The 72,089-nt window shown below is 40.7% G+C and overlaps 3 protein-coding genes and 1 long non-coding RNA gene across 5 annotated transcripts in view; 3 read left to right on the forward strand and 1 right to left on the reverse strand.

The window, feature by feature from the left end:
• Positions 1-668, forward strand: part of LOC307018925 (zinc finger BED domain-containing protein 5-like) — a gene marked incomplete at both ends in the record, with an annotated part of 1,638 nt that extends 970 nt beyond the window's left edge. The window contains one exon of the mRNA XM_079649430.1: positions 1-668. This exon is cut by the window's left edge and continues 970 nt beyond it. Within this exon, the coding sequence (XP_079505556.1) occupies positions 1-668 (668 nt within the window).
• A 9,654-nt stretch (positions 669-10,322) lies between these two features.
• On the forward strand, positions 10,323-13,641 carry LOC307044914 (uncharacterized protein). The gene is made up of 3 exons (XM_079690351.1): positions 10,323-11,221; positions 11,618-12,270; positions 12,357-13,641. The coding sequence occupies exons 1-3, from the start codon at positions 10,702-10,704 to the stop codon at positions 13,122-13,124; spliced, it is 1,941 nt and encodes a 646-aa protein (XP_079546477.1). The 5' UTR covers positions 10,323-10,701; the 3' UTR covers positions 13,125-13,641.
• A 26,976-nt stretch (positions 13,642-40,617) lies between these two features.
• On the reverse strand, positions 40,618-45,453 carry LOC307028692 (uncharacterized protein). 2 transcript variants are annotated; one of them, XM_079663935.1, is made up of 6 exons: positions 45,182-45,452; positions 44,654-44,831; positions 42,549-42,932; positions 42,315-42,379; positions 41,974-42,016; positions 40,618-40,868 (listed from the first exon to the last, which is right to left on the reverse strand). In XM_079663935.1, exons 1-6 carry the CDS (start codon positions 45,392-45,394, stop codon positions 40,792-40,794), a joined length of 960 nt encoding a protein of 319 aa, XP_079520061.1. In that variant the 5' UTR covers positions 45,395-45,452; the 3' UTR covers positions 40,618-40,791. The 2 variants fall into 2 exon arrangements, with proteins under 2 accessions (XP_079520061.1, XP_079520060.1); XM_079663934.1 differs by lacking the exon at positions 40,618-40,868 and having other exon boundaries at positions 41,594-42,016; positions 45,182-45,453.
• Positions 45,454-52,410: 6,957 nt separating this feature from the next.
• On the forward strand, positions 52,411-54,359 carry LOC307028721. Its single transcript, XR_013805083.1, has 3 exons — positions 52,411-53,391; positions 53,569-53,692; positions 53,871-54,359. It is a non-coding gene; the product is annotated as an uncharacterized lncRNA (long non-coding RNA).
• Positions 54,360-72,089: the final 17,730 nt, after the last annotated feature.

A 72,089-nucleotide genomic window follows, 5' to 3' on the forward strand; every position in this document is an offset into this window, starting at 1 on the left:
ATGAGAGGTGGTGCGCCAGGCTGGCTTACCTCGCAGACATATTTGGGCATCTGAACGAGTTAAACGCCAAGCTTCAGGGAAGGAATGAAAACATTTTATCGTCCACAGATAAGATTCGGGGGTTTATGGGCAAACTTCTCCTGTGGCAGGAGGCTTTGGAGCAGGGCTCCATGGACATGTTCCCGCTGACATCAGCTGCGCCGCAGGCAGCTAAGGAGCGCGCTGTGTATGCGGAACACCTTCAGACCTTAAAAGAGAGGTTTGAGCAGTATTTTCCACGTGTGGCTGACATCGAGGACTATGACTGGATCCAAGACCCATTCCACCAGGAATCCTCCACAGAGAAGCTCTCCATGAAAGAGAGAGAGGAGTGCGCAGAGCTCCGTGTGGACCGCACACTGAAACTCAAATTCAGTGAGCTCCCACTGGATCAGTTTTGGTTGGCTTCTGCATCGGAGTACCCAAGCATCTCCCACCACGCGATTGAGCAACTACTTCATTTTCCCACTACCTACCTGTGTGAGCTGGCGTTCTCTACTCTGACTTATATGAAGAACAACAGCAGGTCACGGCTGTCTGTTGAACAGGACTTGCGAGTTGCCCTCTCTTCAGTGCCACCGAGGATTAAAAAAATCTGCGCGCCCCGACAGGCACATGTATCCCATTAATCTGTAAATAGGCAAATTTTAAAATAGCACATGTTTCAATGCTGATTGGTGAAATGTTATATTCATAATTTGTAGTTCAGGACCATGTTTCCTTGCATTGACAGTTCTCTGTGCTGAGTTTCTGCTGAGTTTCCGTTGCCTCATTTTTAATTGTGTGACCTGTCTGGTTTAAATGAGTGTGTTGCTGCTTTGATGAAGCCTAATTTGCTAAAGTTTAATAAATTATATAATATATATATTATATATATATATATAATATATATATATATATTTATAAATTAATTTAAAAAATGTTTCGTAAATAAATATTTCATGAGTAATATAGTTGTCTTTGTCACATTTTATTTGCCATTAGTAAATAAGTATGCACATTTACAGATATTTTACATGATATGAGTGATAACACGTGTTATAAGGGCTATTTTAGGGTAGGTGTGCCTTGAGATTTTTACTTGTCCTTTGGTGTGCCTTGGGCCCAAAAAGTTTGGGAACCACTGCTGTAGATCACCAACACTATGGTTTATTTTTTATTCACAGGCAAGTCAACGTTGTCGCAGTAAAAGTCCCAAGATAGCTCCTGGTGCAATAAAATGTTCCTTTTCAGTGTTGTACTATTATGTTTCTCTATCAATATTGCTGCTGCATTAATGTGTATGTTGCATGTTAATGCTGTAGATGTGTTTCCGAGAAGACGGATCCTTTCTAGCCATAACAACCCAGGAGTGGCTGGATCAAGTTAGCTACCTAGCCAGTAGCTAGCACGTTACTTAGCATTACAGCCTTGTCATTTGTATTAGCCTTAATATGAAGTAACATTAAGTAAACTAAAATGTTAAACAGTAAGAGTAGTAGTCATATTTCGTGAACCCTTTGAAGAGTACTGTCACCGGTGTGATCATTCTATAATACACAATTTAAGCCCGGGGGAGAAATGCTAATGCTAGCATCAGCGATTGCCGATCTTTTGTACTTCATGCTATCTGCACAAATGGTCATCTGAAGAACAAACCCAAACCTTGTTGTTTTTATTAATTGCATTACCAAATTGGTATCAAATAAACAGTAAGCATTGGTAACACAACTTCCAAAGTTACAGTAAAATAAAAAGCGCCCTGACTCGGACAATACACAATCCAACATGTTCAGCAGAAGATAATCAGTTATATTGTTTGTACACATGGTACTTTACATATATAGGCCTACCTGCTGTTTGTTTAAGGCAGTGTTTCCCAATCTGGGGTACGCGTACCCCTAGTGGTACGTGGGTGGTCCCCAGGGGGTATGTGAAAAGATTTTGAAAAGTAAAAAAAAAAATAGATTTTAGATTTTTTTTAATTAAAATTTGTACAGAAAAACTGTACCCAAATAATGAATAATGCATAATCTGTAATAATGTAACCAAAATTGGGGGCATTCAAATTAAGTAATAATTTGCCGGTGTCGGTACCAGATGTGTTCGGGGTACCATATGTGTTCGGGGGCCGTCTCTTACTAATGACGTCACGCATTGTACGCATTGTGATTGGCTGTACGGTAATTTACCCAGGGGTGCTCGGGGGCAAATCACATCTACAGATCATGACGAACCGAATTGAATTATTCCTATGCTCCTAGCGTGTGAAAATGTTTGTGAAAAACATGTTAAAAAAACATGAAAACGGAGCAATGGCTGTACGCCATTGGCTGTACGGCAACTCAAGAGGACCATCATACACGGTCAAATTCCGAACATTTAAACATAGCCTACACTTCATTCTTTACTTTGTCCGTTATTATATGTAGAAGATGAACTACCTCTCTGAAAGGTCCCAATGTGTTAATTTTGATGGGCTGTCTTCTGAGTGGTTAAACATCACTAAAGATTTTCTGACTTCTGACTGCTTTGGATATATAATTACACCACAATAAGGTTTTACTATCACAGTGCACTGAGATTTGTGACAAACTGTAAAGCACTTACGCATCACTGTACACTGTAAACCAAGGCGGTTTTGCCATCACTTACTGTACTGAGGCTCAGTCACTGGTACATTTTCATTTACAAAGCCATGTTGGATAAAGTACCATCTTATATCTGCTCCCTGATCTCTCGGCAAATTGAAAGTACTTATTGCCTGAGATCTCATGCTGTGGTTTTATTAAATGTGCCAAGTGCTAGGACTGTCTTAGGGAAGAAAGCTTTTAGATGTGCAGCTCCACTAACTTGGAACAGTCTGCAAAAAGAATGTAAAATTACCAAGCTGGTACCACTACATGTTTTTAAAGCTCGGTTGGATGCTCCACAGTCAGATGCTGTTGGTACCTGTACATGTGGATAGATATGTAAATTGTAATCCCTGTATTTTTTGCTGTATGATGTCCTTTTGTTGTTCTGTTGTTTAAGTTTTTATGTCTTCATGTGGAACCTACTGCTGCAGGTCTCCCCCGAAAAATAGATCATTGATCTCAATGGGATTTTACCTGGATAAATAAAGGTTTTGAATTGAATGTCGAGCATTAACTGCAAGTCACTCAAATGCATAAACTGGAGAATAATTATGTTACAAGTGTTACAGAAAACATATCCAAGTGTAACAAACATCCAGTATTAACCTTACTGTTTTTTTACTAACAGTAACCAACTAATAATTTTCATGAAGTGCATATTTATTCCAAACTCACAATATATATATATATATATATATATATATATATATATATATTATATAATATATAATAAAACATAATGCACAATGGTACACAGTATCCAAACTCTTTAGGAACTGGTCAGAGGCATTCATGTAAAGCAGATCACCAGAATCCAATACTGGTAAAAACGTTGCAGAGATCAAATGTTTCCTTGTCTGAAAGGAGAAACCTAATTTTAAAACAACATTTTCAGTGTGTGACTTGAAAGATAAGTTCTGATCAATAATAAAACCTTGGTATGTGTATGTAGTGACCCTTTCAATGTCAATGTCAGTCCCTTGAACAGTACAAATGTTGGGGAGAAAAGAAGTTAACTTTTTGCGATTTGAGAATATCATGAGTTTGGAGTTGTCTGCATTTAATACTAACTTGAGTTGAGATAAATGGGATGGAATAACATCAAAGGCAGACTGGAGGAAATCAAGACTTGCTCTATAGAAGAGGATGAACAATAAATAACAGTATCATCTGCATAGAAATAGAAAGCAGCATTTGAAAGATTATTAGAGATTATTTACATACAGTATATGGTGAAATTATTGGTCCTAATATGGAACCTTGGCGCACACCCTTTCAAATCAAATCAATCAAATCAAGTTTTATTTATATAGCACATTTATAAACGATTTTTGGTCGAGCCAAAGTGCTGTACAAATAATAAAAATACCCTACAGTAAAGACATTTTACAGCTAATACAACAGCAGTTTGTTCAGAATATCAATATGAGAAGAAAACGACACCCTTTGTCCTTAGACCCTCACATCGTACAAGGAAAAACTTCAAGAGAAAACCCACAGTTTAAAGGGAAAAATGGGAGAAACCTCGGGGAGAGCAACAGAAGAGGGATCCCTCTCCCAGGACGGACAGACGTGCAATAGATGCCGTGTGTAAATCGAAGAGATAATACATTTGAAACATAGGTAGACCGTATGTTAGGAAATGCATGCTTCTATAATAATAGGATGAATCCACGAAGATGTCAACAATCCTGTGGGAGCCTTCAGGGAGGCAGCACGACGAGACCCAGGCAGGACCGCAGAGACAGGTTCAGCCACGACCCGAAGTCCACGACTTAATCCAGAACTCAGGATAGAGGATCCAGGATGCGGGACCACAGCAAGAGGATCAGCCTCGACTCAAGATCACATCAAGACACAAAAGAAGAAAAATTTGGCTGGGTTAATCGGAACATGAGAATACACAGATTCAGACAGACAGAAGGAAGAACAAGCACTCCCTGTGGAGTGATTTTTTTTAAATATTGAAGTTAAATTCATCAATCTGGTGCACTTTGAGAGCAAAATGAAGAGATATATGGATACCTCTCAACATCCATATGAAACAACTGTAAACAGATTTACTTTGTCTTTATGGATTCGATTGTGGACTTGATTGTGATTGCTGCACATTATCCCTTACTTAATAAATACTTTTTTTGATAATCTATTATATAGAAAAGTATATCATATTGATATATAATATATAATTTATTGATAATATATAATATAATCAAATATAACAATCAAAACGAAATAAGTATTATTAAGTATTAGGGCTAAGAAAATATTGTACATGTGAAATAGTTGTATGTATTGATTTAAATTGACATGCATACGCTAAGAAAAATAGTCCGTTGTTACCGTTTGAACTAACGTACCAACGGCAATGAACATATTACATATTACCTACCATATTACGTTATATACTTCTTACCTTCGATTTCTCTTGTTCTTCTCCTCATTCGTCTTTGTTTTTCTTCAAGTTTTATTGTATTTCTTCAAGTTTTTATCTTGTTGGTCGAATGCACTTAAGCGTCAGCTAAATACAATGTAATGTAATGATCAAAAAACCCCTCTATACTAGTCTAGACAGCGTGGGTAAATTACCGTACAGCCAATCACAATGCGTGACGTCATTACGTCGTGACGTCGTGACGTCACTGGTAAGAGACGGACCCCGAACACATATGGTACCCCGAACACATCTGGTACCGACACCGGCTATATATTATTATTGGCGCGGCGTTCAGCTTCCCGCCGGACTGTCAGGTGTTACATCATCATCGTCATTGTAGTGGCGCACTGGTTTTCTTGCTAGCTAGCAAAATATCAACATCCTATCAAGTGAATGCGCTGGTGTTTATTGAGATCAACATTTCTGTTAACATAATCATTATGGATCAATGGCTGAGTCGAGCTGGTTCATCCAGAAACAACAGCACAGGTGATACTGCTGAATCAGGAGAACCCGTTCTCAAGAAAATGAAAACACAGAAGGTGAAGAATCGTCTGTTTGGTGAACATTATGTGCTCTCCGGGTTTACGGTCACAACTACAGAGCCACCACAGCCAATGTGTTTTCATCTGTGGCGACGTGCTTTCTAATAATAGCATGAAACCATCCCATTTACATCGGCACCTTAGTCCTAGACATCCCGCCTGTGTGGGCAAGCCTGCAGAGTTTTTCCACCAAAAGCTGGCTGAATTTAAGGGAAGCCAAGAAAAACGAAAGAAAGCGACATCGGTCTCAACTAAGGCCTTGGAGGCATCTTATGCCGTGTCGCTACTCGTTGCTAAATCGAAAAAACCATTTACCATAGCCGAAGAGCTAATCTTGCCTGCTGCTATAATTCTCGCAGAAACTATGCTCGATAAGAAAGCAGCTGATGTCCTGAAGAAAGTGCCGTTGTCAAATAATACTGTGTGCCATCGGATCGACGACATGGGAATTGACATTATTGACCAAGTGGTGGAAAAATGTAAAGCGTCTGGTACGTTCGCTTTGCAGTTGGACGAATCAACAGATGTCAGTGGGGAATGTTGGAGATTTGGAGGATGTTTAAAACCAACCTCGTCTCCGCATGTCGTTTGATAAGCTGGGTAAATTCGTAAAAAGGAAGGGATTAAGAAACACCAGAATGCAAGTGAAACAATAATCTTGTTTTAATGATACAAGGTAACAATACAAATACAAAGGAATCACGAAGCACTCTGCAGAGTACTCCGGGCTCAGGTTCTACCACGTGTGAGACAGGTCTCAGGAACGGCCGGTCAAAAACAAGAGCGCGAACCAAAGGAAAACACAGGCTTTCATACTAAAACACAGGAGGAGGTGTGTGCGTGCTTTCCCCCAGAGGTCATCTTATTGGGAGAGACCAACACATGGCCTGTCGCACCCAATCAGTGCGACACAGCAGAAGAAACCCGGAAACAAAAAGTCTCTTTCAGTTTGACGAAGACCAGACACCTTTTGGTGTCTGGTACGAACCTGCTCTAAACAAGTTTCCTTATCTTATTTCACATCTTGCAGCCAGCTCACACACATCCCCTTTATGGCCCTTTGTCCCTGTGTCCATCTTCCCGCCTCAGGCTGCCACACACAAGTTAAAAGTATGTTTTAAGATATAGTTGTTATAGTTGGCTAACTATACGTAATACATGTAAATCACTTTCATATCAATAATAACGAGGAACACATTACCTGTGCTCTTAAGCAGTATTAGAGATGCTTTTCAAATAGTCAAACTTCACACAGGCCTAATATAGAGAACACACTCATTTGTCTTACCGCCTTTCCATTTGTTTGAGCTATTGTTCACATCTTTACTTCAAATAAAAGGTTTCACATTGTATATTTCCAGCTTCCTTTACACATACTGTTATTATTAATACAAAGTAATTAACCACACACGTCTATTGAAAACAAGTAGATTTCCCTGATAATTGACATGCTGAAAATGCTCTCTCGTCCCTATCATAAAAAACTGCTTCCATTTCATATAGAGTAATAAAACATGTTTAAGCTAATTTCTCCACAATGTTTGTAGCCATTTAGTACCCACACATGAAAGAATAAGAACAGAGGTATAGTTGAACAGTAATCATGTAGCACATATATTTACTGCAATGAAAACACACACACATTTGCCCTAAGCATGTGTAACGCACACTCTTCTTTTATGAGGGAAACATTCCAGAGTTTTGGAGCTATCCCCAAATTAGGATGTCCCCTGCTTGCATCCCTCTCTAAACACAAAGACTTCACCTCAATATATTGGGGAGGGAAAATATACTTTGTCCCTTCAAATTTAACACACATTCTATATAAGGTGACATTAAAATGAATATACCAGATTTAACTTTCCTGCCATAACACGTTACTTTAATACTTCAAATAATTCAAATAATCCTTCAGGAAGCACAACTGATTGCGTTTGTGCGTTACAAAGACACTTTGGAGATGAACGAGCACATTCTGTTTTGCAAGAAACTCACGGGGAGAACTACCGGACAGGACGTTTTTAACGTTATTGACCTTTTTTTCTCTCAACACAAGCTGGATTGGAAATCCTGCTCTCATGTGTGCACAGACGGCTCTGCGGCGCTGACCGGCAGAGTAAATGTATTAATGGCCCACATAAAAAAGGTAAACCCTGACGTTACATGGACGCACTGCATGATTCACCGAGAAGCATTAGCTAGCAAGAGAATGAGTCCAGAGTTAAACGATGTTTTGAATGATGCCGTAAAAGTGATCAACTTCATACAGTCCAGGCCTTTGAATCATAGACTGTTTCAGTCACTTTGTGAAGACGGTGGGTCAGAACATAAACAGCTCCTGCTTCACACTGACGTCCGCTGGTTATCCCGAGGGAAGACGTTACAGCGGCTGTTCGAGCTACGCTATGAAGTGAGGGCATTTCTGTCGGAGCACACACACCCACTTGTGGCTATGTTCGACGACGCTGACTGGGTAGCTCGGCTGGGATACCTCTCTGATATTTTCAGCAAACTCAACCAGCTGAATCTCTCTCTTCAAGGTAAAGACACAAATGTTCTTAGCTTGTATGACAAAGTGTGTGGATTCATAGAGAAGATCAAGCTCTGGCAGAGCAAATGTGAAAAAGGGGATACAAGTTGTTTCCTGCAGCTGAACGCATACATTGCAACTGGTGAATGTGACAGAGCTCCAATTGTGAAAATAGTACACACACATTTGTCCAAGCTCAAGAATGAGTTCAACTCCTACTTCCCTGATATTGACAACAAGTCATCCACACTGGACTGGGTGCGTAATCCTTTTGTGACGTGCATTAACAGCAGCATTCCCGCCATGACCCACATCAAGACTAAACACAGGAACAGACTCAACTTGGAGAATAACCTGGTCACAGCTGTTGCAACAATCTCCCCCAGACTCACAAAACGGATGAGGGAGAAACAGGCTCAAGTGTCACATTAATTGGTGATTTACCTTACTTTTTGTTTAAGTCTTTAAACAATGGCTATTATAATGTATATGATTAGTTATGATTGAATATGATTCAAGTGTCACATTAATTGTCGCATTGGGTCACACAGACAAAAATATCCTCCTCTTCTCTATCTCTCCTCGTCACTTCTCTCCTTCTTCCACTCCCAGGTCTCACTTTAGCTACACACACACAAATTATACACACACACTAGGGGTTTCACCAACTAATCGACTAGTCGACTACCTTTACCACTAGTCGGCGCTGTAGGCCCTAGTCAACTAGTCGTGAAAAAAATGGAGGTAAACGAGCTGCTGCAAAATGCTCCAAAACACGTCCGACATTCTTATGTATGGCAGTACTTCAACGAAGATGTAACCAACTCCACAGTGAAGTGTCAGTTGTGTACAGCTGTACTGAAGTACAATACAAATGCATCTGCTATGCGCAACCATCTGAAGATGAAACACCCGCTGCCGACAGCTAGCACTAGCAGTAATGCTAGCACCCTTGAGCAACGGACCGGCGTCAGCACTGAACAGAGGCAAACGAACAGCAAGAAAACACGGGTCAACAGTGATGCGGATGATGAGCTACGGGATTACTGCCAGCGGACACCGCATATCCCCACAATGGATAATCCACTGGAGTGATGGGCAGAAAACGTGCACCGCTTCCCCCGCTTTCGAGGGGCTACCTGGCTATTCCAGCCACAAGCACCCCGAGTGAGAGGGTTTTTTCCCTGGCAGGCAACACTGTCACCCGAAAGCAGTCAAGCCTCCTTCCCTCACATGTCGATGCGTTGGTGTTCAAACCAAACCAAAAATATGGAAAGGTGGACGTTATCGTGGAGGACAGGGAAGTGTTGCACAATGCTCTGTTGCGCACTGGATTTACGTGGCATTTATGTAAACAAGAGTTTTTTGCTGTCGATTTTGGTGAGTCCAGTTATTGTTTGTTATTTACTCAGCCATGTAACACAAATTAAAATGCAGTGTTTAATGTTACTGTATGAGTTCCAATATAAAATACAGTTGTACACCTCTCTTTGTGTGTCTTTATTATCACATAACGACTAGTCGACTGCTATTTTGAAAAACGTGTCGACTAGTAAATATTGGTAGTTGTGAAACCACACACACCCACACACCCCCCCCCCCCCCCCCACACACACACACACACACACACACACACACACACACACACACACACACACACACACAATTTTAATGTGGGCCGCCGTGCCAATTTTAATGTGGGCCGCCGTGCCGATTTTAATGTGGGCCGCCGTGCCGAATTTAATGTGGGCCGCCGTGCCAATTTGACTATACACTGCTCTTTCATCTCATGATGGCTGGTGGCTATCCATGATGATGGTGTGTCAGATATGTAGTCATATTATTAGGCTATGTTTTCGTTGTCCTTGTGGTTTTGTTGGACTTGGTCATATTATATTATTATCTGATATATATTTCGTTTCTATACCCTTTGTAGAAACGAAATCTTAAATATTACACCTTTTCTTTGGTTACTTTTCTTTCAAACGTTGTTTTAAATTGTAATCTTGACTGAGCTACTTTTTACGCACGAGCGTCAAATGAACACCCCGGACTCCCGATATTATGTCAAACTTTATTGGGTTTAAAGGGCCCGGTCATGTGGCCCCGCCCCCCGGCCCGGGTCTGATATGTGCTGCCACTGCACACACACACCTGCCAGTAGGGTGACCACCCGTCCCGCGTAGCGCGTGCACGCACAGCGTTTGAACCCCAATTCATGCGTCCCGCAAATTGAGACCATGTCACGCATAATCAATGCTTGCTCAAAAAAGAATTGCTCGCTCTAGCTTCTTGAGCTCTTGGCAGCCAAACTAGCATTACTTGAGACTAGTTCAGCACGCTACAGTTGCCACACCCACCCCCCAGTATAACTGCTGACTAGGTTGTCAAATTTTGCGTCGTCGTCATGACAGCAAACGGCCGCACGCGCGGCGACAGACGCTGTGCAAAAGACTTCCGGCGGAAATGAAGTGCATTTGTGTAGGGTTATGCCGCGCTACCCGTGGTTTTGTCGCGTGAACTTGTCTATAGAAAATGGCGTCTGAAGCACCAGTAAGTAAAAAGAGAAGGTGTGGGTACAGGAAAGAGTGGGAGAGGGAATATGTGTGGCTGAAGGCTGTTGAGGGGGATAGTGAGAGGGTTTTCTGTGACATTTGCAAAACGTCCTTCTCAATCGGACATGGAGGCGAATACGATGTCAAACGACACAGACTGACTGACACACACAAGAAAAATGTCCAACAAAAAGAGACATCGAAATCTATGGATGCTTTCCTCCGACCCAAAAACGACTGTCTAGCTGACAAAGTCACTGCTGCAGAGGTGACGAGTGTGTATCACACTGTCCAACACGCTACATCATATCGAGCAGGAGATTGTGGCATAAAGCTAGCCCCAACGATTTATCCGGACTCGGACATTGCCAAGAGGATGGCCTGTGGTCGGACGAAGGCAGAAGCTATTGTCACTGATGTGCTTGCCCCTGCCTCTGTCGAAGATTGTTTCAAAGTCCTCAAAAGACCACTACATGAGCAACGAGAGGCAACAACTAAAGGTACATTTAAAGTTATGTTCATGGATGTAATATTGTGTTAGCTATTTATCTGACGTTAGCTAACTGATGTCTAATCATATTGATATTCTTCTACTATGTTAAAAGTCAACGTTTCCTTCACTTCAATGAAATTAAATAGCATCAGTAGCCAACGCAAACATAAAGGCTAAAGGCTCTTCCGTGCCTTTGTGAAACCAGGCTCTGTGTACCTTATATGATTTCACAAAAAAAAGCAACTATGATTTTTGAAAAGATGTAGGCCTAAATAATTGTATAGATTATATTTATATAAAATCAATAATGATCAAAACAGTAAAGTAGTGTCTTGTATTTTTGTAATAATCTGTTTTTAGAGAATCTCTCTCAAGTTCACCCCATCTGTGTGTGTCTCCACAGCCCACACGCCATTCTTCTCAGTGGCTTCAGATGCCTCCAATCATGGGACCACCAAGCTCTTCCCACTGTCAGTGCGTTACTGGACGCCAGACTTGGGAGTACAGACGAAGGTCATTGATTTCTATGATGACAGTGATGAAACATCTTACGCGATCCACAACCAGATAGTCACCAAGCTGGAGGAAAACGGACTGGGACTAGACATGATATCTGCGTATAGTGCTGACAATGCTAGTGTGAATTATGGGAGATACAACTCTGTCTTCCAGAAACTGAAAGAGAACAACAGTTCTATTTTGAAGGCAAACTGTGTGGCCCACATCGTTCACAACAGTGCAAAACACGCAGGAGATCGGCTAAATATCGACATAGAAAATGTTGTCAACAAGACCTTTAGCCACTTCTCCTCATCTGCCAAACGCGTTGAGGAACTTAAGTCAGTTCACACCTTTGTGGAGATAGAGTACCAGTCCCTGCTTAGATATGTGCCCACAAGATGGCTGAGCCTGTGGCCTGCAGTGAAGAGGCTTCATGACTGCTGGGCTCCTATCAAGGCCTATTTTCTCTCATTGGGAGAGGAACAGTGCCCAAAGTCACTATGGCGGCTGTTCAGGGATGACCAGGATGGTGAGGGCAACCCCCTTGAATTACAGGTAATTATTTTGAATTGCATTCAACAGGGATAAGAGAAATTATGATAATGCAAAGAGTGATCATTGACTCATCTTACTTCTTTTAGGTTTACCTGTCCTTCCTCAGCAATGCGCTGAAGATTTTCCACGACACTGTGCTGGTGCTGGAGCGAGAAGATGGGACTGTCTGTGAGCTCTACGATATGATGTTCACCCTAAAAACCAAGCTACAGCAACGACAGAGTGATGGTTTCTTTGGGGCCCAGACGGGTGTACTCTTCCAGGAGTTTCCAGACAGGCAGGCAGCTGTGCTCAGAGAGGATATGTGCAACTTCTACCAGTCCTCTCTCACTTACCTGGAGCAGCGCTATGACTTCTCAGACTCCAACTACCAGAAGAAAGTGGCTAGCCTGGCACTACAGAAGAGCCCATTCAACTTCACCCATCTCTGTGAAGCTGTAGAAGTCCTGCAGCTAAGCAAGCAATTGGACATGGATGCACTATATGATGAGTATTGTGTTGTTCTGCCACACCAACAGGCCATTGTGCAGTCAGAAGCTTCAGTCGTTGAGAAGTGGGCCACCTTACTCAAGCACACACACACACCAAACATGACAGCATTAGCTTCTTTCCTCTTGAGTGTACCAATCACCAATGCTTCAGTGGAGAGGGTCTTTTCACTGATGACAGGATGCTGGACAGACACAAGGAACAGATGTTCGGTAAACCTCATCAAGTCAGAAATCCAGGTGAAGAGCAACTTCACATTCAGTTGCAAGGACTTCTACTCTTATGTAGTGAAAGAGAAGGCTCTCCTCAATGCTGTACGCTCCAACAAGAAATACAAGTTCAAGAAGAAACCTGAAGAAAACTAGTTAATATCCCATTTCTCTAAGATGTAGTTTGATTGATTTTGAACATTGGTGGACTGTTTACAGGGTTGAAAATTTACCATTTTTAGGTTACAGTTGCCTTTTAGGTGAAAATGTCATTGTTCTGCATAGGATTTTATGTTGGCAACTTTTTGCATTGTTGTCACCTTGTGATGTTGATGGGTTCGCACTCCTGTGTCTATACTGAAAAAACATTTGGAACCTTCTCATGAATGTTGCTTGAAGTGAATAAATTGCTTAAGTTAAATAGCATTTGCCAATTCATTGTTCAAAATGTTATGAATCTTTATTTAGAAAGAAATACACATTGGTGGCCTATTGATGGACATACATCAGATATTACACATGTCTAGTGGAATAGGGCACTATTAATGTACTATGTAAGATGGTATGTGCTAGAAATAGGTAAACCACTTCCGCGCCGGGCAGTGTCCCACATTGTCCCTCAGAAACATACCCCTTGTCCCCCCTTGGGCTTCTTAGCAGGTGGTCACCCTACCTGCCAGTGTTGGCAGGACATGAATTAAAATGTGGAACTCGGACTTCATTTTAAGGACATTTCGGCCAGGGGTGTAGAGCTATATTTGTTTAAGCACCGGATTGGCAAAACGGGAGAGGAAAGTGTGTGCACCAGTCTGCCTTGATCTATGAATTCATGTCCGTGACACTATCTGCTGCCCACAGCTGTTTTATAGAAGGAAAACCTCCTTCACTTCATGAAATCTCTGCAGCACCAGGAGGCAGCGGGAGGGTTAACTCAGCCTCTGAGAAGACGAGCGCGCCGCACAGTGCCTTTCACGCACCGCCTTCACTGTGTACCTTCAGAAATAATCATTAGTAAGGCTAAAGAGCGACCGCAGGCTGGTGTGTTTTAACCACACACACACACACACACACACACACACACACACACACACACACACACACACACACACATACACATACACATACACATACACACAGACACACAGAAGTATTATTTGAATTATTTGAAGGATTAAAGTAACGTGTTATGGCAGGAAAGTTCAATCTGGTATATTCATTTTAATGTCACCTTATATAGAATGTGTGTTAAACTTGTGATTTCTGCATTGAGTGACTTCTGCCTAGCAGATACCAAGAAGAGGCCCCTAGGGTCTCTCTGTTAATTATCAATAGTCCTTGCAATTAACAGGGGAATTCCCAGATACTTTTTCAGATATAAGGCAGTTAAAGTCTTGTAGAATTAATGATTTATCTCCTACACATCCTGCAGGCCTTGAGACTTCGGTCACCCAGCAGTAAACGAGATAAACGTCCTTTTGAGCTTATCAATAAAATGTATTCATTCCTAGTAAGCTGACTTTGGGGTGAAGGGAAGTTCAGGGAAGCCATTAAGCCACAAGAACAATTAACTTATGTTGGTTGACTGATGCGGTTACTGTCATGGGACGATGGCGTTTGGATATTTACTTTCATAGAGAAAAACAGGTGACTGTTGTGTGATAAGATACATGATAGGATGTGTGTGTTGAAGATGTTTAGGGGGAATGAGTATGTGTCCTGTCAAAGAGTCCTCTGTCATGACTCCAAATCATTGATTGGGGGATCTGCCTGAGGGCAGAGGGACAGAAACACACGCACACACATACTGTGAAGCAACAGATGGAATCAACAAACTGACCTACTACCTGGGGTCCCGCCCAGAAGTGAAACCGACCAATGAAACACTACCAACTCACTGGCTAGCTCGCTCAGAAGTGAACCCGCCAATAAACATATAGCTAGGAAGGAGCAAGCGCGAAACTTAGCACTCTAGCATCATGTACACTACCTGGGTCGCCAACACACCAGGGTGGGAATTTCACGACGGCCACGACGGCCATGGCCGTGCCCTGCACTTTGGCCGTGACGCCCTGTGAAAAAAAATGCAATTCACGGCCAAAGTGGCCCTTGTGCCCCTGTCAACAGTTCCAGAGTAAACAACGCTAGTGAAGTCATATTAGTGCGCGCAGTAGGATAGTCTCGTGTCTGTGGATCAGAGCGATTGCTCTGTTGTGATTGTTCCGTCAGACATGCCAGTAGGGGCCCGACAGCCTCCTCCTCAGCCGCGGGAACAAATCTCGAAGTTGCTTTAAAAGCGTCAGAACAGTGTTTTCATAACTGCATTATGCTGCGTTCACAACGGACGCGATGCGAACATTCTCATCGCTCTAACCGCTGGAGTTTCACCGCGGCTGTCAGCTGTGTTTACTCCTGTCAATCAAACAGGACGCGCTGGAGAGGGGGCGGGGCTTATTTCAATGTAAATACTGTGGAGGAAACCAACTACGACAAAATGTATCTATTTTACCGTGATTTAATTGTAATACACGTTTCAAAAATGATGCTGAAGTAACTACATACTGATACCGGTTAGTAAAAAACATGAATTAATGCTTTGCCAAGTCTGCAGACAAGACCAATCTGATCAATGATGACATGTATAGCCGCATGTCATCATTTCAGCGCTGGTTTTCTTGGTGGTGCCCAGCAAACAATGTGGGCTTCGTGAATAATTGGACAGCCTTCTGGGGAAAACCTGGTCTGATTAAGAGAGACGGCATTCATCCTACTTTGGAAGGTGCAAATCTCATTTCGGCAAACATTTCAGGGCTCTGTGGACTTAATCCATGACAAACTGGAGTTGAGACCAGGAGGCAGAGTCGCAGTCTTACACGCTTCTCTGCGCTCTCTCCTAGGCAGTCATCCATAGGAATCCCGAACCCAATAAAATACCCAATATTAACGGTGTGTGTGTCTGCCCAAGGACAATTTAAGGTAAAACCTAATAGAGGTGTCATACATAATAACCTAATAAAAGTAAATGTAACAACTACTACAGTGCAACAAAACAGGAAGATTAAATGTGGTCTCTTAAACATAAGATCTCTAGCATCTAAAGCAATACTGGTAAATGATTTAATATCAGATTATAATATTGATATATGCTGTCTCACTGAAACTTGGTTGAGACATGAAGAATATGTCAGCATAAATGACGCCACTCCACCCAGCCATATCAATACTCATATTGCCCGAGGCACGGGCCGAGGAGGTGGAGTTGCAGCAATCTTTGACTCAAGTTTACTTATCAATACTAAACAAAAATTAAATTATACCTCCTTTGAAAGCCTCATTTTCAGTCTTACGCATCCGACCTGGAAAACTTTGCAGCCAATCTTATTTGTTACAGTGTACCGTGCACCAGGTCCTTATTCAGAATTCTTATCAGAATTCTCTGAGTTTTTATCAGCTTTGGTACTTAAAACAGATAAAGTAATTATCGTAGGTGACTTTAACATTCATGTTGACGATTATAAAAATAGCCTTACTGTTGCATTTAACTCTATATTAGATTCTGTTGGTTTCTGTCAGAGTGTAAATAAACCAACCCACTGCTATAATCACACTCTTGACCTTGTTCTGACTTATGGTATTGAAATTGAGCAACTATTAGTCGAACCGCATAATCCTGCTTTATCCGACCATTTCTTAGTAACTTTTGAAGTACTGTTACTAGACTACAAAGCATTAGCCAAAAGCTCCTGCAGCAGAAACCTATCTGTTAGTGCTATAGCCAAATTTAAGGAAGAGATTCCACCAATACTTAACTCGATAGCATGTCTGCATGTAAGGGAGGAAACTTATACAAAATGTACACCACCCCAAATTGATCATGTTGTTGATAGTGCTATAGATGCGATGCGAATAAAATTAGAGTCTGTTGATCCTTTGAAAAAGAAGAAAATAAAACAACATAGATTAGCTCCATGGCATAATGCCGAAACCCGCAAAATAAAGCAAAAGTCGAGACAACTTGAAAGGATATGGCGTTCCACTAAACTTGAAGAATCTCGTTTAATTTGGCATATTACACTCAATGAATATAAGAAAGCACTGCGTAAAGCGAGAGCAGCATACTACTCTTCATTAATAGATGAGAATAAGAATAATGCAAGATTTCTTTTCAGCACTGTAGCCAGGCTGACAGAGAGCCACAGCTCGACTGAGCCTTCTATTCCCATAGCACTCAGTAGTAATGATTTTATGTGCTTTTTTAACGATAAAATTGTTACTCTTAGAAACAAAATCAATGACCTCTTGCCTTTAACCAGTATAGTGTTATCAACAGCTCCCGGAAACGTAAGTTCTAATATTACACTAGATAGTAAACTAGAATGCTTTTCAGCCATAAACCTTGAACAATTAAATTCAATGATTCTCTCTTCTAAACCATCAACGTGTATCTTAGACCCGATTCCAACTAAGCTGTTAAAAGAAGTTTTTCCATTAATTAGCACTTCTTTATTAAATATTATGAATATGTCTTTATTATCAGGCTATGTTCCACAATCATTCAAAGTAGCAGTGATAAAACGGCTTCTTAAAAAGCACAACCTCGATCCAGAGGTTTTAGCCAACTATAGACCTATTTCTAATCTTCCGTTCCTCTCAAAGATTCTTGAGAAAGCAGTCGCAAAACAGCTGTGTGATTACTTAAAAAACTATGATTTATTTGAAGATTTTCAGTCTGGCTTTAGAACACAACATAGCACAGAGACAGCTCTGGTTAAAGTCACAAATGACATTCTAATAGCCTCTGACAAGGGACTTGTCTCTATTCTTGTCTTGCTCGATCTTAGTGCTGCATTTGATACTATCGACCATGATATCCTATTGCAAAGACTAGAGCACTTAGTTGGCATACAGGGAACTGCATTAGGCTGGTTTAGGTCCTATCTATCTGAACGCTCTCAGTTTGTACGTGTCAACGATGAATCTTCCATGCAAACCAAAGTTAGCCATGGAGTGCCACAGGGCTCAGTGCTTGGACCTATTTTGTTCACCCTATATATGCTTCCGTTAGGCAATATTATAAGGAATCATTCTGTAAACTTTCATTGTTATGCGGATGATACTCAACTATATTTATCAATCAAGCCTGATGAAATTAATCATCTAAATAAAATTCAAGACTGCCTCAAGGACTTAAAAACGTGGATGACCTTACATTTTTTGATGTTAAACACGACCAAAACTGAAGTTATTGTACTTGGCCCGAAGAATCTACGAAACAAATTATCTAAAGATATATTAACTATGGATGGCATTAATTTGGCCTCCAGTGAGACTGTAAGGAATCTTGGTGTTATATTTGATCAGGATTTATCCTTTAACGCCCACATAAAATCCATTTCAAGGACCGCCTACTTCCATCTACGTAACATTGCAAAAATCAGGCATATCTTGCCTCAAAACGATGCAGAGAAACTAGTCCATGCATTTGTTACTTCAAGGCTGGATTATTGTAACTCCTTATTATCAGGGTGTACCAAGAAGTCAGTCAAGTCGCTTCAGCTGATTCAAAATGCTGCAGCTCGTGTACTAACCAGAGTTAGGAAAAGGGACCACATTACTCCTGTTCTGGCTGCCTTACACTGGCTCCCTATAGAACACAGGATAGAATTTAAAATTCTTCTTCTCGCCTACAAAGCCCTTAATGGGCAGGCGCCATCTTACCTTAAAGAACTCATTATACCCTATTGTCCTACTAGGGCATTGCGTTCCAAGAATGCAGGGTTGTTGGTTGTTCCTAGAGTCTCTAAAAGTACAATGGGAGCCAGAGTCTTTTCTTATCAAGCTCCACTTTTGTGGAATCAGCTTCCAGTTTGTGTTCGGACGGCAGACACCCTATCCGTTTTTAAGAGTGCGCTTAAGACCTTCCTTTTTGATAAAGCTTATAGTTAGGGCTGATTAGATTCAGCCCCTAGTTTTGCTGATATAGGCTTAGTTTGTCGGGGGACATCTTACTTCTTCCTTCTCTCTGTCTATACCTGTGTACTCTCATGTTCCGATTAACCCAGCTTCCCCAAATTTCTTTCTTTTTGGTGTCTATATACGCCGGGATCCGGAGTCATGGATGATCCTGCGGTCCTGTGTCATGGATTGCGAGTCCTGGATCTTGAGTCGTGGCTGTGGTCCTGGATCATAAGTCCTGGATGGATATACTCATGGATTCATCTTCCTATTATACACACATGCATTTCCAAACATTTGGACTACCTATGTTGCAAATGTATTATCTTTTCAATTTACACACGGCATCTATTGCACGTCTGTCCGTCCTGGGAGAGGGATCCCTCCTCTGTTGCTCTCCCTGAGGTTTCTCCCATTTTTCCCTTTAAACTGGGTTTTCTCTGGAAGTTTTTCCTTGTACAATTTGAGGGTCTAAGGACAGAGGGTGTCATATTGTCATACTGATATTCTGTACAAACTGTGAAGTCCACTGAGACAAATGTAACATTTGTGATATTGGGCTATATAAATAAACATTGATTGATTGATTGAAGACGGCAATCGAAAAACCTGAAAAAATGCGTGTTTTCTAAATGGATTAATCAGGCTAAACTAACCTGTGGCTGCTCCGTCCACGCTCACAACAACGTCCTAAAGACAGAATTAAAGCAGCGATTGTATTCGCCATGACAGTCTGTGGTTTGTACATGTTTAACTTTTGTCCAGAACTGTGAACACACACACACACACACACACACACACACACACACACACACACACACACACACACACACACACACACACACACACACACACACACACACACACACACACACACACACACACACACACACACACACACACACACAGTATGTGCAGAGTTTGACCCTTGAAGGCTGTTTCTTCTGCTCTGAAATTGAATATATTTGTTACATATTAATATAATTGTAGATGTTTTGATTTGATTTTGTGAATGGGAGAAGTAGATGGAAAACATACCAAACACTAATTATTCAAAGTAAAGTATTTAATTTTATATACGGTAATACTAAGGAGGCATAGGCCTATATGAGGATATAATGTTTGACATTATTGATATTAAAACAGTGATTTGTTTTTCTTATCAGAAAGTGAAGTTATTTATTTGTAAGCTCCAAATCCAAATGTTTCCCTCAATGGCCTTTGTGCCCTGGCATGTGGCCTTTGCGCCCTGAAAAAATGTGTGACACCAAAGGCCAAATGGCCTTGCCCCTAAAAGGACGAAATTCCAAGCCTGCAACACACACATCCCAGAACATCCCCCTGCCATCAACAACAGCCTGTGTAGAACAACAGAATGCCATCCTTTTCTGTTGTAATAGTCCTTGGGATAATCTCGGGGTGCTAAAATAGGGATGTAGCTTCCATCTATTGCACCAACACACTGTGGTGCTCTCCAACGTCTGTTGAAAAAAGTGGCCATTTCCACCAACCTCTCCACATCAGGAAATGTGATATGTAGTGGAAGCAGCACTTCCATGGTTGCCCTGCAGAAATCCTGAACACAGAGGCAAACGGTGCTTTGGCCTACCCCGAAAAGATGGCTGATGGTATTCACCTCCGGTGGGCAGCTTCCAGAGGGCAATTGCAACCCGTTTTGTATTGGGTATACACAGACGGTAATTTGTGTCTCTTCTCCCCATAACGCCGCTGACCTGGTTGCAGATGTAGTCAAAGGACTGCCTGGACACGCGGAAATTCTGCATGAATTGCAGAGGGGAGAAGTCTGGAACAATGGTGTTCCACCAGTCGGAAGATCTGGGCTGTGTCCAAATAACAAGCGACCTCCGCCTTTCCGCCAGCTTCAACATGATCTGTGGAAATAACATTGAGAATCAGTTGTAATGTTATACCATAGTAATTAATTTAGCAAAGCTGGGTAGTTTGAGCTTGGCGCATGCAGAGGCTAACAACAGCTAGCTCGTAACATCGAATAGGACGTATATTTACCTTCTTTCTCCTACGGAATCTGAATCGTCGTTGATGTTTAGGATTGTAAAGCAGTTTTGAATTCAGCATGTAACGACTGTAAAGTTGGTTGTAAAGTCGTCCCATTTCTTCCATTTCGTTTAAAAAAAGCAAAACCAAAACGAGTAGCGCTTCAACACAATCGGCCATTGTTGTTGTTGTCGGTGTCAGCAGTGAGGGGTTTCCGCGCGGTTTGGCTTTATGAAGCAGGCCGCAAACGATGACGCAATGACGCAGCACCAGTCGGACTCTGGGCGGTGTGAAAAGAGCCGAAGAACCGAAGAACTGGTTCTGAACCTGAAAAGCTCTAGCACGGAGCTTGAACCGGAGTTGCGTTGGTGTGAATGAGGTAGAGAGAAGAGGGAAGAGGCTGTGTGAATTACTTTAAATTATGGATAAGGGGGGATAGCCCCCATTGTTCTATGTGTCAAAATGAAAGACAGCCCACACACCTATCAATCATCAAACCGTGTTGATTTCTATCAACACGTAATGTTGTATCGATGTATATAGAGATGTACTACAGCAAAAGTATTCTCCGTCGGGACTTCCTGCAACGCCGTTATCTTGATTCTGATTGGCCAGAAGACATTATCAAAGATGTTCTATTGAGAAGACGATCACTACATGACAAAAACCGTTTCTAGTCTTCGGTATTTCCAGACAAGTGGCTACTGAAATCAATCTTGCTAACTGCTGTCTGTGCAATTTACTCGGCGCGAGTTGGCGGACTTTATTTTGCTTACTTTAACATCATTTTTCATGGTGGGACTAAGCCATTTCTTGGTACGGCCAGCCATACCCTGGCGCCACCACTGTTATGGCGCGTTTCCACTGCAGGCCTCGCTCGGTTTGGTTAGGCCTTATTAGGCCCGGTGTCGGTACCAGATGTGTTCGGGGTACCATATGTGTTCGGGGTCCGTCTCTTACCAGTGACGTCACGACGTACGACGTAATGACGTCACGCATTGTGATTGGCTGTACGGTAATTTACCCACGCTGTCTAGAGTATAGAGGGGTTTTTTGATCATTGCATTTAGCTGACGCTTTTATCCAAAGCGACTTACCAGTGCATTCGACCAACAAGATAAAAACTTGAAGAAATACAATACAAACTTGAATAAAAACAAAGACGAATGAGGAGAAGAATAAGAGAAATCGAAGGTAAGAAGAATATAACGTAATATGTTAGGTAATATGTAATATGTTCAGTGCCGTTGGTACGTTAGTTCAAACAGTAACAACGGACTATTTTTCTTAGCGGATGCATGTCAATTTAAATCAATACATACAACTATTTCACATGTACAATATTTTCTTAGCCCTAATACTTAATAATACTTATTTCGTTTTGATTGTTATATTTGATGATATTATATATTATCAAGAAATTATATATTATATATCAATATGATATACTTTTCTATATAATAGATTATCAAAAAAAGCATTTATTAAGTAAGGGATAATGTGCAGCAATTGCAATCGAGTCCACAATCGAATCCATAAAGACAAAGTAAATCTGTTTACAGTTGTTTCATATGAATGTTGAGAGGTATCCATATATCTCTTCATTTTGCTCTCAAAGTGCACCAGATTGATGAATTTAACATCAATATTTAAAAAAAATCACTCCAACGGGAGTGCTTGTTCTTCCTTCTGTCTGTCTGTATCTGTGTATTCTCATGTTCCGATTAACCCAGTGAAATTGTTCTTCTTTTGTGTCTGTGGATCTTTTTTTTTTTCTTTTTCTTTTTCTTTTTTTTTAACAGACATTGCTCCAGATAACAAACCGTACATCAAAACATGTAACAACAAACAACTAAACAAAACGTAACGGGGGAGGGGGGGGGGGGGGGGGGTGGATGCAAGGATGACTTCCTAAGACAGCTGATTGTGACATACACAGGACATTACATACAATACATTATACATTACACAGGAGATGCCATATTGACAGGGTTAGATAGGAGAGCTGCGGACAGTGAACCGCAATCCTCCTGTCTCCCCTCAAAATCCCCCAGCAGAGAAGCTGCACGCTCCATGTTCAGTAGGTCCAGATACTCCCTCAGCCATGAGTCCCTAGTAAAGCAGGCTGGTTTGCGTTCCTTCCAGTTTAATAGGATGAGTCTTTTTGTGGCTAAACAGCCCAATGTCCAGAGCCGATCGGTAGTCCTTGCAGGATTGCCATCTGGCTTGAGACCCAGTAGACATGCAATGGGACATGTAGGGAAATTAACTTTTAAAGATTCAGACAATAAGGATATTACTTCTGACCAAAGTTTTTTTACCGCTGGGCATTCCCAGAGTAGGTGCAACAATGTACCTCGCTTGCCACATTCATGCCAGCATAAATCTCTGTGTTTATTGTCCATCTTGGATTTTGTAACAGGGGTGATGTAAGCTCTATTTAGAATTTTGAACTGTATGATCCTGAATCTTACACATTTAGAAGAGAACATAGCTGACTGCCAAATGGAGTTCCATTGCAAAGCAGACAGAGAGATATTCAAGGTATGCTCCCAGGACAGTTGGACAGGAGAATAGGTATTCGGGACAGCCCTAGATAATAATTTATAAATGTTAGAGACCACACCTGATGATATGATTGCTTTCTTGAGGCGCTGGTCCTCTTCCATACATGAAGCAGGCATGGCTCCCTCCTTACATTTTGTACTAATAATAGATGCTAGTTGTGCATATGATAGAAAAGACGAGCCTGAGAGACCATACTGATTTTTGAGTTGTTGAAATGGAAGGGTTTGGTCTCTATATATCTGTCCAATTGTAGTAATACCAGCCTTCTGCCAGATATTATTACTTAAAGTGCCTCCTCCTGCAGAAATACAGGGGTTACTCCAAATGGGGCAAGATGGTAAAGAGAGCCCCTCTATGTTGAGTCTCCTGTGCAGTTGCTTTACAATAGAGCATGAAAAGCAGATGATGGTATTATCCATTGAGGGTGGTGGTTTTGGGCAGTACCACATTGATGCCAGAGATATGTTTTGGTTTACAGACATGATGGATTGCTCCAGCCATTGCCAACTGCCTACCGAAGAGGCACTTTTGTACGCCCACGATAATGGATACTTTGCATTGAAGGACAGATAATACTGGAATACATCTGGGACTCCCAAACCTCCCATTGATCTTGGAATGATCAACTTATTATGTGCGATTCTGGGTTTCTTATTATTCCAAAGGAACTGAGTGAATAGGGATTTGATATCTTTAAACCATTTTAGTGGGAATTCAAGAGGGATAGAGGAGATAATATGAGAAAGCCTTGGGAGAACATTCATTTTCAAGGTTTCTGCTCTGCCCCATAGAGAGAGTGGTATGGCCATCCACCTGTTGATGTCCTCCTTAATGGACTGGAAAATAGCAGGGCCGTTAAGGCTAAAGATTTTAGAGATAGGAGAGACGATGTTAATTCCCAAATACCTCATTCCATTGGTTTTCCAAATAAAGGGGGTGCTCATTAGGTTGTGTTTATATGAGTTAAGTGGGATTGCTTCACTCTTGTTCCAATTTGTCTTATATCCAGAGAAGCTGCCAAATAAATGTATCATATCAAGAACTGTGGGTATAGAGAGTGCTGGCTTGCTCAAAGTAAGAAGTATATCGTCAGCGTACATATTTAATTTGAAATCGTGTCCATGAATGTTCACACCATATATGTCACCATTAGCGCGAATTGCACAGGCTAATGGTTCTAGAGCCATAATAAAAAGTAGGGGACTAACAGGACACCCTTGCCTCACACCACGGTGTAAGGGGAAAGGTTTTGAGATTAACCCATTAGTTCTAACAGAAGAGAAGGGAGCGCTATACAAAGCCTTTACCCAGCTAATCAACTTGGTCCCAAAGCCACATTTTTTGAGCGTGTAAAACAGATATTTCCATTCTATTTGGTCAAAAGCTTTCTCAGCATCTAGTGATGCTGCAATCATTGGCAAATTGCTGGAGCTTGCTTCTAGGATAATCTGAAAAACCCTCCTCATGTTATTTGAGGACTGGCGGCCTGGAATGAAACCTACTTGGTCTAGATGCACTATAGATGGAACCACCTTCTCCAAACGGAGTGCCAGTATCTTGGCTAGAATCTTGTAGTCACAGTTTAGAAGGCTTAAAGGGCGGTGGTTACCCATCAGAGAAGGATCTTTGCCCGGTTTAGGCAACAATGAGATAATGGCCCTGCTCATGGAGGGAGGCATGGCTTCAGATTCTAATATTTCATTGAATAACAACAGTAAATATGGTGAAAGCTGTTCTTTAAAACATTTATAGAACTCTGTTCCAAAACCGTCGTCCCCTGGTGCTTTCCCTGATGCCATCTTCATGATTGCGTTTTCTATTTCATTTTGGGAAACAGGTGCCTCCATAGCAGATCTGTCAGCCAAGCTGACGCTCGGGAGGTTAAAATCTCCGAAAAAGCTATCTAAGGCTTCTTCATTCAAGTTATTTTTTGTGCTATATAATTTAGAATAATAGTTCTTGAAAGATTCATTGATTTTGGCTGCATCACACTGTAGCCTGTCATGCTCATCTCTGATCGCTGGAATAATCTGTCTGTTTTCTATTTGTTTCAATCTATGAGCTAACATTTTCCCTGCTTTGTCTCCGGATTCAAAGTATGTTCTTCGTAAACGAAAAAGGGCAAAAGCTGTCTCCTCATGTACAAGTTTCTGCAAATTAGTCCTAGCGGTGAGAAGTGAGTTCCTTAGATCTAAATTGGATGGGTCTAGCATATGCTGCTCTTCTAGAGTCTTGAGTTTAAAGTTTAATTGGGATTTCACCTCTCTGCGCTTTTTATTCTCTGCCGAGGAGAGACTAATTAACCAGCCCCTGCATGTTGCTTTAAAAGCCTCCCAGACAGTAGTGACGCTTGGTACAGAATTTAGATTGATCTCAAAGAAATCTAAAATTTGGTTTTTAATGAGCAGTGTGCATTTTTCATTTTTGAGTAGAGATGTATTAAGTCGCCACTGTTTGGATTTGCAAGGGTTGGTTGGAGGGAAAAATGTGACAGATACCGCAGCATGATCACTTAATAATATACTATGCATTTTGATCTCAATAACATTCTGGATCAAATTTGAAGACATCATTATGTAATCTATCCTTGAGTAGGAGTTATGCGCACCGGAATAGAAAGAGTACTCTCGGGCATCTGGGTGCACTAGGCGCCACACATCTGTAATACCGAGCTCGGATTGGAAGTCCCTCAAGGCGACGGAAATGTTTTTATCTGAAGGGAGAGGGTGGCTGGATCGATCCACCATAGGGTCACAGACAGAGTTGAAATCGCCACCTATAATAAGAGGACCCTCTATGGACTGCAATACCTTTGGGCACAGCGAGGTAAAGAATTTAGATTGAAAACTATTTGGAGCATACACATTCACTAATGTCACCATTTCATTCTGTAGCAAACCTGAGACAATTACATATCTTCCCTCTTGATCAACATGTACATTGGATGATTTGAAAGGCATATTCTTAGAAATTAAAATACTGACTCCTCTACTAGCTTTTCCTCCAGGGGAAGAGAATATCTGCCCGACCCAATTCTGTCTTAGTTTTTTAGATTCCATCGCATTCAAATGAGTCTCCTGTAGCATAGCAATATCACAATTTAAAGACTTTAAGTATAACAAAATCTTATGTCTTTTGATTGGATTCTGAATTCCATTTACATTCAGACTAAGCAAAATAATTTTGTTCAATTGTGTATCCATTTAAGTAAGGTAACAATCATATCGGATGCCCGGCTAGTATTTTGGTCAAATTGGAAGGGTGTCATCGACGCATCAAGGGAAGGGAGGGGAAATATATAAACAACAACACAAGACCGTAAAACACACACACACGCGCGCGCTGTGCGCGCGCTTGCGGTGGGGGCGTAGGCCAACTCACAGTCTTGTGGTAATGTCACATCCCAAATAGATCAGGTCTCTTTTCTTTTAGAACTTTCTCAGCTTCCTTGGGATCTTTGAATATGAAAGTCTCCCCGTTGATGGTTACGATGAGTCTGGCAGGGTACAGGATGCCCTGCCGTAAGTCTTCTTTGCGCAGTATGCTACGGAGCTCTCTGTATGAATCCCGCTGCCGCTGTATCTCCATTGGGAAATCCTGAAACATGCGAAGATCATGTCCGTCCCATGTCAGCTTTCCTTTAGCAGACGCCAGCGTCTTAAACACCTCGTTCTTATCGCTCCATCTGAGAAAACGTATGATGATATGCCGCGGAGGGTGCCCAGGGTCCGGGATGGGACGCAGAGCGCGGTGGGCACGCTCTATCTCAGGTGCGGGGATTGTGTCACTCAGCTTCAGGAAGTGTCGGAGAATTTTATCCAGTAGTGGGGAGATGCCACCGGCTTCTTTACCCTCGGGGAGGCCGGCTAGGATGAGATTATTTCTCCGACTTCTAGCTTCTAGATCCAGCATTTTACCCTGGAGGGCTTTGACATTTTTGGACAAATCACCCATTGTCTTCCCTTGGGAATTGGCTTGATCCTCTATCTCGCTAATGCGCTTCTCTGCGTTGTTTATTCTTTGAGAAGTGGCCTTAGAGTCTTTCTTTAATTGAACAATAGCCTTGTCCAGATTGTCAAACCTTACGTTACAGGTTTCTTTAACGCTTTGTATTTCGATAAGCAATTGGCTAGCCCACTTGGGGACGTGTTCCTCTTCACCAAACATTTCCGCCATGAGGCCGGTGTCTTTCTTTGCTCTAGCTCTGGTCAAACTACTGCCGGGCATTTAGACGCAGATGTTTTTACACACTAATAGAACTGACTGCGTATTACACTTTGAGACTTTCAGTTTTGGTTAAATCATAGTTAAGTCTGATTACCGCCTGCACCCGACTACTCCGCTCAGCTCGCCGGTGTCATCACGTGATCTCTCTGTGTCTGTGGATCTTGAAGTCTTGAAGCCGGGATCTTGAGTCGAGGCTGATTCTCTTGCTGTGGTCCCGCATTCTGGATCCTCTATCCTGAGTTCTGGATTAAGTTGTGGACTTCGGGTCGTGGCTGAACCTGTCTCTGCGGTCCTGCCTGGGTCCCCTCGTTCTGCCTCCCTGAAGGCTCCCACAGGATTGTTGACATCTTCGTGGATTCATCCTCTTATTATAGACACATGCATTTCCTAACATTCGGTCTACCTATGTTGTAAAATGTATTATCTCTTCGATTTACACACGGCATCTATTGCACGTCTGTCCGTCCTGGGAGAGGGATCCCTCCTCTGTTGCTCTCCCCGAGGTTTCTCCCATTTTTCCCTATAAACTGTGGGTTTTCTCTGGAAGTTTTTCCTTGTACGATGTGAGGGTCTAAGGACAGAGGGTATCGTTTTCTTCTCATACTGATATTCTGAACAAACTGCTGTTGTATTAGCTGTAAAATGTCTTTACTGTAGGCCAGGCATCCTCAAAATCCGGACTCCGGTCAGGATCCGGACCGAACCACAAATGTCTCTGGACTCTGAGCAAATTATATTTTTCATATGTGTTATCTTCGAGACATCACCACAACGCAACGAGTCAAAATGTTCCGCTATGTCCACTACAAACAGCGCTCTGCATGTCCGACTGTTCCACTGTCTGTGTGTGTCTGTCAACGCATTGGTCCAATCACATTCAGCATCCCGTCAGCGTTTTTTCCCCCCACCAACAGTCTGCGAATCAGAGGCACAGTAGGGCGGGTCTTCGCGGAATGCGGTTGGGAAAAATGCGTGTGTTTAAAAAAAAATGTCAGAGCGAGAGTTAACAGCTCATCTAGATGCATCTGTACTGTAGCTAGTAGCCTAGTTTCACCTACTGGGGTGGCATGGGGGGGCAACTGCTACCCTCAAAATAGGCCTTGCCACCCCAGCTGCCACCCCAGTTGGCAGCTTTTTTTTGAAAGAAAAGTTGTGGCTCATCGAACATTTATGAGAGAAAGTCTCTAATGTCCGAGTGCAAGTGAATGCAGCACAAGACGCACGCCTTGTAACCCTCCCCCGGACCTGGTGCAAGCTTTGAAATATGATTGGCGGCGATTTCATTTGAACGGTACGGCGCAAAACGAGAAGCATTCGGACCCAAGTAATGAAGGAATGAGGTATTTGCGGTCTACAATGACAGAGAAGAGACTGTCAGTGTGGCTGTACTCAGCATTGAATCAAAACGCACTAAAGCTTTGGATCCTAATACGTTTGTGAGGCGTTTTGCTGAACAACATGGTAATCGCGGCATTCAGCTGTAATAGACTGACATGTCGACTTGATGCTCTGCTCACGGATGAGCATATAAAACTATTAAGATGAAGACCTTATGTGTGTACATTTTCTTTGTGGGGGTCTGCCCGCAAAAAACTGTTTTAAGTCCTGAGAAAGTCAAATAAGACGGTGTGTAAAACTACACATCCCACAGAAAGTAACCACTTTGATTGAACTAGGCCAGTAGGTAAGGACTTTCCACTGGATAATAACTGAAGTTTAAAAGAATGCATGACTGAAGTGATGGAGACCATGTTTGAAGGCAAACAAAAAGAGGAAATAACAGGTCAAGCAAATCCCCCTCTCAGATTCCACAGCAACCAGAAGAACATAAATACTGGCTGGTGATTTGATTAATCAGTTTTGTGATGGGCTACAAAATGCACAGTGCATTTCCTTAGCTGTGGATGAGTCCACTGACACCACTGACAATGCTCAGTTGCTGGTGTTTGTGAGTTTTTATGATGAGGCAAAGGAGGAGTTTGTTGAAGATGTGTTGGGCCTGACGAACCTCAGTGGACACACAAGGGGGCAAGACATTTATAAAGCAATAATGGGAATGCTGAATGAAAGAGGGTGCAGCTGCCTTTATTCATAACTGCAGCTCTTACACTGCGACCCTGAGGGATCAAGCACAGACACAATAACAATGGAAACTGCTGCATACAGATTATTTTTGTTTTTGCAACCTCGTGTTAAGAATCTTGTTGTAATTGTTTAAAAGTTTGAATGACCGTAATAAACGGACCTTTGTCTTATTGAAAAAAAAATGTTGGACCTTTAAGATTTGTATTTGAGTACCCCTGCTGTAGGGTATTTTTATTATTTGTACAGCACTTTGGCTCGACCAAAAATCGTTTATAAATGTGCTATATAAATAAAACTTGATTTGATTGATTTGATTTGAAAGGATGTGCGCCAAGGTTCCATATTATGACCAATAATTTCACCATATATGTAAATAATCTCTAATAATTTTTCAAATGCTGCTTTCCATTTTTATGCAGATGATACTGTTATTTATTGTTCATCCTCTTCTATAGAGCAAAGTCTTGATTTCCTCCAGTCTGCCTTTGATGTTATTCCATCCCATTTATCTCAACTCAAGTTAGTATTAAATGCAGACAACTCCAAACTCATGATACTCTCAAATGGCAAAAAGTTAACTTCTTTTCTCCCCAACATTTGTACTGTTCAAGGGACTGACATTGACATTGAAAGGGTCACTACATACACATACCAAGGTTTTATTATTGATCAGAACTTATCTTTCAAGTCACACACTGAAAATGTTGTTTTAAAATTAGGTTTCTCCTTTCAGACAAGGAAACATTTGATCTCTGCAACGTTTTTACCAGTATTGGATTCTGGTGATCTGCTTTACATGAATGCCTCTGACCAGTTCCTAAAGAGTTTGGATACTGTGTACCATTGTGCATTATGTTTTATTATATATTATATATTATATATATATTATATATATATATATATATATATATATATATACATATGTATATATTGTGAGTTTGGAATAAATATGCACTTTTTGAAAATTATTAGTTGGTTACTGTTAGTAAAAAACAGTAAGGTTAATACTGGATGTTTGTTACACTTGGATATGTTTTCTGTAATACTTGTAACATAATTATTCTCCAGTTTATGCATTTGAGTGACTTGCAGTTAATGCTCGACATTCAATTCAAAACCTTTATTTATCCAGGTAAAATCCCATTGAGATCAATGATCTATTTTTCAAGGGAGAGCTGCAGCAGTAGGTTCCACATGAAGACATAAAAACATAAACAACAGAACAACAAAAGGACATCATACAGCAAAAATTACAGGGATTACAATTTACATATCTATCGACATGTACAGGTACCAACAGCATCTGATTGTGGAGCATCCAATCGAGCTTTAAAAACATGTAGTGGCACCAGCTTGGTAATTTTCCATATTATTTTTGCAGACTGTTCCAAGTTAGTGGAGCTGCACATCTAAAAGCTTTCTTCCCTAAGACAGTCCTAGCACTTGGCACATTTAATAAAACCACAGCATGAGATCTCAGGCAATAAGTACTTTCAATTTGCCGAGAAATCAGGAAGCAGATATAAGATGGTACTTTATCCAACATGGCTTTGTAAATGAAAATGTACCAGTGACTGAGCCTCCGTTCAGTAAGTGATGGCAAAACCACCTTGGTTTACAGTGTACAGTGATGCGTAAGTGCTTTACAGTTTGTCACAAATCTCAGTGCACTGTGATAGTAAAACCTTATTGTGGTGTAATTATATATCCAAAGCAGTCAGAAGTCAGAAAATCATTAGTGATGTTTAACCACTCAGAAGACAACCCATCAAAATTAACACATTGAGAGAGAGGTAGTTCACAAACCACCCTACTGCATGGCAGGATAAGCCAATACTGACTAGCCTCTGCTTCTAGATGCGATGATCGACGGGATCAAACGCTTTGGAAAGGTCAATAAATAGAGCTGCACAACTCTGCTTATTATCTAAAATACTCGTCACATCATTCACCACTTTCATTGTGGCAGTGATGGTGCTATGTTGCTTTCTGAAGCCTGACTGATGTTTAGACAGGATGTCATTTGTACATAAAAACACTCACTAGGCTCGCAAGAACCTTGGCCAGAACTGACAATTTAGAGAAGGGTCTATTATTTTTTAATAAGCTGGCCTCCCCTCCTTTTAGTAGTGGCAGGACATAAGCTGACTTCCATACTTTTGGGATTTTGTTCGTGCTGAGAGAGAGGTTAAAAAGAGTAGTGAGAGGTGGAGCAATAACATCTGCAGCTATCTTTAAAAAGAAAGGTTCTACATTGTCCGGACCAGCCGGCTTTTTAGGATCTAACTTGGTTAAGACTTCACGAACAACATCAACAGTAAAAGCAGTAAAACTGAAAGGGTTTTCCAGACCACATTGTTCAGAGTCACCGACTGTGGTGTTCACAGAAGCAGAATTAGAAACAGAATCAAACAGAGAGCCACAGGACACAAAATGCTCATTAAAACAATTTAGTATGGTGGCCCTGTCCGATATAGAGCCAGATGCTGTGGTAATGCACGGAGGTAGCTCATTACGGATATCACCAGTGGATATCGATTTTATGGCTTTCCAGAATTTTCTAGGGTTGTTCAGGTTGTTTCTGGTAACTGACTGATAATACTTAGATTTAGCACTTTTGACATGTGAAGTGAAGCTATTCCTTAGCTGCCTAAAATGCAAACATTCTATCTCTAAGCCTGAGTTCCTAGCCTTTGCCCAGGCCTTGTTTCTCTCATGTAGGAGACTAGATAATTCATTCTTAAAATGTATTTAAGGTACAATAAATGTCTACTGAATGTGAAATGCAAGTGAAATATGTGTTTATCACAGAAAAGGGTAACTGACAGTGAATGTATGTTAGTGGAACTGTGTCAGGAAAGTGAAGTGTTAATTAAAGAATGTTAATGAACTGAAATGCATAGAACAGAAAGTTAATATACATGATTTTGTTGTGCAATAAAACAATCAGAGAAGCGATCTGCAAGGTGCTTAATACAGGTATCATCACTGCTACTGTGGTCATATCGGGGACCCGTTACAATAGTTGAGATGTGAAGGGGGTTATGTTTTTTGTCTGTGTTCTGGGTTCCTGCAGTTTTTTGAACAGACGCACGTTCAGAGGATGAAGCTGTTAACGTGCTGCTACCATAAACTGGCTGTAGCCCACAAACTGAAGCAGAATGATCAAGTTAAATAATAACAAGCTCCAGTGTTATAATTCCATAATTCCATACTCATAAATAAAATGACATGCAAATAACATTTTCTTGGCTGTGGATTTGTACTGTACATAATTATGTTGAGCTCATGGTAATCCTAACCCTAACCCTGGGCGAGAGCTGTTGGTGTCAGAACTGCCAACTGTGAGGGATATCCTGAGGTATGGCAGCTACTTGAGGGATCAAACTAAAGATGGCAGGAGGAACTACCCAGTGGACCAGCTGGTGGGTGACATTTTCCCTGGTCTGATTGGTCAGTGTAGCAAAGCGAATGCTCTTTTAAAGCCACCTGTTATTAATGAAAAGGTGACCATCATGTCCAAGCTGAAGGAGGTCTGGCAGTGAAGTTTTCCCTTGGGAAGGGCAAACTTGATGCCAAAGAGAGGTTCAGTGTCAAATTAGACAAATTATTTGTTATTTTCACTTGCAAGTGTCGGATTACCAGTTGTGAGGGGGGAGGCTGTGATGGCTGTATGATCCAAGCCCACATTAACTTTTCCTGCAGCAGAGGGAAAAGGATTCCTTTAAAAGATCTTGCATACATCAAGGGACAGAAAGAGAAGTTTGGAAGTAAAGGACCCCTTGCGGACGGGGGCCTCATCTGAGGCGCACCTATGCGCTTATGTGGCGCAATTAGGGTGGCGCGGCACGGTTTCGCTACTGCGAGGCTCCACTAGCACTCATCAAATAACTGTGCGTGGGGCCTCAAATTGGCCCCTTGCCCTGTTATTCTTGAAAATACTTCATCTGCAATATCTTTTTGGGCCGTAAATCAATATACTTATGTTATTATAATGTAATTTTAAGTTTGCACATCTTTATTTATAATTTTTTCAAAATGTACATCTCTTCTGTTCAAACCCTGAAGTGGACATATAAAATATAAAAATCTCTTTGAAAAAACTAGATTAAAAAAAAAAAAAGTTCAAATCTTGTTTTTCATGCCCCAAGAGCACTTGGTAAAAAAATCCTGACTGAGGCTTTCATAATTCAGGCATGAAAGGGTTAATAAAATACTGAGTTTTCTGAACGTTCATGCCCAAAGCCAAGCACTAGGCCCTGGGTAAATTAAGAGGCTGATCTGGGGCACTTTTGTCCACTTTCACTGGTGCTAGAAACTCAAGTCAGTCATCTCTGGAATCGTGTCAGAGAGTAGATGATCAGTGGGGCCTTCTTTTTACTGAAACATGATGTTTCGATGTATATTTCCATTGAAAATGCTAACCGCTAGCCGCAAAGCTAGCATCGCAGCCACTGCTCCGTTTTCGGAGACTTTGCACACGTTATTCACAAACATTTTCACACGCTAGGAGTATGGGAGTAGTAGTGTAAACATAATTATGTAAATAACCCAATTTGTGTTCTGTGAAACGGAAAAGGATTCTATGGAAACAACATCACGGAGAAAAAAGTTATATCTTCTACATATAATAACGGACAAAGTAAAGAATGAAGTATAGGCTATGTTTAAATGTTCGGAATTTGACCGTGTATGATGGTCCTCTTGAGTTGCCGTACAGCCAATTGCGTACAGCCATTGCTCCGTTTTCATATTTTTTTAACATGTTTTTCACAAACATTTGCACACGCTAGGACAGTGGTTCTCTAACTTTTTCTGTCAGGCCCCCCCTTTGGAGAAAAAAAAAAGTCGGGCCCCCCCAACACAAATAGTCAGGCTCAGTGGTGGCGCCAGAGATTTATTTTGGGGTGCTGTGGGGTAGCTTGACGTTTCATAGAGGGTGATCAAACATTTAGGGTTTCCCATTAATGTACCGGTCGCTACAGTGGAATTTTCTACTGCAACAATCCCCACGCCTATACACAACGTACCAGTTACAATGACTGTTACAATGAAGGCTCGATAATCAGCTCACGGCATATAGGTGTAAGCAGGGGTAAAGTGCTATTTTTATAGGTGGTGTGTGGATCTCACATAGGGGGGTCCGGGGTCAAGCTTTCTCGGGAAGATTTTTGAATATTGAAGTTAAAAGCATCAATCTGGTGCACTATTGAGAGCAAAATGAAGAGATCTATGGATACATCTCTTAACACCCATTTGAAACAGAACTGTAAACAGATTTAATATTTCTTTATGGATATTTTACAATTCACTCCCTTTTAAACTATATTCTTTTTTTAATGTCATATTATTTCATACCTGTTTTTAATTTATTCTCTTATTTTTTTATAACTATAATGATCATATAAACGTGCGCCTCGGAAATAATTGTTTACATTAATGGTGACCAGAATTACTAACAAAGCACTTATATACTAATAAAGGGCTGGCTTTCTAAATGCCAGTTGAGTAGCACTTGAAATGTTTGGCTCTATGAAACCTGATGTACTTATATGATTCTGTTTTCTTAAAGGTTGTATCTTCCTGGTCGAATGCACTTATTGTAAGTCGCTTTGGATAAAAGCGTCAGCTAAATGCAATGTAATGTAATGTAATGTAATGTAATGTAATGACCAAAACGAGACCCACTGAGATAACACTGAGAGAGTCCTTTAGCTCACTGAGTCTCTCAGTCTGACAGGAGAGGACTCTCCTCCACCTTGTTGTTGAAAAAACTCCTTATATGAACACAACATTTTGCACGAACACAAAATGGCTCGTTCCACACACACACAGAACCGAGCTTTAATGAAACACAGAGACCCAGACGTAATAGTACTGTACTGTACTGTATCATATTATTTTCGAATCAATAATTTTTCAAAAGTCTTTTAAATTTTAATAACCATTTTTCCTCCTGTTCTCTCGCGCCCCCCCTGTCATGCCTCTGTGCCCCCCTGGAGGGGCGCGCCCCCAACTTTGAGAACCACTGCGCTAGGAGTATAGGAATACTTCAAATCGGTTCGTCATGATCTGTAGATGTGATTTGCCCACGAGCACCCCTGGGTAAATTACGGTACAGCCAATCACAATGCGTACAATGCGTGACGTCATTGGTAAGAGACGGCCCCCGAACACATATGGTACCCCGAACCAAGCCCCCAGGAAGTGCGCCGGACTCAGATGAAAATATTCGTGCTGGCCAAACGGCGGTACTACACTTCCGTTTGGTTGCCAGGCCCGGAAACACTTTTTCCCATTGACTTACATGGGGAAAGAGTGGTCTGTAAATCGTTGGATAATTTTTTTTAAACTAAATAAACTACCCAGTATGAACACTTGTAGACCCCTTATTAAAAACATTCGTTCCTCAAGTTGTAATAATGTGCTAATAACGTTATTCTGAGAGTTATTTTTCTCTGCATTATGAACGCGCATCTAACCCACGGGACCGCGCCGCCCGGCACGTTCATGTTACGTGTTCAGCATGGTCCCGACCAATCAGAGCACACTGTACTCACAGGGAGGGTGGGGGCTGGAGCTATAGAGAGGCGAAGTCCCGCCCATCTACTTCCGACCCATGGGACCCCGGAAGCGGAAAATTATACATTGAAGTCAATGGAGAGAGAAAATTCATCTTTCGATCCCGTTTGAATTGTGCCACGAATTACACATATGATGTTTGTCAAATTAAAAGAACATTTTGCAAGTCAAAAAAATGTGTCGTAAAACTGTGAAGTTACACATTTTTTTGTGTGAAACCGCTCAGTGAACTACAGGTTTCTGGTCTCGCACAATACGCGTCACCATCACAAAGATGGCTGTTACGTTGCCAAATTTCACCTGTTTCTTTCAGAATGAGGGCGAAAAAGTATAAAACGAGGTGAAAATCACTACAAGTCTGGGCATGTTGAGAGCTGTACATACACGAAAGGGGAGTTAGTCGGTTCTGTAAGAGCCAGCATGCGGGACCGGCTTTACAAGGTTTCAGTGAGTAATATTAGTGCAATGTTTAACGTTAATGTCAGCTTGCTAACATTAGCTAACAAGGTACACTAATGTGTTTTGTTTTAGCAACTAGTTTTCTCCTTAAGAACTTTGTGGTCTCTGTGTATGCTGTGGATAACATTAGTGTTCACAAGAACAAGATACACTCCCGTGTTTTGTTTTAGTTGCTCTTCAGATTGAAGCGGCCAGTTTTATATCGACTATATGTGTGATCTCCTTTTTACATCTCGTTGTGTCATTTGAGTTTATTTGCTTTGTGTAGATTCAAGGATTTTGGTTATCTTGTCAATTTGTTTGGTTATCTAGGCACAGCTGTGTGTAACTCCCTCTGGTACGCTGGTATGTGTTTTCCTAATGTAGAGAGCATTGATTAATTAATAAACTACACACTGACTCTCGATCCTGACCAAATCTTTTTTTGTTGATCAAATGTTTTAAAAAAATGTATTGTATATTATATAACAGAGCACACCACAGACCCGGAGTCTCTGCTACTGTGGACTAGGCATGGGCGGTATCATTTTTTTCATACCGTCATACCTTGCTGACATCATACCGTGGTATACGGTATATGATGGTATCAGTCCCAATTTAAGGGGTAATTTGTCCCCCAAAAATTTTTTTACTCACTATATCAACATCCCCACCAAAAATATTTTCCACCAGCCGCCACTGACGGTATGACTTGGGTCGACTTGAGTGAGGTGGCGTTCGGCGGCAAATAGATGTTTCGAACGGTATATTATTATGTTCGGTGTAAAATGCAGCCCGAGCCGGTAGACGCTCGCAAAGTGCCGCGACGTGCGCGCAAGAGCAAAACAAGGGCTGCATACATGACACATTGTGCAAATGACACATTTTGAGATCGGATACAGGACGCGTTTGTAGATGTCCGACGTTGTTTCCATAGTGAGCTAAGTTAACAATATATCATCATACATAAACATTTTCCGGGAGTAAATACTTGACTTATTGAATAGAGTTTGCTATATTCACTAACTAGTTTGGCAATATTATTCCGTGCATGTGTTAAAAACCTTATTTCCATTTGATTCATTGGATTACTCGCGTGAATGTTTAGCACGTAAATGCTTTCGTTTTTAAAACCGTCCGACCTCGACTACAAAACCATCAACCAGTTGCATAGGATTAAAAAAATGTCAACACTCACTCACCCCGTCTTAAACATTCCCAAAGAAGTGCCTCTGTCTGTCGTTGTGCTGGATGAAGTCACTGGCGACGAGTAAACCCAAAATAGTCCCAAACAGGCACAGAGGCATTTTTATTTTTTACTAGTTGTCCGAGTTCGGGGCCGGCAAATGCTGCCGCCATCTTGCTCAACTCAGCTCTGTGCTGAGCTCTGAGAGCGGGAAAGACGGACTGCCCTCCCCTGCCCTCTGCTGGCGCGTGCTGTGCATTACAACCAATGTCGTCCCTGTCAAAACTCCGTGTCAGTGTAATAGAATGAAACGCATCTGTGATTTGGCGCACAGTCTGTGACGTCACGGTATTGAAAATCATACCGACGGTATTTCGAAATACCCTGGTATACCGTAATACCGTCATACCGCCCAAGCCTACTGTGGACCACGAAGGAGGCGATTATCATCCCCATCCCCAAAGACCCTGCATGGCATGGAAATCTCCTCCTCCTGGAAAAATTCTACACCCAGCATATGCTCCCTGTGTTGGCCAGTAGAGAGGAGGACATTGGGGTGTTATGCAGAGGGGAGGAAAACAGGACACAGCAGATTGGTATTGTGGTGGAGATGCTGGGCCGTTATTTAATTGTTGCATGTAATTATTATTATACTGCATGCTTCTTAGTTATTCCATCTTTTGCTGTAACATGGATCTGTATGTAACTCTATATTTACTTGTTATCTACCACACTTCCTTCTACATCATACACCATCATTATAAATGATGTTGTATATAGGATATATATATATTTGTATACATATCTGTAAATAGTATAACTTTATTTTTCGTATTTGGGATTTCTCTTGTGTCCACTCAAATACACTTGGCTCTTTCTCTTTTCCATGTGGAAAAGGGCAGCTGCATATTCTGCTTTTCTCATCTGGCTCCCTGTCTGCTCGTCTACAATGAGAAAATTATATAATTCATTACTAATAATCAAATTCTTCATGTAAACTTAAGAGCACAGCTGAATGTTGAGTATGTCAGCTTTGCTTGGTTCATCTTACTGGGGGGCAGCTACATGGATGTCGGATATATTTTCATCTATATTTCTATGATTGACCTTCTACTTTCTTGCTATTTATTTACTCTTAATATTTTTATGTTTCATCAAATATAACATAATTCAACAAAAAAATGCAATAACGTACTTTAACCACTAGGTGGTATGGGTTAAAAAAAACTGTCAACTTTAAAGTGTTAACAAGACAAATTATACTGCTGTTTCCAGTTTAGTTTATGATTGATGTATTTTGTTATCGACACATATATTGTTTTGATATTTGTGACACCAATCTTCGGAAAAAGTGTGTTTGGTATCTTAAATAAATTAGGGTTATGCAGGTAGCGGAGAGTGGACCGGCTCCGTTTCCACGGCAACGGTGGCTGAGGATCATGGGTAATCTAGCCTTCCGCTGTCCAAAAAGACCACAAAAAAACGAGTAAAAAACCTTTGAAGCCCCTGTACTGGTATTTAGAAGTTATCTACTGGCACTTCAGCATAGCTTAGTTAACTGCGGAAAGAATAATAACAGTAAATTCCTCCCATCAAGAGCTCCCCATCAAACACCGCATTGACTTTAAAATATTACTTTTCACTTTCAAAGCCCTCAACAACCTTGCCCCCACCCGTCGCCTCAGATGTTAGCTGAAGCTAACCTACTGCAGCCCATCAGGACAAAGCTCCAGACCTGGGGTGACAGGGCCTTCGCAGCAGCCTCCCCCACTCCCTCTCCAGCCACATCAGATCTGCCAACACTCTCACATCATTCAAACAATCTCTCAAAACTCACCTTTTCACTCTTGCCTTCAACTCCTAATCAACTAAGCCCTTTCCCTTATTCCACCTAGCTGAGCACTTTCTACTTTTGTTATTTTTGTTTTACTTGCTTGTAAGCGCTTTGAGGACCAGGAGAAGCGCTTTATAAATGTAATGTATTATTAAATTAAAATAGCCTACAAACAGTGTATTCTCAAAGGATTGAAGCATTGGCTACTTATTTCTTGATGTTTTGTGCATTAAGCATTCTGTTATTAATGTTTTCAATAATGTACTATCATCTCAAGGACCCCTTGTGGGCTGCTTCTGTGTATTTCAATCAGGAGAAACTTCATTTTGTTTAAAGAACATTTACTGACACATGCCATACGATAAATGTTAAGTCTTTGGCGATTATACCCCGATCCTGAAATGGTATATCTAAAGGGGGAAATGGAGCCGTGAGCATATAGGGAACCCCCCCGGGGTCTAGCCACTGGTGATGATGCTGAAGATCTGGATTTGATGAGGAGATGGGATGAAGAGGGGATGTGATGAGGTCTTTGGATTAGCACTCCTGGCAGTGGATGTGATGAGAGGAGGTGGATGGGGTGGAGGCGGGCGGCAGCATGACAACCTGAAATAACAGCTGACTGCCATTTTAAAGTTTGGCTGCAGCACAGTGATTGGCTGTTTGAGAATGAGTTGAAATGTAATATGTTAAAGACAACGCCTGTGATGAGCTGATTATATGCAGCTGCGGAGTGAATGTATATATATATATACCCAGTCTTCCTGAAAGAACTTGCGCTGAGCTTCATTTTACATCAATATGCAATTCACCTGTGAAATTAATTGCCAGTGGCCATAAAACAATGCAACAATCCTTCAAGTCAAAAAAATGTTAAGTCTGTTGCAGTTGTTAAACTGTTGCACTTTATTAATTCTATACAAACACCAAAACATTTATTGTTTTGTTTGGCAATGGGATTTGCATGGGGGGGAATCAGGCTGCTTGCCAGGATGGAGGCCAGGACATACCACTGAGAAAAAAATAAAAATAAAGGGAGGGTGAAGAAGAATTAGTGAGCAGTAATACACATTCAATTGATTTTCATTAGGCTACTTTAAAATGTTTATACTGTTTAGGAAACGTTGGAAGACAAGTGCAGTGTTGTATGAAGTATTTGGTATTCCACTGTATGGATGCTGCGATTAACCAATGTCACTTTTAACAGTTCAGCTACACAGTGTTTATGTTTTCACTCTCTAAACAACTACATTATGGTACGTTAAGGTTCCTTACAGCAGCTGTTGCTCATTGAAAAATATGGAAAACTGGTTAATCGGGTTAATAAAGGTAAATAGGCACAGCAGCTGAAAATGCCAAAATGTTGTGGAAAATCCTATAAAACCTCAAATTATAAGAACACATTCATCCATCCTTAGTGTAATCATTGTAAAACCCTGACAAAGGTGATGTTTCCTCAGACTATTATCATAGCATCAAAATGTAAAATCATTGCATCCCTAGAGCCTTACAGCAGAACATTTCAAGTGAATAAGAACTCCTCCAACAGGCACATTGTATTCCAAGATAAGAGATAAATTAGCATTTGATAGATAACAAACAGTCTATAGATCCCCTTGGGGAAATGATATCATGATGCGTTTGTTACGTTACAATTTGATCTGCCCAATAATAGGGTACTGATATATTACCCTTTGTTGTAGTTTACGGTTTCACCACTTGATTGTCACTGTTGTTAATTTGCACTATCTGTAGATGAATGTCTAATCATAATTCTTTGTCCTAGTTACTTTACATTTCTGTTGTCGTTTTGTGATTATTTACTAATACTTTAGTAAGTGTGGACTTAACGCCAGAGTAGCTAACGTGAACCTGGTGTCTCTGTGGTGTAATCAAATATTGACACAGCTTTAATTAAATAAACTACCTAGTTTCAATTTATCGTTTAGTGTGGACTTTGCACATTTAAAATAACTTGTGTATAGCTGGTGCTACAGACAGCAGAACTTTTTGCATTTTTCTTTAACAAATGCCACCTAAGATAATGGCGTGCCAACAATTACCACAAATGTTAACAGCACACATAGATGTAATTGTACAAAAGCCAATTAACATACCAAATGGTGCAGGGCTCCCAGTCATAAAGGTGCTCCGTCCCCCCTGTGGCAGGCAGACAAAGACATTGAACATCTGTATGCTCTTTGAACTTTGTACTTTCACAAGTACTTATGATATACAGTATGTATTGTTCAAATAGTTATTATAGTTATTATTATTTAAAAATATAGTCGTAAAAAAGACATCTGACCGACTTGGATTTACAGGATGTTTACACAAATAGCTTAATATTGTGAATTGGACAACAGCCTCCCTTCAAGGTAAGATAAAGTCATTGCTATACAAATTCAGAAAAGTTATCCAACAGCAAACACTTTCATCAAGGTAATCATTATCCTACCTTTCGGTTCCTTGTCTTTATTATTTTGCGGACAGGGAACACCTCGAGATGATTGTGAGAGCAATCTGTAATTGTATGGAATACATTATTAACAGGTAAAGTACGTTTTGTATAGGGCTCAACTCAGAATGCACAAACATTTCTACTGTGTGACATAAGCACATTTGGTGTTTCCTACTGAGAAATCACAGAAGTTTCAGAGTCTACACATGGTTTTATTCAAAATCTTAGCACCGTGTAGTGGTGGGTGGGTGCTGTGAGCCTGGTTTGGTGGTGGGTGGGTGCTGGGAGCCTGGTTCGGTGGTGGGTGGGTGCTGGGAGCCTGGTGTGGTGGTGGGTGGGTGCTGGGAGCCTGGTGTGGTGGTGGGTGGGTGCTTGGAGCCTGGTGTGGTGGTGGGTGGGTGCATGGAGCCTGGTGTGGTGGTGGGTGGGTGCTTGGAGCCTGGTTTGGTGGTGGATCTGCTGTTTCCTGTGGTTGCTGGTTATGGGTGATGGGTGATGGATCACATGGCACCAAATTTAAGATGTAGCTTCCATCGGGCAGTTGGTTGGGTGGGTCTTGGGGTGGTGTTGGTGTGACAGGGTTCTCCTCTTGGTCTGGGTTGAGTCTTGTCCAACCTACAAAGGATTTGTAGTACAAATCTGTTTAAAAGCCCACATATTTATTTATTTATTTATTATGTGTAATACCATAATGTTGCATTGGTTAGTTATCTGTACATATATAATATATTTATATATATCCACATCTGTTTATACAACCTTTTCATTCATGCCTCCCCATATTAGTATTTCATTTTACTTTCTGTTTTATCTTATTTTATTTTATATGTATATATTTGACATATTTGCATGTTAGTTTTGCACCTACATTGTTGGACTAGTTTCTTCTTGCACAATTTTATTTCTTCTTGCACTATTTGTATGCTGCATTGTTGGAGGAGCCTGAGAGTTAAGATTGTCATTGCCAACAACTACGCTGTAGCGGTGCATATGACAATAACACCTTTGAATATTGAATGTTTGAAAACAGGAACATGGAATACACACACATACATTATAAAATATGAAATTATGCCAATGTGAAAAACATGCAAAAAAAGGTAACCCTAATAAACCTAAACTGTAAAAAAAGATTGATTCAGTATGATGTCACCCACAGGTATCTGCTTGGCATCAGGGCAGAGGAGCCAGAGAAGCTGAGGGTTGTCCACAGAGCCACTGCTCAGCGCAATTTATTTGAAGAAGAAACACATTTTTTTTCTGACTGTGTGACTTTGACTCTGATTGTGGTGGAGGATGTCCCAGAACACTTGTCCCCTCTTAATTCTTACATGCAGGGGGTCCTAGTAGTGCCAGTGGTCCACCATGCAGCATTACGAGTATCATACAGTAATTACATGTTTACAGCAATCAAACTGATCGCTTCAATATTTGCAAAAGTCAATGGTATCCCCTACACTGGGTTATCATTGGAAAATGGAAGTTTGATAAGTGAACAAAATGTATTTATTTAAGTTTTGGCCTGCAATATAATTAGTACTCATATGTGAGATTCTGCGAGAGTTGTCACTGGCTTTACTTCTAGACGTTGCTATCCAAATGTGTAGGTGGGAAAGATGTGCTGGGTGAGGTCACTTGAGAAGACGTGTGTGGGGGCCACAGTGTCTTCAGTGCGCTCTTTGTGCACCACAGAACGCATTGGAGACACAGTCTGGTACTTGCATCTGTTCTGCTATTGTTTACTGCTATTTCATGTTATCTTGAATTTTTGTCATCAGCTGTGGTGGGCTCCACAACTAACCACGAGTGTCAGAAGTACTATACTGTTTTGACCATCTCCTCTGCGCTCCGATGGTGGGGAATGTGATGGCGAGACAGTGCTGATGAAATACTAAGTGGAATTTGATTTGAGATTTGAGTTGGCTTACTTCTTTTACAATTGAAAGAAGCTTATGGAATTATTTATGGCTCACAAGCATATGCACAAATAACACTGATGGTTTGAATGTAGGATCTTTAAGAAACTGAAAACTGAAATTAAATATGTGAAAGGATTTATTATATGTATAATGATGCTTATAACATGTATTTCTACAATCTGGCTTCAATTCACCACCTCACCATCTGCATAGAAAATTTCCCCTGTTATCATAATCTTCTGTCAATTAAAAAACATATATAGATTACAACTTTTGCATGGGAAGTGGCATACACCTCTTTCAAGCCCTGTTTTGTGCATACATAACAGTTATAAATGAGACCCCAGCTCTTTAAAATTACTCTCTTTGTTGCTTTGAAATAAACAGGACAAATCAACACCACACATTGCATCTCACCTGCAACCATCAGCTTGAAAATGGCCTCCACATTGTCGAGGCATGTCTTGGCTGATGGGCTAAGCTGGGCATGCATGGGCATCAAAACCTTCATTTTAGATGTCCGTGGAACCCTCTTGGTAGGGGGATACGCCAGCAGCAGCAGGGGCTTCAAGCCAAGGGCATGCAACTTCTCCAGCTGGGAAAATAATTGTTGAGAGGTAGAGAGATCAATTAGATAAATACACAAAACTGTTGTTTACATTTGAATTTATCCTAATATCCTGGCATCATAATAAAAACAATGATTTGTTCATAATGTTTTGTTGGATACATTTGGGATTTTGAACTTATGAGACACTTCCTAAACTTCCTACACATAATAGTTCATTCTGTTTGAAAATCATAAATCATGAATTATATTCTCATTAATGATACAATTAATACTGTGGATGTGAAGCAATACCAGTTCACTTATAATCCTCTGTCAAAGTAATAAAACTACTTTTCACACTTTTGGTGAATGAGATAATTCTGTAAACTACATACCAGAAGGGCGGCGTCATCAAGAACGTGGGACTTGATTCTGTTTTTAGTCATGGATGACAACCACTGCTTCTGCTGGCTTTGGAATTTGTCCATTTTCTTTTTGAGTCTCACATTGTTTGGCTGTGGATGTTCACATAGTGGGCAGATTTTATTTCCACAGTAAATATCTTCTCTACAGTTTGGGCAGGTCTTTTTTTGTGACCCTCCAGCCATTTGTAGGACTGAGAGAGTGATTAAAAGAGAAAGTGAGAGAGTGATTGAAAGAGAAAGTGAGAGTGTGTGTGTGTGTGTGTGTGTGTGTGTGTGTGTGTGTGTGTGTGTGTGTGTGTGTGTGTGTGTGTGTGTGTGTGTGTGTGTGTGTGTGTGTGTGTGTGTGTGTGTGTGTGTGTGTGTGTGTGTGTGTGTGTGTGTGTGTGTGGATATGTGTGTGTTGGTGATAGTAAGGGTTATAATGAAGCTGTAAAACAGGAAAAATAAATAGGATTATTTAGAATAGCAGTAACATCTGTGCAATACTCTATGTAATAATAATTCATCTGTGCATTACTCTGGCACACATTATGCATTTATACTGTGCATATCAGTGTTTCCCCTACCATTGTCTTGGAGGGGCGCTGCGCCCCGACAACGGAGCCCCGCGCTCCCCCTGAAATTCAAGGTGTTTAAAAAAACATTTTTATAAAAAAGAAAAAAATTATATATATATATATATAGCACCAAATTGCATCTAATCTATATCTACTGTCACTTTTCACATTGAACATGTGTTCTTTTATTAAATAAATTAAATGCTTTCATTTTAAGTTGTGAGTTTAGTGTTTTTGACCCTAAGAAACACTGATGCATTAATCAATAACAATAATCCACAGCTCCTCTCTCCCCTCAGCCAGCACCCCCCCAAAGCAGTAAACCTAGGGGAAACATTGCATATTGTTATATTATGCACATATTTTTACATACTTGTTTTTCTTATATTTTGTACTATATATTTTAATTCTAAAATGTAACAATCCCAATTTCCCCCGGAGATCAATGAAGTATTTCTGATTCAGAGTGGGACATTGGGTGGTCCCCACTGGCCAGTCAAATCCTCTGGAAAAACTCCAGTTCCACATTTTTGTTCCACTCCATCGCCGATGCCCTTTAGCCATGATTACAACTCTGTGTTGAAGACTGTCTTTTAGACCCTCCAGAAAAACGCGATTCTGCGATCGCAGAATTTACTGCATAATCAGCAAAATGGCGCAGATTTTTAAAAGGCCGCATATTTATCAAAAGGCCGCTTAATCCCCGCATTTTTCCACACAAAGTTGAGAAGAAAAAAAATTAACTCGTCTTGACGTGACGTCATCAGCTCGCGCATCACAGAATGTAAACAACCATCCTAATGTATATGAAGAAAGACATTCGCCGCAGAGTGTTGTAAATATACCTTTCTCTATTCAAGAGTTGAGAAGAGCATTAAGTAAGTGTAAAATGACTGCTCCTGGGAAAGATAATGTATGTTATATAATGTTGACCAAATTAAGTGATTTTGCATTAGGAAAGCTGCTGGAGATGTACAATAAGATCTGGGAGAAAGGGAAGCTGCCAATAATATGGAAAGAGTCAGTCATTATTCCTATTAGGAAACCTGGGAAAGATCCAACCAGTCCAGGCAGTTATAGACCTATAGCTCTGACATGACACTTGTGTAAAGTTATGGAAAGAATGATAACAGAAAGGCTAACATACTACATTGAGAAAAATGAACTAATGACTCCTTATCAGAGTGGGTTTAGAAGAGGGCGGAGTACTTTAGATCCACTGCTGTGCCTGGAGTCTGAAGTCAGGAAAGCCCAAGCGAACAAGGAGTGTGTTGTAGCTGTATTCTTTGATGTGGAAAAAGCTTACGATATGATGTGGAAGGAAGGATTATTAATAAAACTGGACATTATGGGTCTGGGAGGTAATGTATATAATTGGATTATGGATTTTTTGTTTGGCCGTGCCATCAGAGTCCGAGTTGGCAAGTCATATTCTTGCAGGTATGAAGTTGAAAATGGAACCCCGCAGGGGAGTGTCATCAGTCCTCTTTTATTTTCTATCATGATCAATGATATATATACACAAGTAGGATCTGATATTGGTAAGTCACTTTTTGCAGATGATGGAGCTATTTGGTAAAGGGGCAGAAATGTAAAATATATTGTAGCTAAGATTCAGGAAGCCATTACGGAAATTGAAAGCTGGTCTCTGACATGGGGGTTTAGATTGTCGGTGGAAAAAACTGAAACTTTATTTTTTACGAGGAAAAGGATAGGTGAGGAGGTTAGGTTAAAACTTTATGGACAAGATCTAAAGAAAGTGAAGACATTTACATTTCTGGGAATATGGTTGGACGAGAGAGTCACATGGAGAACTCACATTGATAAAGTAGTAGATAAATGTAAAAGGGTTTTAAATGTTATGAGTGGCTTGGCAGGCACTAAGTGGGGGGCTGATAAAGCTGCTTTGAGGAACGTATACACAGCCTTAATAAGATCAGCCATAGAATACGGACTAATAGTGTATGGGTCAGCTGCATATTCTTCTCTTCAAAAATTAGATAGAGTCCAGGCACAAGCACTAAGGATATGCTGTGGGGCAGTAAGATCTACACCAGTGTCGGCACTTCAGGTAGAGGTCGGAGAAGTACCTATTTCTTTGAGGAAAAAGCAGTTAATTGTTAATTACTGGGCAAATCTACAGGGTCATAAAGATACTCACCCTACTAAACAAACTGTACAAACAAGTTGGGAAAGTAACAAAATAAAAAAAGAAAGTTTTTGTTTTTGTGTTTCGGAAATATGTAAGGAATTCAAAGTTAAAGAATGGAATATTAGTCCGACGGTGTTGTTATCAGCTGTTCCACCATGGTTGCTACCTCAACCTATAGTAGATTTGTCACTAGTGAAACGGGTACATTCAATGAAAAACAAATTCAATGTACAGGCTTATGTGAACAATGTTCTACATGAACAATATGGGCAGTTTATACATTTTTTACTGATGGATCCAAAAATCCAGAAAATGGTCTAACTAGTTGTGCATTTTATGTTCCTGAGTTAAAAGTCAAAGTGGGAAAGCGTACAAGTGATCACATTGCAGTATATACAGTAGAGATGATGGCTATCTCTCTAGCACTTCAGTGGGTAGAGGAAATACAGCCAATGCGAGTGGTCATTTGCTCTGACTCCAGTGCAGCTCTGGAGAGTATAAACAACTTCTCTTCAGGATGTCGTCAGGATATTTTACATGAAATTTTACAAAGCATGTTTAGGTTAGTTCATCTGGGAATTGTTGTTCAATTTGTGTGGGTTCCAGCGCATGTGGGTATTAGAGGGAATGAAGTAGTGGATCAACTGGCAAAATGTGGTTTGAAAGCAAGCCAGATTGATATTATGGTACCCATCAGTAGAGTAGAAGTCAAATCTTTTACAAAAGTGGTTATCAAGCAACAATGGCAAAAACTATGGGACAGTAACACCAAAGGAAGACATTTATATCAGATACAAAGGGAAGTAGGAACAGGAAGCACGTGGGGGAGTAGTAGAAGAGAGCAGAGCATCAACAGCAGGATAAAATTGGGACACTCTGGACTAAATTCATCATTGCATCTGATTGGAAAACATCCAAATGGCAATTGTGATGGTTGCCAACAACCAGAGACAATACATCATGTATTTTTTAGCCGCCCGGATTATAACAGACAAAGATTAATTCTGAAAACTGCACTGGAACAACTCAACATCAAGGACATGGATTTCAAGGCAATATATGAAAGTAAATCAAGAAATGAAGCAAACAAGCTGATCTTCAAATTCCTCAAAAGCACTGGTCTGAGGATAAGGATTTAATATGAACATGTAATAACTCAACAGTAGGTGGTGATATACAGGACTGTCTCAGAAAATTAGAATATTGTGATAAAGTTCTTTATTTTCTGTAATGCAATTAAAAAAACAAAAATGTCATACATTCTGGATTCATTACAAATCAACTGAAATATTGCAAGCCTTTTATTATTTTAATATTGCTGATTATGGCATACAGCTTAAGAAAACTCAAAAATCCTATCTCAAAAAATTAGAATAGTTCCTCAGACCAAGTAAAAAAAAAAGATTTATAACAGCAAAACACAATCAAACATTTGAAAATGTCCATTAATGCACTCAGTACTTGGTTGGGAATCCTTTTGCACGGATTACTGCATCAATGCGGCGTGGCATGGAGGCAATCAGCCTGTGGCATTGCTGAGGTGTTATGGATGCCCAGGATGCTTCAATAGCGGCCTTTAGCTCATTAGCATTGTTGGGTCTGGTGTCTTTCAGCTTCTTCTTCACAATACCCCACATATTCTCTATGGGGTTCAGGTCAGGGGAATTTGCAGGCCAATCGAGGACAGTAATGCCATGGTCAGTACATCAGTTACTGGTGGTTTTGGCACTGTGGGCAGGTGCCAGATCATGCTGGAAAATGAATTCCTCATCTCCATAGAGCTTTTCAGCAGACGGAAGCATGTAGTGCTCTAAAATCTCTTGGTACACAGCTGCATTTACTCTGGGCTTGATGAAACACAGTGGACCAACACCAGCAGCTGACATGGCTCCCCAAACCATCGCTGACTGTGGGAACTTCACACTGGATTTCAAGCAACTTGGATTTTGCTCCTCTCCAGCCTTTCTCCAGACTCTGGCGCCTTGACTTCCAAATGAAATACAAAACTTGCTTTCGTCTGAAAAGAGGACTTTGGACCACTGTGCAACTGTCCAGTGCTTCTTTTCCTTAGCCCAAGTCAGACGCCTCTTCCGTTGTCTTGAGTTCAGAAGTGGCTTGACCATGGGAATACGGCTATTGTAGCCCATTTCCCGGACACGTCTGTGAACAGTGACTTTTGATACCTGGACTCCAGCTTCAGTCCACTGTCTTTGAAGCTCCCCCAAATTCTGGAAGCGACTCTTCTTCACAATGCTGTTAAGGCTGCGGTCATCTCTCTTGGTTGTGCAGCGTTTCCTGCCACATTTCCCCCTTCCAACAGACTTTTTGTGGATGTGCTTTGAAACTGCACTCTGTGAACAGCTTGCTCTTTGAGAAATTTCTTTTTGTGTCTTACCCTCCTGATGGAGGGTGTCAATGACGGTCCTCTGGACAGCAGTCAGATCAGCAGTCTTCCCCATACTTGTGATTTAGTTTACTGAACCAAGCTGAGTGTTTTTCAAGGCTCAGGAAACCCTTGCAGGTGTTTCGAGTTAATTAGACGATTCAAGTGATTCGTTGAACACCCTACTAGTATACTTTTTCATGATATTCTAATATTTAGAGATAGGATATTTGAGTTTTCTTAAGCTGTATGCCATAATCAGCAATATTAAAATAATAAAAGGCTTGCAATATTTCAGTTGATTTGTAATGAATCCAGAATGTATGACATTTTTGTTTTTTTAATTGCATTACAGAAAATAAAGAACTTTATCACAATATTCTAATTTTCTGAGACAGTCCTGTATGCTTCAAGTGGAAGCGATTCGCCATTAAAGAAAAGAAGAAGAAGAAGAAGAAGAAGAAGAATGTAAACAACACTGTATAGAGTGAACGTGTGGAGCTCACACGATAGAGAAAACACCAAGATGAAAAAATCTAATCCATCTCATTTACCGACGAACATTTCTACTAAAGACCGGGCAAAAAGTGGGGGGAAACTATTCTGCACCCCGTGCAATTGTGTGTTGGAACATAAGAGAAAATCGACGGTGACGACCCACTTTGATTCATTCAAACATTCGAAAATGGTTTCTGCTGCTGCGGACAAGAAAGCCAAACGACTCACGCTCACCGAGGCATCAACCTCCAAAACCCTTTCGAGGGCTACAAGAAACGAAGTGAGTAGCCTACAAGATTGAAGCTGGTCAGATAACGAACGAGTAAATGAAAACAGAATGAGGCGGGGAAGTGTGTGTGTGTGTGTGTGTGTGTGTGTGTGCGAGATTAAAATAGCCCAATTGCTTTTAAAATAAATAAACATTGAATGTGTTTAATTGAATAGTAAAGGGGTTTAACGTTAGTGGCAGGTTGTGTGTGAGAGAGAATAACTAAGACAGCTCAATATTTAAAAAATGTTTTATTCTTTTTCCCCGCATATTTCGCAACTTTCCGCATATTTCGCAATTTCACCGCATAAAATCACATAAAAACCCTGCATATTTAATCGCATAATCAAGGATTTTAGCCCGCATAATCAAGGATTTTTGCCCGCGTTTTTCTGGAGGGTCTAGTCTTTACAACACATGTGCAAATACATGCATTTAAACATATCTTTCTAGCAGGCACCTCCACTATCCCACTGTGCCGGGGACAGCTAATGTCATGTAGCTGTATCAACTATAAATGCTATCCAGCTAAAAACTTTGACCGGAAGGCCGGAGGCCGCTAGTAGCTGGCAGCGCCGTATAGACTGAGAGTTACGTCATCTCCGTTCACTCCAATGGACCACTTTTTTACAGCAATGGCGGATCGTGGAGCCTCTCAATCGTTCCCCGGAAGTTAGCGCCAAGGCTAGCAGAGCTGTAGAGTTGCAGCATAATAGACCGTTCGTGACGGACTTTTAAAGGTAAGAAGAAGTTTAAAGATTTATATTGCGGATATTATCAGTACATCTGATTCAAATTAACATGTGTATTAAAGGATGTCAGTGGATTATGTTAGAAATTAAAATCAATGTTTTGATGGTATAATGTAGCTTAAACATACCGTCAGTGTAAACGCTCTTTTATACTGAAAAACCAGAAATTCTTGTGCACAAGCAGTTAAGCTTTTATTCTGAAAATCCTTCATCTACGGTTAGCATTTAGCATGTGGCTAATATACGATTTCCTAAAGAGGTGAATTGAGTAGCGAAATGATATGGAGTGGTGCAAACCGAAGCCTACTGACTTAACACTACAACTATAGATGTCGAGATACTACCATGCTGAATATTAAATGAAGGTACAGTTTATTTGAATACATTATTGTTTACAGACGAGAGTAGCATGTGACAACATCCGGAATGACCGGAAACCAAACGAGCCGAGAAGTATTGTTTAGAGTATTGATTACAGCGTTTAGAATGTCTTAAATGAAAAGTGATGAAAGAGAATATGAGGAGAAACTGCGTGTTAAGCATATATTGAATGTGAAAAGAACCTATCCTCTGTTGAAATGCAATAACGGACATTGGAGACGAGGTGAGCCGGCTGGCGGGGAGGAGCCAGCAGAGGATATATAACAGCGCCGGGGGAGAGATCCGGTCTCTTCTCTTCTTGCTCAGGAGAGCCAGATCACAGCTGTTTTCTGCCGGAACAATATTCTGTCTGTAACACTACCGCGCCTTTTTTAATTAAAGTATCCCATTTGAATCTTTTCAGAGACTCCATTTAGTCTCATTTTAAAGCTTCTCTCCTGGACGCGAGAATAAAGAACATATTTAACAATTATCCCTAAATTAGTAAATTTAGGGAACGTTTACAGATAACAGATAAAGCTAGGATAACGGATCAAGTTAGCAACACACGTTGAACAGCCTTTTAATTGTAAATTCCGTTCTCTTAATGTCATTTCGTCCAACGTTGTTGAATTAGAGAAGAGGGGCTTCTAAACGGGATTGTATGCGGGGGTGGAGGGAGTTAAATATTAGATAAATATAACTTTGGTGCGTGTAAGAGTGAGTGTTTTTAGCAGAGCCATATTGTGTCCTTGTGATTATGTTGATTATTACCTGTCTGTATAATGTTGCAGCTCAGCTGATTTTGGATTGATGGCAAAGGGAGAGGGACTTAAGTGAGAGTGAAAACACAAGGTAAGTTTAATACTACTGTTTTATATAAGTAAGCATACTAAACATGTATTCTATCACTGTATTATATAAGTCATCTTGTTAGTAACCTACTGTATGGCAGGTGGAGGGGCAGTGATGTTACAGGTGGAGGAGCAAAACTGCAAGACTGCAAACTCACATGACAGAGAAATCAAAATTGGTTCTCCAGAGAAGAGGTTGATTTCACTTCATTTATTTCATATTTTCTAAAGATGTGGAAATTGCAACAAAAAAAACTTGAGAGCTGTAACCAAGACAACTGTAACAACATGAGTAGAGAGCCACCAAGGTTTTTCAAGTCCCTCTCTTACTCCATTTTGCCAACCCAAACTTCCAGGTACATGACAGAACACCTTGCTTGTTTTTGTTGTTTGCGCTCCTCTGGCTGGGTGCTGGCAGGTGGAGGGCAGTGATGTTGGCAGGTGGAGGGGCAGTGATGTTACGGGTGGAGGGGCATTGATGTTAGCTGTTACACACCAGGCTCAAACTTAACACATTGCATCCTTCTTTGCAGTGTCCTTATTCCTGGAAGGGGAATCTGCAATTCCTGCAGAGTTTTGTAACCCGTTGGTCCGCACGCAAAGCAAATTTTTAAAGCCTTCTTAATTTTCTCATTGCTCCATTTCATCCCCTTTGTGGTGAGTCTGCCTAATGCCTTAAGTTGGTCTTTTGAAAACGTTTTCTTATATTTGTTGTCCCTAATTTTCATTGTTTTCTTGAGAGCTGCATTTTCCTTCCTGATTTTTCTTAGTTCAGACTTTGCTTTTTTGGTGATCCTTCTTGGCTCTTTAATTTTCTCTTTAATTTTTTTAATAGATCTGTTTGACTGGCTGCTGGTTCCCTTGTATGCTGACTGGCTGCTGGTTCCCTTGTATGCTGACTGGCTGCTGGTTCCCTTGTATGCTGACTGGCTGCTGGTTCCCTCGTATGCTGACTGGCTGCTGGTTCCCTCGTATGCTGACTGGCTGCTGGTTCCCTCGTATGCTGACTGGCTGCTGGTTCCCTCGTATGCTGACTGGCTGCTGGTTCCCTCGTATGCTGACTGGCTGCTGGTTCCCTCGTATGCTGACTGGCTGCTGGCTGAGTGGGTGGTGTCCACCCTCCCTGTCTCTCCTCACTAGCCATGTCCTCTCTTTCTTCACCCTCACTTTCCTTTCTCTCAGTCTCCTCATCCCTTCTTCCCTCAATCTTTGAGACTAATGTAAGTAGAAGACATGGCACTGTAGATTTTTGAACATTTAAAATATTATACCACTTAAAAATAAGAAATATTACTTTTGTTACTAAGAGTTCATACTTATTATACCTGTGTCACCTTTCACACTATAGCTGTGATCATGAGCTATGGGCTTTGTATATACAGGTCCCGGGGTGAATCGTGGTGTAGGGGCCCTTCTGTTTTTGACCACGGGGCGATGCACGAAGATGGTGGGTATAGCCTCTGCTCTCAGCCTAGTCTTGCCCTTTTTTGTCTTGACAAACTGGTCTGCATCAAAATGTGCCTGCGGAGTGACTTGAGGTTACTTCACACACAGAACAACTCAGTTTTGTCTGCCCACATACATATTCCATAGTGGTTGAATACACGGTATTAGGAAACACTTTATAGTTACTGGACATGTTATACTCATTACATACTGTATATAAAATATGACCAAGAATGTGAGACAACTTTATAGAAATTCATATCACATCTGTTACTGATGCCATTTGTCATACTTTGTTAAACTCACAAATAATAAAGTTCCATAACTTCAGTTGGGAACAAAGACCACACCTTATCTCCCCAAGGCAATGTCCCATCCAATAGGTGTGCTATATAGGTGTGTATAACCCTTTCTCCTGTCTGTTACTCCCTCTTTCAGCACAAGAACCAGAGGGGGATTCAATGGAGCCTGAATACCTGCACTGAGACCCTCACCCTGCACCCTGAGTCTCAACCCTCAGTGTTTTTCAAGCCTTTCCCTGTTTTTTTGTGTTAAACAAAACATTAAGCTTTCCCAATGGTGTGGTTTTCGTTTTGTGAAAAAGTGCAAATGCAGTGTTTGTATATTTTTTTGCTGTTGGTCATGAAATTGCTCCTGCTGACTTGAGCCAGCCATTTTTTCCTCCGCTCTGTGTCAGTGGGGAAGCCGTACATTCGTACTCCTTTCTCGGAGCGATTTGAGCATCCCCAGGCAGCACAGCAAACCATGGTGGCGACTAGGAGGCAGCACAGCAAACCAGGACAACACGGAGGAAAAGGCACAGACAACCTGCATGATATGCTATTCAATTTTTATTGAATTCCATGTATTTGCAATGGATGTTCCTAAAACAACACATTTAACATCATCATCATCATCATGCTGCTGCTGCTGCTGCTGCTAGTCCTTTGATAGTCACCTGTCGGTCTCCTGTCCTTTCTGAAAGCCATAAAGATTATATTAGTCATTTAGATAACTTGTGTCCTCAATTACCATGGGATTACTGAAACTACCATGAATTTAAGAAAATGGTAGAAATTAATCTAATCTGAATTTTGAAGCATTCCTTTAGATCCCCTCCCTCTAAATATATCAATAAACATTAGAAAGTGATGCTCCTGACTACCATACAAGTTTAAGAAGATAATATTGGTTTTAAAGAATTCAAAGCTATAAACAGCAACAGGCTCTTTAACCAAGGCACTGTTAGCCTAACATGTAAACTAGTTGTTCACACTAATCCTAATATTATCACTTAATATTAGCAAATTCTATTTTATTTTTAAAAACATATTGATGTAAATACATACACATATCGATTTGTTGTATAAATATTGCAAATCAAAACCTTTATTCACTAATAATTACCAAAAGTCGAAGTTCTATCTCCTGTTATCAATGCATTCAGATTGCCCGCCATGAACTTCCGGGGAACAATCCTCGTCGGCATTAACCACGTGACGATAACCGTTTTTGGAATTCCGCTGTCGTAACTCTTCTATCTATATGGCGCTGGTAGCTGGTAGCTGGACGTGGCCGCTACAGTAGGTTGCGCGTAGCCTATTGTAAAAGCTAAACACACTACAAAACTCAACCTAATATCCAGGAATCAAACGCTATAGAGACTGTGCTACAGTGGAATAAATAATAGCAATATTATTTCGAGTTTTAAAGAAATAAACTCCCCTTGATTTTAGATACTTACTGTAGTCCGTTGTCAGATGAAATTAATGAAAGTGAGGTGATTGTGGTTAACGTAACGTGGCTACGTCACGTTGCCGTCAAGCGCGACGTAACGTTGCCGTGGTAACGACGGAATCTTCTTCTGGTTTATTGTTGTTATAATAAAAATGATTATTAATTACTATTAAACAAAAAGCTTTTCAAATAAAGTCAGTAGCCATCGTCATTGCGATGTGGGGGGAGTGGTTTTCACCATCATTATCATCATTATTTATTTTTTAAATGACTAATATTGGCCTACAATACCCCTTTATTGATCAAATAGGAATATAATTAAACTAAAGGGAACAATCTATTTGACACAGCTGAAGCTCTGGCCTTCCTTAAAAAATAACTCATTTAATAAAAATCACAGTTGTATTACACACAATGCACTGTTTTTTGAGAACACGAATTCGGTAAATAATGCACCATAATACATTCTGACAAAAAATAAAAATTATTATGAATACAAATAAAATAAAACAAGCCTCCCGTGAGTTACGACAAGCTATAAAGTAGATTTTAAAAACGTTTTATAGAATAAAAAGCTCACTGCAGGACGTTGTAGAAATGCGTGTGTGCACCACGACAAAGGAGCCTCATTCACTTTACATTGGCGTTGTTTGCGTGGTGCCGACACGTAAATGTAACAAATGTCGTGACTCCACCACGCAATGCGGTGTTAAGGAGTCGTGGTGGAGTCACGCATTCTGGTGAGATCAGGTTGGCAATATCACGTGCTGGCATACTTGTCAACCCTCCCGATTTTCGCGGGAGACTCCCGATTTCCTTGCCCTCTCCCGGTTTCCTCCCGGGGTCATATTTCTCCCGCATTTCTCCCGATTTCTGACAAAATCAGATTTACACACGACTGTTTCCACTCGGACTTTAATACAGCTACACCATTGTTTAGTTTCCATGGTAACACGTCTCTTTAGTAGCGCGCGCAACTCAAAGTCTGAGAGGGTGAGGCAGATATTCACAGAAAACAGAACAAGAATCGACAACTGCTCTACTCTCTGCTCACTCCTTTCCTGTAAAATATAGGTCCAGCCCACACATATGCTCCATCAAGGACGGTGCTACAGGCCGCAAGTCAGTGCACTTACAAATATAATAAGCATGTTAATGTTAATCTAACAGCTCCGGCGATCCACTAGCACCCCCCTCCCACCGCCCCCCCAATTTTGCATTTTGAAATTCTCCCGACTTCTGAGGTTGGCAAGTATGCGTGCTGGCTGGCTTGACTAGGTTTTCCCGAGTGGAGGCTGGCTTGACCGCAGTTAAAAACAGCTCACTGATGATGATGATGATGAGCAAATAAAAATGGTTAATATCGTCTGTTAGCTGAGTTTCTTCCCGTGAAGTGGGTGCATCATTAATAGGTTTAGAATGTTTAAATGTTAAGAAGCTCTAAGATGCTGTTTTTTGCAAGACGTTGCGTCCCGTGGGGGGCAACCAGGCTTAACAGGCTAAAGTGAGAACAATAGCAATGCCTAAAATGGCGGTAGAGGAACGTGCAGCAGTGGCTAATGTGTGCTAACAGGGAATGCAGCAGTGCTGCAGTGTCAACCATTAACGAACATGCTGCTTTTGCTTTTACACAAGTTTTCTTCAAATACATTTATTTAACCGGAATTAATTCCACGCCATATGCCTACATGACGGGCTAACTTTATTAGCTTTAAAGTTAGCTTATAGCCTTATCGCGATTTTTACTTAAAAAGGGTAAAAGTCGGTGTTCATCTGACGAAAGAGGATGACTCATTACAACAAATAACGATAGCTAACCCTAAATGATTTTGGCTAACTTCCCAACTCTGTAGCAAAATATTGTTTGTTAAAACCATAGACTGGGTTAAAACTTACCTTCTCATGTCCTCAGACTCTCGACAATGATTTCTTCCCGCTTTGTTCGTTCCATGACCCATGACGTCGGTCTGACGGCTCTGTTGCAAACTGCGCATGCATAGTCGCCCACGTGTGTTCAAAGAGAGCTGCTCACTCGTACTTTAAAGTATGTTGGAGATTTGGAGGATGTTGAAAACCAACCTCGTCTCCGCGTGTCGTTTGATAAGCTGGGTGAATTCGTGAAAAGGAAGGGATTAAGAAACACCAGAATACAAGTTAAACAATAATCTTGCTTTAATGATAAACAGTAACGATACAAATACAAAGAAATCACGAAGCACTCTGCAGAGTACTCCGGGCTCAGGTTCTACCACCGTGTGAGACAGGTCTCAGGAACGGCCGGTGAAAAACAAGAGCGCGAACCAAAGGAAAACACAGGCTTTCATACTAAAACACAGGAGGAGGTGTGTGCCTGCTTTCCCCCAGAGGTCATCTTATTGGGAGAGACCAACACATGGCCTGTCGCACCCAATCAGTGCGACACAGCAGAAGAAACCCGGAAACAAAAAGTCTCTTTTAGTTTGACGAAGACCAGACACCTTTTGGTGTCTGGTACGAACCGGCTCTCAACAACAAGTTTCCTTATCTTATTTCACATCTTGCAGCCAGCACACACACATCTCCTTTATGGCCCTTTGTCCCTGAGTCCATCTTCCCGCCTCAGGCTGCCACACACAAGTTAAAAGTATGTTTTAAGATATAGTTGTTATAGTTGGCTAAATATACGTAATACATGTTAATTACTTTCATATCAATAACAACGAGGAACACATTACCTATGCTCTTAAGCAGTATTAGAGATGCTTTTCAAATAGTCAAACTTCACACAGGCCTCATATAGAGAACACACTCATTTGTCCTATAGCCCCTCCATTTGTTTGAGCTATTGTTCACATCTTTACTTCAAATAAAAGGTTTCACATTGTATATTTCCAGCTTCCTTTACACATGCTGTTATTATTAATACAAAGTAACCAACCACACATATCTATTGAAAACAAGTCGATTCCCCTGATAATTGACCTGCTGAAACTCTTCGGAATGTGTCCCCTCCCCCAACTCTCTCGTCCCTGTCATAAAAAACTGCTTCCATTTCATATAGAGTAATAAAAGATGTTTAAGCTAATTTCTCCACAATGTTTGTAGCCATTTAGTACCCACACATGAAAGAATAAGAACAGAGGTATAGTTGACCAGTAATCCTGTAGCACATATATTTACTGCAATGAAAACACACACACATTTGTTCCAAGCCTGTGTAACGCACACCCTTCTTTTACGAGGGAAACATTCCAGCGTCTTGGCCCTATTCCCAAATAAGGGTGTCCCCTTCTCCCCTCTCTCTCTAAACACAAGGACTTCACCTCAATATATTGGGGGAGGGAAAAGATACTTTGTCCCTTCTAATTTAACACACATGAATATATATAAGGTGACATTAAAAGGAATATACCAGATTTAACTTTCCTGCCATAACACGTTACTTTAATCCTTCAAATAATTCAAATAATCCTTCAAGTAACGGTTACTTCAAGCTGATGGGTTAAATAACTTCTCTCACAAGAAAGTAATTTTAACTTGTTGTATTGAGTTAAGTTAACAAATAATGTAGATATCAGTTGATGTCACTATTTTGTTTAAGAAAGGGGCACTATTACAATTTACAGTGTGTCATCCCCACAGCACCCCCCATTTGAAACATGTTCCCACGGCTATGAAATCATTACCATGCTGTCATGAACGTGCGGTGCTGTTACATGTACGCAAATTGACCTGCTTGATGTGTGAACGAGCATTTTGGTTAAAGTTGCGCTATGAGCGCTGAAGGATTATTTGAATTATTTGAAGTATTAAAGTAACGTGTTATGGCAGGAAAGTTAAATCTGGTATATTCATTTTAATATCACCTTATATATATTCATGTGTGTTAAATTAGAAGGGACAAAGTATATTTTCCCTCCCCAATATATTGAGGTGAAGTCTTTGTGTTTAGAGAGGGATGCAAGCAGGGGACATCCTAATTTGGGGATAGCTCCAAAACTCTGGAATGTTTCCCTCATAAAAGAAGAGGGTGCGTTACACATGCTTAGGGCAAATGTGTGTGTTTTCATTGCAGTAAATATATGTGCTACATGATTACTGTTCAACTATACCTCTGTTTTTATTCTTTCATGAGTGGGTACTAAATGGCTACAAACATTGTGGAGAAATTAGCTTAAACATGTTTTATTACTCTATATGAAATGGAAGCAGCTTTTTATGATAGGGACGAGAGAGCATTTTCAGCATGTCAATTATCAGGGAAATCTACTTGTTTTCAATAGATGTGTGTGGTTAATTACTTTGTATTAATAATAACAGTATGTGTAAAGGAAGCTGGAAATATGCAATGTGAAACCTTTTATTTGAAGTAAAGATGTGAACAATAGCTCAAACAAATGGAAAGGCGGTAGGACAAATGAGTGTGTTCTCTATATTAGGCCTGTGTGAAGTTTGACTATTTGAAAAGCATCTCTAATACTGCTTAAGAGCATAGGTAATGTGTTCCTCGTTATTATTGATATGAAAGTGATTTACATGTATTACGTATATTTAGCCAACTAAAACATACTTTTAACTTGTGTGTGGTAACCTGAAGGGGGGAAGATGGACTCAGGGACAAAGGGCCATAAAGGGGATGTGTGTGTGCTGGCTGCAAGATGTGAAATAAGATAAGGAAACTTGTTGTTTAGAGCAGGTTCGTACCAGACACCAAAAGGTGTCTGGTCTTCGTCAAACTGAAAGAGACTTTTTGTTTCCGGGTTTCTTCTGCTGTGTCGCACTGATTGGGTGCGACAGGCCATGTGTTGGTCTCTCCCAATAAGATGACCTCTGGGGGAAAGCACGCACACACCTCCTCCTGTGTTTTACTATGAAAGCCTGTGTTTTCCTTTGGTTCGCGCTCTTGTTTTTGACCGGCCGTTCCTGAGACCTGTCTCACACGTGGTAGAACCTGAGCCCGGAGTACTCTGCAGAGTGCTTCGTGATTCCTTTGTATTTGTATTGTTACCTTGTATCATTAAAACAAGATTATTGTTTCACTTGCATTCTGGTGTTTCTTAATCCCTTCCTTTTTACGAATTTACCCAGCTTATCAAACGACACGCGGAGACGAGGTTGGTTTTAAACATCCTCCAAATCTCCAACAAGTGGTGACCCGACGTGTCTGAGTGGGGTGTTTTCGGGGAAGAGACCACCAGCAGCAAGCGGACGGAATAGTCCAGGGCTAAACATCTCGGCCTCTTCTGACAACTAAAAACAGAGCTCTGTACAATAGGCTACCAGGTGAGCAGACACGATTTAATTCGAAACCTGTGATTTGACCATATTCCAAATTTTAGGGTTGTCAGACGAAGTTTACAGTGTTTTTTATAGTAACAATGCAAATGCGTGTTTTAGTTGTTAAAATCGGATATTGAGTTCCGACAGGCCAGAAGGGTATTGAAGTCCCGGGCTTGAAAAGTGGAGGTATTGAGTCCCCACAGTTAAAATCGGATATTGAGTTCCGACAGGCCAGAAGGGTATTAAAGTCCCTGGCTTGAAAAGTGGAGGTATTGAGTCCCCACAGTTAGACTGTCTAGAGTAGTCAGTTGGTAGTATTAAGTCTCCATATCAGACTGACTCAAAATAACGAATCCACAGCTCGACGGGGCTGGAGATGAGTTATTTATGTTATAAGTGATCCAAAGGAGAGTAACGCAAACTTCGAAAACCAATTTTGAAGTGACCGGACCTCATTAATCCTTTGTTCTGTGGGGTTGAATCTATAAAGCCAAACGTCACGATAAAGAGTTCTGTAGGCCTGGGTTACGGCTCAATGTCAGCGTCACATCGTTGAAAGACGGTGTTGAAGCGCGCTGAGAGGCTTGCTAAACTTGTTGAAATAAACATCGGACAATAAAATCACAATAGACTGTACGGTGAATTTTTTCTGTGAATATTTACTGGTAACAAGGACAGTAAGTCAGATCAATAGATATGAAGTCTGTGAATATTTACTGGTAACAGAAACAGCCTAAGTCAGATGAATAGATACGAAGTCATAATGAAGGGAGAATTTTAACGAGAGGAGCGTGAGTTAAGAGCTTACGAGGACAGTGGGTTCAAGCAGGAAAATTGAATAAAAAGATAGCAGAAGTGTTAATTGTTGAAAGCAGCCCCCCTTTTCCTAAAGAGGCTGAGAGCTGCAGCGGGGGAGAGAGAAGGGGGTGTCAGTATTTGTCTGTGAGAGTTCCCCCCCCTTTTTCCTCTCAAGAGCAGCAGCGGCCTGGAGGGTGTCTGCTTGCTTTTTTCTCTAGTGATCTGAAGTTGGAAGGAAATACATAGAAAATTAACAGATCAAGGTGTGATTTGAAGTGGTAGATATATTGAAATAAATAAGAAACAATGATTTGCTGTTATTTAAATATAGTCTTTGAGAACTGATTGATACCGTTGCATTGCGTTGTGAATTTCATGGTATTTGTCTTAACTATAATGTACCCACATGCATGTGGTTTCTTTGTCCCAGTTCATTTTAAAGTCAGCCGCCTCATGGCTAAATCTATTTGACCCCATGAGGTCAAGAGTCATTCTGTTAGACCACCATCTTGTGAAAGACAAATCATTGTTCTTTAGTCACATTTTGAATTAGAAAATAGTTCATTTTGCTAGATCAATTTATCTATAAATGTTGTAGTGGGAGTTTTGTGTTTGCTAAAATGTTTAGGAACGACAACACCAGGAGATGAGTAAACTCAAGAATCCGTGGAGTGTAAATACATTGAGAAAAACACATTTTTATACTCTAACTGTTTGCACATCATAGACAAGGAATTTAAACAATATAAATAAATATTCACCAAAAGTAATAAGTAAAATGGAAAGTAGACATAGGCCTACACTTGAGTCAAATTATATTACTGTGATCTGATCAGTGTGCTCTGCAGGTTTACTATTGTTCTAAGAAACAGTGGGATTTAAAATATTGGAGAAAGTATGGAGATGTTCTTTCGTAGTGTGTGAAATATGTAATGCTTGAAACAGGTATTTCAATTTATGGAAGAAAATGGTTTCCTGAAAGAGTCAGGTTGGGTAGATATGTAACAATGGATGAAACAATTTATAGAGGGAGTTTTTGTAATATCATTAGTAGACATTAATGGTGTTGTTTAGATGGCATTTAGCAACTAAGACAGATAGTATGATTAGAAAGAGACAGAGTGGAAAGGGTTGGATTGATTTAATCTCAGTGTGCTAGATTTCTTATGGATAATGCGTCCCGGGACCTGGACTCGCCCTCTGAGTTAGAAAGGCTACGACCCCGACCCTCCAAGCAGACAAAAGACCTAACCCAAAAGGAGGCTCCTCCTTCTCCATCAAACAGACAGAGAACCGGAGCTGAACCGTCTCCACCTGAGGCATCCAGAACCAAACCGCTTCCTGACATACAGAAATACTCTCATCAGTCCCTCAGACAGGACATGAAGCTGAGCCACGAGATTTGGCACAGGAGCAGAGTGGGGGACATGAGAGCAGAATCCGCCCTCCATGAAGCAGCAGAGAGACTGTAAAGGAGGAGATGAAATGCAAAGCAGTGCAAAGAACAGTGGCATGATGTGGGCTGCCGATGTGACTGGGCCAAAGGCTGCCTAAAACAGTTACAGCGGATGGATTCAAGAGCTGATGGACTGAAGAGAAGACAGAATCAGAGGAGTTGGCATAGTCGATTTGAAGTGAGGAGGTCGGGGTCACGGCTTAAGACAACCAGGGGAGGAGAAAAGGAAAACGGGAATGAGTGAGTTTACACATAAACACACTTATTCACAAAACACACATAGAAGACACCACATTTAAAGAACTTGAATTGACTTGATAAATAAGTAAAGATAAAACGAGGTATTAACCATGAATTAATCTATTGGTAAATTCAAAATAGCAGTAAAGAGGAAACTATTAATGTAAAATGAGAAAATCATCCTAAAAACACACTGAGGGTTAAAGGGGGAGACATGAGGGAAATATGCACTACACTTTAAGCAGGGGGTGTTTTGGAGTAGCACGGTGTAGAACCATATTCTTCAATCTTTCCATCATATTAATAAATCATTCTTCAAGAGATTTTTATTCATGTGTGAATAAAGTAGTGATCTCATTTGTTACAATATTGATTTCACCATTGTGGCATAGTTATTACCATAGGAGGGCTTTAGGATGGAAACTGTTTTTAATCCTTGGTAAAGTAAAGGGTGATGGTTGCATGTTCGGACACCCAAGGTTCCACACACTGCTAAAGAGTTTAACATTGTTTTTAAGTAGACCAGAATTGAAGATAAATGAGTATAATGAGCTATGAAATGCAGAGCTACACAGATCCTAGTAATGTGTTGACTTAAGATAATAGTTATGTACACAAGTTTCTGAATTAGATTTCTTAGACATTTTAATACTACTTAGGTGTAAATAAATTGCAGTAGTAGTAGTACTATTATGAAGTGAGTTTTGTACCAAGTTGCAGGAAATGTGGGAAGCAGCCGTCCCGATGACAAGTTAGAGATATCTGACTTAAAGTGGTAATCGTGAATTGATAAATGATGGCGCTCCATATATGACTGATTTTTGTAGACAGAGGATACTGGCCTTTGCTGAAATATCAAAGTCTCTGCAGAGCACGACACATGGCCAATGAAACTGAGACCAAATGACCTTTGACCCTGACTGACAGTGTGACTTGAGAACAGCACTATCAATGACTGACTCTGGGGCTGACCAAACTTGACTTTACAACCTGACAGTGTGGGTGTGAATGAATTTCTGCATGTGATCAGTGCAACTGCATGATTCTAAAACAATAACTAACCGAGCATGTCTTTGGACTAATACATTATTTTGGAGCTCCATGGGAAACACAGGTTTCCTACAATTCCACACATTTGGAAAAACGCACATGTGACCCATTTCTAATTCCCACAGGAGTTGGCGGTTTGCAAATGTAAAACTCAAACTAAAATCTAAAGATTCTGTTTCTTTTACGACTGCCAGCTGGAAATGAACACTTATTTTCCCTGGAGTGTTTACTGTGAAAAATGATGGATGTACTTTTGTGAATGATGTTTGGTATTTTCTTGTACCCACTGGTTACCTGAAGGTTTTCTTCCCATACAGAAGTTTGTTACACATGTGTACATGTGTAAAAAGGGGGAGTGTGGGATATTTTCATTTAGGGACTGGAAGAAACCTGCCGCCCCAACTCAGATGTTCAATCTGACCATTGATTGACAGTTTTAGATTTAACCTGCTCCATATCTGGGGATAAGATACTGTTTGATTAATGTTGACATGTTTCTAATATTGATTGAGTTATAACAGGTAACACAGATGCAGAATCAGTGGCCAAGGGGCTACTGAGAGAGGTAATTCCAGAATGAGAACGAGAAGGTGAACTGTGATAATGAAAACAATTTTGTAATATTTCAACAGGTATTAAAGTAACTGAGGTTTGAAATGTAGAAAGAACATATTACAGCTAAGTTAAAACATAGTAATGTAATGAGATAGAATTTAATTTAGACAACATCTTGTAACTAGCCTGGTAAAGAAGTAAAAGCCATAGACTGTTTAGATCATTATGGGGATGTACATTTAATTTAAAGTCATAATAGAAAGACATTTGATGACAGTATGTTGGATTTCTGTATTCATTTTTCAGCTTGATGATATCTAAGCAGTGACAGGTAGAAGCAGTCTCGCCTGGAAATTATTCACTTTGTCAGTATCATGATTTTAGTTGTTTTTAATCCATAACATTAGTGTGTTCCATTACCAGAGACATTAGCAGTTCATATTATATTTAGATTTTAAATGGGATCTCAAGGATTTCATTTATAATAACACAGATGCTTGTCAGGAATTCAGAGCTATTGAGATATGTTATTTAGTTCACCTGAAGATGTTGGGGTTTATTTTGTTGACACAGGCCAAGTATTAGAATTCTGAAGTGGCCTACCAGTGGTGGGTCAAACACCTGAGGGCCCAGAAGCCCTGAGCGTAGACTTGAGGGGTGGGTATCAGATTTCTCCACACAGGTTCCTGACGCCAAAAGGGGGACCCGAGGAGCAGGAGGCCGACACAGCGGAGTTCGTCAGGCCTACGTGACTCAACCCCAGGTTCTCCGGCCTCTACAGAGTGACCCAGAGGACGTCTGCCGTCCGCCGAGGAGCAAAGGGGGACATCTGGTACTACTGGAGCTAGTGTGCGGCGAGGAACACTCCGGCTAGGACCTTGGAGGACATCAGGATGGACCTGGCTATCGTCAACGCGGACATCCCTACAGCAGACGACTTGGAAGCTGGCGTCAGCGGGCTGGGGGACTTCTCGAGGCAGCAGAGGAGTCTACTTCTCTCTGATCAGATTCATCAGTTCCACCTTTGAAGGAAAGGCCGCATCTCCCCCTCCCTATCAGCTGCCCCCTTGTTGGCGTTTTTCGCTGAGGGGGGGGGCCTGAGGATTCAACAACACGCAAGGATGCTGCTTTCTGGCACTCAGGTTCGCACTCTGATAGTTTCTTCACTGTCATTGGAGATTGTTTTCTGTTCCCAAAGGTTTAATGAAGGGGGACAGACACAGTATCAAAGAATGACAGTAGTTTTGTTTCAAATGTCTTATGTGTGTTGGTCTCGTGAGGCGAGACCAAAAAGGGGGAATTTAAGGATTATTTGAATTATTTGAAGTATTAAAGTAACGTGTTATGGCAGGAAAGTTAAATCTGGTATATTCATTTTAATTTCACCTTATATATATTCATGTGTGTTCAATTTGAAGGGACAAAGTATATTTTCCCTCCCCAATATATTGAGGTGAAGTCTTTGTGTTTAGAGAGGGATGCAAGCAGGGGACATCCTAATTTGGGGATAGCTCCAAAACTCTGGAATGTTTCCCTCATAAAAGAAGAGGGTGCGTTACACATGCTTAGGGCAAATGTATGTGTTTTCATTGCAGTAAATATATGTGCTGCATGATTACTGTTCAACTATACCTCTGTTTTTATTCTTTCATGAGTGGGTACTAAATGGCTACAAACATTGTGGAGAAATTAGCTTAAACATGTTTTATTACTCTATATGAAATGGAAGCAGCTTTTATGATAGGGACGAGAGAGCATTTTCAGCATGTCAATTATCAGGGAAATCTACTTGTTTTCAATAGATGTGTGTGGTTAATTACTTTGTATTAATAATAACAGTATGTGTAAAGGAAGCTGGAAATATGCAATGTGAAACCTTTTATTTGAAGTAAAGATGTGAACAATAGCTCAAACAAATGGAAAGGCGGTAGGACAAATGAGTGTGTTCTCTATATTAGGCCTGTGTGAAGTTTGACTATTTGAAAAGCATCTCTAATACTGCTTAAGAGCATAGGTAATGTGTTCCTCGTTATTATTGATATGAAAGTGATTTACATGTATTACGTATATTTAGCCAACTAAAACATACTTTTAACTTGTGTGTGGTAACCTGAAGGGGGGAAGATGGACTCAGGGACAAAGGGCCATAAAGGGGATGTGTGTGTGCTGGCTGCAAGATGTGAAATAAGATAAGGAAACTTGTTGTTTAGAGCAGGTTTGTACCAGACACCAAAAGGTGTCTGGTCTTCGTCAAACTGAAAGAGACTTTTTGTTTCCGGGTTTCTTCTGCTGTGTCGCACTGATTGGGTGCGACAGGCCATGTGTTGGTCTCTCCCAATAAGATGACCTCTGGGGGAAAGCACGCACACACCTCCTCCTGTGTTTTAGTATGAAAGCCTGTGTTTTCCTTTGGTTCGCGCTCTTGTTTTTGACCGGCCGTTCCTGAATCCTGTCTCACACGTGGTAGAACCTGAGCCCGGAGTACTCTGCAGAGTGCTTCGTGATTCCTTTGTATTTGTATTGTTACCTTGTATCATTAAAACAAGATTATTGTTTCACTTGCATTCTGGTGTTTCTTAATCCCTTCCTTTTTACGAATGTACCCAGCTTATCAAACGACACGCGGAGACGAGGTTGGTTTTAAACATCCTCCAAATCTCCAACAGCGCACATACGGGTACTTCTCAGGCATGCCGGGTAATCTGTGACGTTACGGTCTCTCAAAAGCCATTTTATCATCATGCGCCAATAGAGAACCGCAGTGATGCGTCCAAAAACCTGAAAGTAAGTTAGCATTTTTAGCACTTCCGGTTCCTTCGTCAAAAAGCATGTTTTTTCCATAGGGTTTTGGAAAATAGCTCGAAATAAGGTCTGTGGTTGACACAAATTTAAGAGATAAATCACGTTTTGTTCTACGACATTAAATACATCAGCAGTGACCCCACTGGTGATTTTGTCTGTGTCTGAAAAACGATGGTTGTTACCGAGTGGTGTTGGGGCAGAATCTCTGCTCCGCGCCGTTCCTATATGAGCGGGTTCTCAAAAGAAGGAAAAATTCAAAGCAGCCAGGATAAGGGTTAAACAATAATCTGCTTTAATGGCAAAATCATACAAATACTTCACCTAATCACGAAGCACTCTGCAGAGTACTCCGGGCTCAGGTTCTACCACCGTGTAGACACGTCTCCGGCACGGCAAGTCAAAAACAAGAGCGCCGATCTTCAAAATGATCACAACATTTATACACAGAGTTCACTTCTGAGCGAGCTAGACAGTGAGTTGGCAGTGTTCCATTTCTCGGTTTCACTTCTGGGCGGGACCCCAAGTAGTAAGTCCACAGTTGTTGATTCCATGTTGCTTCTGTGCGTGTGTGTGTGTGTGTGTGTTTCTGTCCCTCTGCCCTCAGGCAGATCCCCCAATCAATGATTTGGCGTCATGACAGAGGACTCTTTGACAGGACACATACTCATTCCCCCTAAACATCTTCAACACACACAAGCATCGCATCATGTATCTTATCACACAACAACCACCTGTTTTTCTTTATGAAAGCCATATTTGTAAATATCCAAACGCCATCGTCCCATGACAGTCCCCGAATCACCCAACCAACATAAGCTAATTGTTCTTGTGGCTTAATGGCTTCCCTGAACTTCCCTTCACCCCAAAGTCAGCTTACTAGGAATGAATACATTTTATTGATAAGCTCAAAAGGATGTTTATCTCGTTTACTGCTGGGTGACCCAAGTCTCAAGGCCTGCAGGATGTGTAGGAGATAAATCATTAATTCTACAAGACTTTAACTACATTATCTGAAAATGTATCTGGGACTTCCCCTGTTAATTGCAAGGACTATTGATAATTAACAGAGAGACCCTAGGGGCCTCTTCTTGGTATCTGCTAGGCAGAAGTCACTCAATGCAGAAATCACAAGTTTAACACACATTCTATATAAGGTGAAATTAAAATGAATATACCAGATTGAACTTTCCTGCCATAACACATTACTTTAATACTTCAAATAATTCAAATAATACTTCAGTGGCTGAATAGGACTACAGAAATTGTCGAGGCCGTTGTACGTCATTACGCCGAACACGTAAACACTCCCGCTACGTTTGTTTTCCCCAGTGTTCTGCTTGAAAGCAAGTACCCGCCTATCTTTAATATTTGTATATCTATATCTGAACATTAGAATCTGTATTTTTGAAATTTTCGTTTTTAACACCGTAGTTTTACAAATGATAGAATAATTAATTACCAGTGTTTTCCAATTTTACTCGGCAGTTCGTTACGTTAGCTAAAGCTAGCGCTACTAGTTAGCTACGCAATGGTTTGTTGCTTTGCTCCGGGTTGCAGCCACAGGTCTTCACATGAAACGTGCTTGTTCTATCGTTTCCCGGCCAATGTTTTCCAAAGGAGAGTCTGGATTCGTGTCATGAGGTAAGCTGACGTTACATTTTTGTCCATGTCACGGTGAAATGTAAATGATGGGTAGTGACTGTATCGCCGTTTTAGAGATGGCGCTGCTGAAAAGACCGCAACACAAGTAAAGATAATGAATACATCCTATTAAAACCTGTGTGGCTTATATGATAAGTCTAATTAGTACAAGCAGCACGACGTTTCACCATGTAACTAAAGATTGTAGTCAGGGAAATCAGTTTGACATATTGAACTAATAACAAATCACCTCTGGCTGGCAGAGAACTCTCTGCTCCATAGCTTCTCTTGGATGTAAAATCACATGTATATTTTACATTTATATTCAATTTAATATTCCATCCCTCACAGACTTTTGTATATATAATAACTTATATTTTGTTTTTCTTGTTATGCTGCTGCAACACAAACATTTCCCAAATTGGGATCAATACAGTAATATCTTATCTTAATTAATTAAGAAATATAACTTGTAATTAGTGTAGCAGCTGACACCTATTTTCAATATGGATTAATCTACCATTTATTTCTTTAGTTCAATTTTCATCTATAAAAATGTCAAAATAGTGAAAATGTTCACGAGACTTATCAAAGTGCAAGGTTATATCTTTAGATGTTTTGTTTTAGCCTATGTACTGTATGTCTTAATGCTCTTATATGTGACGGGGTGACTTCCACGAAACTAATATTTGATATCTTCCCAACAGATTAGCTGACAGGAAACCTAACACTCTAACAACCACAACATTGCAACATCCTCCACTGAATGCATATGTTTAGCTGCCTTTGGCTTCTTCCACTGACAGGGGGTGTCAGTGCAGCTGAAATTGTGGATGGCAAAGATGGCTCATGCAGCCGCATGACTTCATTTCCATTCTCCACGTGGGCATTCACATTTTGTGGAGAGAATTCCCTCTTCTCCTGTAGATACCTGTGGTGGTGGGATTGTTTTATTATTTAAAATATATTTACATTTGTAATGCCTTCCCAATTATCCCTTTAATTGTTTATAGCCTACTGTATGTTTATTTAATGGATATTTGTGATTTCTGGTGTGTAATATTTGTAATCTTGGGGCCTCTTCTCTTTAACGTCTACATGCTACCACTGGCTCAGATAATGAAGAACAACAAAATAAGTTACCATAGCTATGCGGATGACACACAAATGTACGTAACCATTTCACCAGGAGACTATGCTCCAATTCAAACACTGAATAAGTGCATTGAACAAATCAATGACTAGATGTGTCAGAACTTTCTCCAATTAAACAAAGATAAAACTCAGGTAATGGTTTTTGGAGCCAAGACAGGACGTTTAAAAGTTAGCGCTTAGCTTCAGTCTGCAATGTTCAAAACAACAGATAAAGCCAGAAATCTAGGTGTAGCCATGAACTCTGACCTGAGTTTCAACAGTCACATTAAAACAGTTACTAAATCAGCTTACTATCACCTAAAGAACATATCTAGGATTAAAAGACTAATGTCACAGCAGGATTTGGCAAAAATTGTCCATGCTTTTATCTTCAGTAGACTGGACTACTTCAATGGTGTCTTCACAGGTCTCACTAAAAAATATATTAGAAAGCTGCAGCTGATTCAGAACGCCGCTGCTCGAGTCCTTTCAAACACTAAGAAAGTGGATCGCATCACTCCTTTTCTGAAGTCCTTACACTGGCTTCCTTTGTGTCAAAGAATAGATTTCAAAATACTGCTGCTGTTTATAAAGCACTGAATGGTTTAGGGCCAAAATACATTTCTGACCTCCTGCTAAATGATGAACCATCCAGATCTCTCAGGTCTTCAGGGACTGGTCAGCTTTCTGTCCCCAGAGTCAGAACTAAACATGGAGAAGCAGCGTTTAGTTATTATGCTCCAAACATCTGGAACAAACTCCCAGAAACCTGCAGGTCCGCTGCAACTCTTACTACTTTTAAATCCAGGCTGAAGACTTTTCTTTTTGTCGCTGCTTTTAATTGAACTATTCATATCTTAGACTGCACTGTAACTTTTATCCATGTGTTTTTTCTTTTAATGTTTATTTTATTAGCTTTTCTTTTTAATGACTAAT

The sequence above is a fragment of the Notothenia rossii genome (genome assembly GCF_949606895.1).
Source record: "Notothenia rossii genome assembly, chromosome: 1".
In the NCBI taxonomy this organism is placed as follows: Eukaryota; Metazoa; Chordata; class Actinopteri; order Perciformes; family Nototheniidae; genus Notothenia; species Notothenia rossii.

Bases quoted from the DNA above. Each gene is read 5' to 3' on its own strand.
- LOC307044914 (XM_079690351.1), top strand. From the start codon at position 10,702: ATGGCGTCTGAAGCACCAGTAAGTAAAAAGAGAAGGTGTGGGTACAGG. The intron at 11,222-11,617 runs GTACATTTAAAG...GTGTCTCCACAG, and splicing joins ACGAGAGGCAACAACTAAAG to CCCACACGCCATTCTTCTCA. The intron at 12,271-12,356 runs GTAATTATTTTG...TACTTCTTTTAG, and splicing joins GCAACCCCCTTGAATTACAG to GTTTACCTGTCCTTCCTCAG.
- LOC307028692 (XM_079663934.1), bottom strand. From the start codon at position 45,394: ATGGCTGGAGGGTCACAAAAAAAGACCTGCCCAAACTGTAGAGAAGAT. The intron at 44,832-45,181 runs GTATGTAGTTTA...TTATTTTCCCAG, and splicing joins TTGATGACGCCGCCCTTCTG to CTGGAGAAGTTGCATGCCCT. The intron at 42,380-42,548 runs GTGCTAAGATTT...ATACAATTACAG, and splicing joins CACCCACCCACCACTACACG to ATTGCTCTCACAATCATCTC.